Here is a 57,125-nt window from a genome sequence, read left to right on the forward strand (position 1 = left end):
GTGAGAATACCATTAAACTGTTTCTTACCATATTTGTTATGAGGCTTGCGAGGATTTTCTTTAACATCAAAGGGCTAGCAGGGAGGCAGATGACATACATGTCAGTTGATCCATCTGGTGTGTCTGCCGAGTCTTCATCATCCCCTTATACCATCAAAACACATAGCACTTTTCCACCCTATCCATCAGAACCTCCCTCCTTACAGCAGCAAGACACACACATTTGCAAGTTAAGTTTATTTGTTCAGCCTTCTTAATCACAGTCAAAGTCTCGAAGGACTTCCCAACGCCTACATTATGGGAACAATGAATGCATGCGGTGACCCCTTCAACCTTAAGACTCTCATTGAGCAAGTAAAACACCCACTAAATACTCAGTCTGCAGCATGAGTAGGCGTGCGTGAGAGAGCATTGTCTGTGTGTTTATGTGTATATGAGAGAGAGAGAATTGCCAGATCTCTCATTAAAAGCTGTTGTCTGTTTACATGTGATAACATTTTACAGTAGGCAAAACGCAATGGTGGGGTCCTATTGTTTCAGCCGAGCAGTCACGTCAATACCGTTAAAAAGTCGATTTGATAAAGAAGAGAATGAAGAAAGATGAAACAAAGAAAGCAAAACAAAAATAACTGTACAGAAGCAAAGATAAAGAATCAAGTATTGTGCTGACTCCATAGGTAAAGGGGCCATATTCTGGTCATGCATTGAAAACGGGCAAATGCAGATTTCTTTGGCACAAACAAAGTATAAGATGAGCATGCAGACACGATGCAAAGAGAGGACTGAAAGAGAGACCAGACAGGAGATCCATCCCAATGAGATCCTAAGAAACAACCTCTGCTTTACCTGCCTGCAAGATGCTGAAAGTCAGTGCGAAGTAAAATAATGTATATGTTTGGGAAAGCTCAATTTACTATATATATGAGCTCGTAAATCTTTACTTAAAGTGGACCTATCATGCTATATTTGAATAATATAGTGTAGGACCATACCTATCAGCGACGTGCAGTCAGTGGAGGCAGGGGAGGCAGAGCCTCACCTGTCATACTCCAATGTAACGGAAAAACAACTAAAGAAAAACGAAATAGTAATAATAATAAAATGTCTCCAATGATCTGTGTTGTAAGTGTGATTTCTGTATGATTCTAATCGCTTTTTATAGTCAAAATCAGCAAATTTGCCGAACTCCGCTACGGGAGCGATGACAAGTGAGGCAGGCACGTGCTCTGCCTCTCGTAAGCCCACAGTAACTTGCTGGAGCGCGGGCACTAATTTAGCGCGGGCACTTATTTTGTGAGCTCGCTCAAGCCAGTTACCGTGGGGTGAGGTGAGGCACAGATGAGCTCTGCCTCACCTCAGAATGCGTCACCCCACAGAAACTGGCTGGAAAGCGGGCCCTAAGCGCATGCCTGTTCCCATCTCACTGTAGGTCACCAATGTAATGTATGTAGATCCCTTTATTACATTTATCCTCGCCATCCATAGTCTCTAAATAACTTATTTCACGTATATATGATATTTAGGCTCGCTGGTCTCAACGGCAATGAAAAAGCACCAGGGGAGGCAGCCATAACCTCTGCCGCACTGAAGGGGGCGCACGTGAGCCCACAGGTTATTGTTGCTACTGTAATTCTATGCAGAGACGGTAGACGTAACAACAAACTAGACTTTTGAAACTACAGGAAGATAAGGAGGACTTTTACAAAAAAGTAATAGAGATTGTTGTCCAGAAGGATAGCATGGACTTCATCTTCAAGTCAAGGTAAGACCACATTTGTAATGAAAATGGGATCTTACTAAGAAAGAACAATCCAATATTTAGATTTTGGGTATCCTTTTGTTGAACGGTCTGTTTAAAATGAATCGAAGCATCAGACTAAAAAAGCTTTTGAAAATAACCGAATATTTCGATTAAGGTCAAAATATAATATTTGTAAATCTGACTCAGTGAGTCAGTGCCTCACCAGCCATGAACCTCACCGCACGTCACTGATACCTATATAAGGCATATTTATACTTTTTTTTTTTCAAAATACCAAACAGATCATGCACCATCTACAGGCCTGGCATATGTACTACAGCGTCTCCAGCGCTTTCGAACGGCAATGGCCGTGGCTGTCTCCTCCTGATTGGTGGAGTTGGCCCAATAGCCGTAACGCCACCGTCCTGACGTCAGGACAGTGTTCAAATCTGGATCAGTTTTTATCAGATCCGTTGCAGCCCCTTTTTTAGAGATTTGGGTATGGAGGAAAATAGAGAGGGTTGTGTTTTCTGACACTTGGTCATACATATCATACACATATTCATGTATAAAAGACGTACAAAAGTGCATTTTGCATGATAGGTCCCCTTTAAACAATATGGAATTATCCTAGTATCATTTAAAAGTGCATGTAAATGTTCCGGCTTTTCTGGTCTTTGGCTGTTTTGGTAATTTGGGAAACAATCACATAATTTTAGCTAATTACATCCAGTGATTTTGTTTAATGGCCTCGTCACTGATATCACTTTATTAGTTTCTAAAGAGCAACAATGGACTGAACACGTGCCTTAAAAACTCAATTTATTTCCAGTAGCTGCAGTTCGAGAATAGTCAATTAACACAATTAATGTGAGTCATTTATCCAGCCTATAATAAGAGGTTTGTGGGGAAACGCTTAAAAAATGAAAGAGGTGTTATCCACCCTTGGATTTATATTGTAGCATGATGAGTATTTTATCGCAGTGTTAAAGTGTTACATTGAGAAAAAAGGGTTATGACTTAAATGGCATTGTGATTCAGGTAGTCTGATTTTTTTCTTACTGATTTTGCCTCTAAGTTATGGCCTCACTCTTTTGGTCAAAAGGTCTGACCCTGACCTGATACTGGTAAAAGCACAACTCGTTGTTTATACATTTCTATTTGTGTACAACTAAAAAAATACAATCATATTGGATCCTTTCTGAGCTATAAAAGTACTTTTTAACGTTTAACAGACAGGCAAGCTGAGTCCCACTGCTTTCAGTCTTACTAAGCTAAGCTAGTTGGGTCCTACATTTTGCCATAATTTGACAAAAGCAAATGTCCTTGAACAAGTTTTTATAATGATATTATTTGTGCTACTTCCAAGAATGACAATAAAGGGGTGCTTTGTTCACTTCCTTGAAATGACTTGTGACAGACCTTTTTTATTCCTGTGGATTTTCATCAATAAACCCACTGAGGCAATTATACCATCGTAACACTAAAAACACATTTACTACCTGATGTGCATCGTTATTGTTTATGTGAGGATGCATTATCCCTATAACCGATTTTAAAGTTATGATCCATATAAGTTATGATCAGTACTGTGAAATATCATACATTTGCTGTTGCTCATGATATTGATGTCTCTTAAACTATTTGATATACAGATGGATAAGAGCCTTAGACTGTGTAATCAATCACATCTCATCATACAAAGTTGTATAGCCCCAGGCAGATTGGTAGTGCTGTATGCGACTGGGTTGGTATGCCATATATTTTCACAGGAGCTCCAATTACAAATTCCTATTACCATAAATCTTACTAGACCTACAGCCGGTGGGATGCCAAATGGGAGTGAGATGCCACAATACGCCAAAATCAAATCCTAAACAACTGGATGAAGTTTAGTTGCCGCTGGGGTTTTTAATCCCAACTTTAATCTAGATTACATCCACATCTGGCATGTCCCTGCATGCTTCCACATCATTATTGGACCCCAAGCAGCTGACCACTTTTCTCAGAAAAGGGAGAATGATCCGACCAGTTGGGAAGGAAACTGAGAGGATGAGACAACCTGTTTATCCCAGGATTCCATAACTAAGATTTGTAGCCAGAGTGGTGTAACAAGGAAGTGATGTAAGAAGCGGATTGTCAGAGAATGTTTGTTTACAGAGTATTTTGCCATGTGGTAAATACTTGTGTATGCTGCTCTTGCTCTTTTGCACTTTTTGCATATCATGTATTTTGTTTTTGCTATGTTTGTAAAATGTAATTTTCTTAAATGTTTTATGTAAACAAACACAAAGCTAAATATGGCACTGTTACGCTTAACACATTTGACTGTTTTAAGTGTTCATTACTGTGCATTGTCCCTGCCAAATAAACGATTAAATAAATAAATAAATATTTATCTGTCGGTTTGGCTGGCACAGCTGTTTCTCTTTCTTCTTCTCTCAGAAAGATTCAGCGATAGGACTCTGACTGAGCATCCCGAGCTAGCCAAGGAGATTATACTTTCATACTCAGAACCAACCAAAAAACTGCAGCCCAGAAAATTGATTTCTCTCAGATTACTAGGAGAGCTTTTATTTGGAGCAATGCAAAGTACAAGTCATGGTAGTTAGCGTTCATTCTCTCTCTCACTCATACTCTTTCTCCCCACCACAAACACTTCTTCTTTCTCTTCACGCTTTCACTTCCTCATCTGATTAAAAAAACAAACAAGTCGGATCATACTTCTATAATATTTGCACACAGTTATCCTGGAAGTCAAGGAAGAATAGGGAGAAACCGTCCAAGTCCAAGCATCCAAACATACAGTACATAAGAAAGATAGTGATGGATATCATATATCATATATATGGGCCAAACTATATGTTTGCTTATATTTCTTCTCAGAACATGAATTTTAAGCTTATCAAAAAAAAAACTTAGGAGGAGCACTTCTTTGAATTCATGACAGTAAAGTAGAGTATTCAGTATGAGACACTTTTCCAGGGCATACTGTAGGCAACTTATTTTAAATAATTGAATGAGAATGAAACTAAGGAGTTGCAGTTGGGTTTCTAAGTATTTTCACAGTGGAAGGAAAAGCAACTTTGGATTGAATATTGCATGTTCATGGAAGCAGCGGGTTACTAATATTGCTGCAGAGGCTTCCTGGTCAAACAAACTGGACCGTCCAAGTTAAAGGGTTTTAAGTCTATCAGTTTCCGTGCAGTCTACAATGTGCACATTTGAGCTCCTTACCAGCAGATCAAAGAGCAAAAGAAAGGCTGTCTGTTTAATCTCCCTTAACCAATACAATGTATATCTTCTTATCTATCCTTTGGAGCAAACGTCATTTGCAGTTCTTTTTGTGTGCAACACAGAGATTAGTGGGCTGGTATCTTCTTGGAAGTTTAGGATTGAGTCAGTTTGTGTGAGTTCTGTTCAGAAAGCTGCTGCTGGCAGGCTGTGGTTGTTATTTCCTGCAGCGTCACCACCTTTCCCTAACAGAGTGAGGGCCTCCAGTGAGTGCACGCTCTCCTTGTCTAGATGTAACCCCAGCCCAGGTGGAGCAGGGTTCTCCTTCCATTCACCCCCTCCTGCCTCCTGCAGTTCCCCTGAGGCAGCAGCAGCAGCAGCCGCAGCGGCCGCGCACTCCTCTTTGAACAACCGGTCGTGCTCCATCTTCAGCTCTTGGTAGGAGCGGGAGAACATGTGGAAGATGGAGGTAGCAGGAAAGGCCATAATGAGGATCCCACTGAGGATGCTGCTCAGCGCTACAACCTGTCCTGGAATGGACCTGGGGACCATGTCGCCGTAGCCCACTGTCGTCATAGAGATGATGGCCCACCAGTAGGAGGCAGGGATGCTGCTGAAGTCATGGGTGCCCGTGAGTTCGCTCTCAGCAAAGTGGACCAGCGGGGAGAAGAGGGTGACGCCCACGCAGAGAAAAAGCAAGAGGAGGCCAAACTCACGGGTGCTGCGCCTGACCGTCAGCCCCAGCGTCTGCAGGCCGAGGGAGTGACGAGCCAGCCGCATCACGTAGAGAATCCTCAGCGCCCGCAGGATTCTCAACACAAGGCCCAGCTTGTCCAAGTAACCCTTACCTCCTCCAGGCCTCTCGTGGTCCAGGTTGGGGTCCTCCTCCGTCACCACCAGGGAGACGTAGTAGGGAAGGATGGCCATGGCGTCGATGATGTTGAGCGGCCCGCGGAGGAAGTCCAGCTTGCTGGGGGCCTGGATGAAGCGCAGGCAGAACTCCAGGGAGAACCAGGCCACACACACCGTCTCTATGATGAACATGTTGTAGCACTTAGATGAACACTCACCCTGAGGTAGAGAGAGTGAGGAGAAAGAGGGAAAGCGAGAGACAGAGAGATTGAGGATGAGAGATGGAGTTTGGCAGGGGGCAAGACAGATCGGGTGAGATGGAGAGAAGACAAAAATCCTGAGGTCAGATAATCACCCTTTGTAATCATTCATAAATCATGAGTTACAGACACTCAGTTGGATGAAGCTACTGCAGCAGCACAGACAGATAATGCACTGACACTATAAATCAATTATTTCATTAGGGCAGGTTTCAAAGACTAATGTGACACTTTGTGGGAACCGTGACAGAAAGCAATCAGGTTTGCATGCCCTCCAACTACAATATCGAGGAAAAGCAACGCAACATTTGTGTCAAGATACAAAAGAGATTTAGAAGCTGAAAAGTTTGCTGTAAACATAATTCTTTTTTTGACAAATTAGGCCTTTATTTCACCTCACATTTCACATCTTGCTGCAATCACTGAATGTATTATTGAGTATTTTTCATACTTAAGAAAAAAGATTGCATTTCTATAAAGCAGTAACTATTACTGGAGACTAGCACTGAAGCAAATACAAAGTGCTTTAATAGATATGTTCACACATAATTACACCCAAGAAATAGTTTGTTTAACTCAGTGGGGAAAAATCCTTCAGAAAACAAAATGTATTCCAAAACTTGTTGAATAATATAATTCTTCTTTTGTGTGTATTGTTGTCAATATTTAATTGGGTTGCCATTAAAGGAACACCCAGGCTTAGAAAGGAATTGACAACATGTTTACAGAATTTAACTTAATCTCTTAAGGCCTGGTTGTGCTTGAAATAAACTAGTTTGCCATTCGACAACTCAAATAGCTTATAGCTGTTTCAAAAAGCAATACTGAAAGGATGGTCTAAAACTTTTATCATAGAGAAGGAGGTCTGAGGTTCCATTTCCTCCAAATGTAACAACATTTTATTCCCACTTGTATAATAATAACACATATAAGCTTTTATAATATGATGCCGCGACATGAGAGTGCACTAAGGAAAAATAATTTCAATCGTTGGGGTTGTAGGGTAACATTGTGGTTTGGTAGAAAATGAATTTTCTTGTTATGTTAAAAATGATAATTACTTGGCTAAGGCTGATGACTAGTTGCAGACATGGTTAACAGAACCCAGCGCTGACTGATGATTAATAGAAGGTCAGTGCAAAAACTAAGATCAGTTGTGTCCAGATACTAGTGTCAGGTCGGCCCCCGTCCACTTTCATCTTCCCCTCTTTTGATTCTGATATAGAGGGGTCATAATTGTCAGATCTGCTGGGGGTCTTTATCACTTAGAGCAGGGGTGTCAAACTCAATTTCATCGCGGGCCACATCAGCATTATGGTTGCACTCAAAGGGCCGGTTGTAACTTTAAGACTATATAAAAATACATATATAAATATATTATATATATAAAATAATGTATTATATTACATTATTGCCTCTGCATTGGATTATTATCGGATAGGGTAATAACTTAATAATTAACTACGTCTGAAAGCAGAAGTCGAGGGAAAATAATTGCAAATGAGATGCATTTTGGGACATGTAGTTTATGGACAACGTGCTTCTGTAAAGCGGCATGTAACCATATAATAAACGTATTATATTCTTTGCAAGCTCATAAAATGAAGTCGCAGGCCGGTTTTGGCCCGCGGGCCTTGAGTTTGACACCCCTGACTTAGAGGTATTTCATTATTGCTTAAACAACTGATGCTGTCATTTTTCTTGGTTAGAACCTCATTTCAGTCAACACCCCTCAGTACATTTTTCTCAGTCGTATCAAGAATGTTTTTACATATGATTCATCTAAAAATGAATATGAGACCAGATGCCTTGATGTATCATTAAGATGAACATTATTCAAGTTTGATTCAGGGCTTCTTCTTTCATTATCTAGCTTCTCCCCACTTCCTCATCGTTCACTCTTCCTTTATCTCTAAGCCACCGCCACTCATCTATTTTCCGTTCTTATCTATTCTCTCCTCCACCACTTCTTTTTCACTTCCTGCCTCTGTCTCCACCTTCTCATCACTCATTCTGTTTCCTCCTTCATCACCCTCCCTGAACTCCTTCCCTCTCATCCTTCATTTTCTGCTGGGCCCTCACTCTGCTCTCTTTCTACTTTAATTCCTTCATTCAGCCAGCGTTCCTCTAATACCCCTTTCACACCAACGGTGTTTCAGGGCCGGTTCGGTGCTGGTGCTTGAAAAGCACCGGGTTTTCCTGTTCACACCGCAGCGGAGCAGCGTCATAGCTCCGGAATCCGGTTCGTTTCGAGCACCAAAAAGTTGTCCGTCTAGAAGCAAGAACCGCATACGTCACGCTTACGTCGGAGGGGGGCGAGATTAACCTGAGCTAACACTTAAGGCGAGTACGGCAAATAAAAGTTGTAACAAGCAGTAGTGCTGAGCAAAGTGACTAGAACGCAACCACACACTTGTTAAAAAAAACACACTTTATAAAGTCAGGCAACACTAACCAGGCTTCGTGTGATTCTGTTTATTTGTACCTTACTTTGACCATCCGTTCGCTGTTATTGATCATTGTGGAGAGCAGGCAGACGTTTTGTTTGTTATTATAGCAGCTATCGGATGGAATCAATACATGGGCTGCACAGGTTGTCATGTCCGACTATCACAAGTAGAATCATAATGAAAAATACGTCGGTAAAAAGTGCCTGTAGAAAACTGCTTAGCAAGTAGTCAGTTTAGCTTCGGTTGCTATGCTAACATCACCCATGTTATACCAGAGAAACTTTCATAACAGCGTTGTGATGCCAAACAGCGTCAATTCAGACTGACACCAAACAGCGTCAATTCAGACTGACACACATTCACTTAAGGGGAACTGGGGATATGTATCAGCTGCTTGTGTGACAGTCAGACAGTGAATACTTTAGAGCCGTGTGAGCTAACCCGGAGCTAACGGGAGAATACACTCGTGGAAGAGCAGCCGGCCAGCACTGCAGCGGTCGGTAAATGCCGCTGAAACACATTAATAAACAATGAACCACGGCACTCTGGAGAAAAGTATAAGGTTGGAGAAGTCGTTATTTAATTTAATCTGGCTTCGTATGATTAAAAGCAACGCAGTCCCCGGCCCGTTGTTATTGTGAGGTGAGCTCCGGCGTTGGGGAGAAACTCAGCGACGTAAACTGTGACGTCATGACGCAGCAGCGGCAGCACCAGTCGGGCTCTGAGCGGTGTGAAAAGAGCCGGCGCTAAACCGAAGAACCGGTTCTGAACCAGAAAAGCTCTAGCACGGAGCTTGAACCGGAGTTGCGTTGGTGTGAAAGGGGCATAAGTGAAACACATCCCCCTCCATTGTCCCTCTATGCATGATGCATCCTTCACACACGTGTCCTATTCCTCACGCTCTCATCTATCACCCGTGTCCTCTCTGACTTCCTCACTGACTCTCCTCCCAGTGTGACTCTTAGCCTTCACTTCATTCCTACGGATTGATGTGTATCTGCGTTATTTATAGGGTTGCAGAGTATATGCTCTCCTTTTATTAAGTTAGATTTGACATTTACTGTAGACTTTAGAAGATTAAGTACATTTTCTTTTTTAAAGCTCCCATGTCATGCTTTTCCGGTTATTACCCGTCCCCTTGTGTGTTATGAAGGTTTTTATGCATGTAAACGGTGTGCAGAGTCAAAACCCTCAAAGTACACCCTGTAGCGAGTAAAACTCTAACACAGAAAATACCTCCCCAAAACGCCTCGTTGGAGATACGTCACTGCCCATTTGAGTCTTCCATTTAGTTCCGGGTACCGCCTGATGTCATGCGGTACCCGGAACAAAATGGACCAATCCCGAAGAGCTATGGCCACACCAGCAGCGGCGTGTTCCTCCTCCAGAGGTTCGAAGAACCGGCATTTCACAGACGAAAGCTTCCAAAACATTGCCCAGTTTGAGGCCGGATATGCACAGCTTGTTTGGACCATTTGGAGCAGGGGAAGATCTGGGTATACAACCTGTAAGTTTGCATTGTTATTTGTGTATTTATCAAACAAGACTGTTTAAATGTGTAAACTGTGTTGGACTGCTAAGCCATTGACACAGTGCTAACTGTGCTAACTAAGTTGCTAGAGTTTCCATATATCAACTCTAATATCAGCAGATGGCCTTGCATACATGTATCTCATAGCAGGAGAATGTCTGCATTCACACACAAAATACCTATTGACAGTATACTGCGGGTGATTTGCCGGTCAGTCGCGAAACGTAATTACATTATAGCTGGCGTAGCGATCTAACACACGGAGCACTAGTTTTGGTCAGAAAAACATTTTTGTGATGCTACGTTGCTAGCGTTTAAATATATCAACTACAATGTCAGCAGATGGCCTTACATGTTTGTCATGGCAGGAGAATGTCTGCAGTCACACACACGGAATACTCATACAGTATACTCCGGTTTACCGTACATTGTGACCGTACATATACTGCATGTAGCTAACGAGGCTAGCTGTATGCTAGCGCAAAACAATGTATTCATGCAAGTTACATTGTATGGTAGCAGAATACCCGTATACGATTGCAATTATAAACACGTTATTGCTAGCCTAATATGAACCACTAGCTTTTGTTCATAGTAGTTTTATTACACTGCATTATAGTTGCCTTTCCTCCAAGCTAACGTTCATATCGTGTTAGCTACCAAGGTAAACAAAGCTAGGTTAGCATATTAGCAGGCAAGCTGTTCATTACACAACTACTACTAACGAATCTAAAACAACTAAGTTTCTCTAATATTTTGTGATTTGCATTTGATTTCGTCCAGCCAGATCCTGGCGGACAATCCATGACGGGGAAGGGATTCTACTACTACTGAGGGTGCTAAAAGGCACCGCACCGCACCGGCTGTGCGCAGGCAAGAGGAGGAGGAATGGATGATATACCGTGTATATATGTATATTTATGTTCATTTTGTACATTTCTAAAAATAAAGTTTAATGGAAATACTTAGTAGGCCTATCCTTTCTTCCCTGAATTCATATATAGCAAACCATGATTTGATTTCTCATCAAACAGTAGTAGTTTATAACGGGTAAAAATAACTTACTCTTTGTTATGAGAGTAGCTCGTAGGCCACAACGGAAAGACAAGGAGACATACACGAGTTTACAAAACCACGGCACATTTATTGTGGTAAATGCAGAGACAGGTGATTGAGAGGATCGCAGAGTTAGTCTTCCTGCAGCCGCTTTGGAGAGAGACTGGGGCCGTAGTGTCCGGAGGTGTCCGTGATCGTGCTGATTAGCCGCTTCAGCTCCACCCCATCGTAAGACAAAGGCCCTGGGGCCGTCACACTCTTCTATAACAACAGTTAAAAATATATATGTATATAAAATATACCGCTGTACCGACGCCATGATAAGACTGATGTTACGCTGAGAGCAGCCGGGAAAAGCACTGACATGGGTGCAGCCTCTCTGGTGGTTGACTAATCAGAACGAGTGGCCGAGCTGACCAATCGGAGCACACTAGGCTCACAGGGAGGGGGGGGCAAGAGCTCCAACGAGTCGTTTAGTGGAGAAAGTGAATACTGCTGAATACACATGCTTGACAGAGATGCTGTATGCGAAACCAATGTGAGTTTGGAAAATTGCACAGTATAAATCTATTTTAGTATACCTCAACAATGTAATTATGATCAGTGGAAATGGCCATGACATGGGCCCTTTAAATAAATTGCTTTTTTCCACTGTGTGCGAGTTTAAGGTGATGCCGGTCGTAGTGATAATAGCAGAAGTACTGGGATGTATATACTCTGCATCCATATTTACAGTATTAAAACTGCACTGGTCATGGCAGCATCTTTTATAGCCCATTATAGACTCTGCCAAAATCATTACTGCTATTAAAGAAGCCTGGTTGGTTCGTTTACTTTCACACCACAAACAAACCCAAACAGAGTCCGCTTGAAAGCAAAACCGACCTTTTGGGGCACCCTCGTTTCTTTTGTGTGGTCCGCAATAGAGTTTTATTTTAAGTGAGGCAAACAGGTCAGGGGAAAAAGCACCGTTAATTCTGTTTTGCAATCCACCAACTCTTGAAGAAAATATCTCGCTCTAGAGATGCTAAAAGCTCCACTCAGTCAACAGTGGGTTATTAACTTTGTAAGATTGCCGGTTCTGAGGGTTCAGAGGTTTTTTCAGAACTTTTGTGCTACAGTACAAAACATTGACCTTCTCCATCTTGAAACAGTTTTTATGAAAGCATGAAGATTTATATGATTTTTAGTTAAATATTCAAACCCAAGGCCCCTGGTTCTATATGGCTGCAACAATCCATCTCCCGGATATATTCTAGAGTTATGTGCATCATTTTTTTCACATTTTCTAAATATTCTGCCTTGCATACAGTATGCAACACTTTGGATCTTCATTAGTATTTCAATTTGGAATATACTCTGCTAAACAGCAAGTCTTTGTATTGACTGGAACACAACACAAAAGCTAATGTACATTATCATGTTTTGAATGTGGCTACCATTTCGCATAATAATATTCCAAGTGCCTTTTTATGACCAAACAAAAAAGCTTTCTGGTAATATTAAAAGGTCAATTAAAGTGCACAAGTGTTGTATTTGCCCCTGAAGTATGCGGTGAGAGCTAAATGTTGAACACAAGCAAACAAAGCAGATTTTTCTCAGTGCTTCATTACATTTTTTTCATCCTTCTAATTGGGTTAGGGTTAGGGTAAGAGAAAGGTAAATTCAAATAATAAGGTGTGGTTTGTGCTGCTACACAAAGGGTTTCATGAATCAGCACCAATTCATTTTCTAATCCATCATTACAACAAACTCTTGTAAATGAACACTTGTAAATGGCTAACATTCTAAAAGTTAATGATAAAGAACTATATTTGAAAAAAATATTTCTTGTGTAATAATATTCCTTGCCTGTATGGCAAGGAATACTACAAACTAGTCTCACTCTTGCACATCTGACATTATACAGTATTGAAGTTGTTAAGATTCGGCAGTCTTGAAGCAACATTAGCATTCCTTTGGAGTCATGTTTCTGACCACCTGACATATGAAGGTAAATCCACTCACGTTCAGGTTCTTAAACTCTTTTAATCCTCCCATCCACTGACTCCTGAGGGAAATAACAGGCTGCTAAGTGCTCCACTATTTCCACCATCTACTTTATCCGTCTGCCACTTGATGCAGTGAAGGTTACAAACAGTGATTTTATCAGCTTTTTAAACTAATAACAGCGGCTGGCAGCACCTCAAAACAAGGTTTAAAACAGCCGAACATAATCTATAAATGGCTATAAATAAATTGGAGGCTAATGGCAGAGTCAAAAGATAATTCTCTCAAGGGACATGGCAAATGAAAAATAGGGATTTATACAGTATATTATATACAAAAAAGATTGGTTAGTACAGCTTTAAAACAAACACACTATAAGACAAATCAAGTTCTAAAGATTCTACATTCAGTTTGACATGATAATAAAAGAGGAATTTTATGAATTCATCACTCACTCCTTGTTTGTAATGCGTATTCAACTTAAATTATTGAATTTGGCTCCAGGACAGCAGTGCAGCAGCCCACAAAGTAAAACCTGGGATCCACATTTTCTCCAAATAACCTGAAATAGAGACTGGGGAAGGGTTCTCAAGCAGATGATCTTTACAAAAGGACAAAGCAATAGTTAAAGGATCTCTCCCTTAGAATTACCACTAAAATAAATCTCTGACTCAAAATGACACACTGCTATCACGCCGTAATCTTTCCTTTTTTCCTCTGATGTCCAGTCCTGCTGAGTATTCTGGTTCATCCTGTATCAATCTTTCAGATAGTTCCTCCCTCACATGTTCTGTCTCTCACGTGCGCTATCTAATTTATTACCTTCCTCCCTGCTCTTTCTCTGACATTAGCCCCATCAGGGCATTGCGACACTGTCCTTCTCCTCTGCTTGATAGGCCATTTCTTTTAGCTTTCTACTTCTGTCTCTCACTCTTTCAAACACACACAGATTCACACAACACTTCCCACAATACCCACCATCTCCATGACCTTATCTCCTCTGTACGACTCCCTCTGGAACCAAAGTCAGCGAAGCTCATTTAAACTGTTCACCCAAGCAGCTGTCTCACATGGTGTTTCACATTACCGGCCGTGCATTAACACCTCTCAATGTCAAATGAGGACAAAAGACAAGGAGCGTACAGAGCTTTCTAGGGACATATGAAGTGACCACATGCCAAAAAACGACTCCTGCAGAATCCCACAAAAAGGGAGGTGGTCAATCTACCATTAACCTGCCTGTAAATCAACGAAACCTCAAGGCAGAATAATTAAACAGGCTGACAAACTATTTAAAAAATGTGACCAAGCAAGACCATAAAGGGCAACTGATACACACACACAGAAAGATGTACCTCCAGTTTGCATTTTACAGTATTGCAGCAGACACTGAAGAATCCCCATATTGACAAGCTAATGTTGGCTCTAACTCTGCAGTGTAATTGGATGGTTTTTTGCAGTCACCTCCGTGATTAACCATCTGGCATTATTTGCATGATTAGGATCATTTTCAGGGTGTTACATTGATGTTTGCGTTAATGGCTGGGCAGATGGTCAGAGCGATGGAATTAGTGCCTCAAAGTATACTTGCCTTTCACACACAAACACACACAAACTGACACAAAACCCGCCATCTTGTTTTTCTGAAACTAGAAGTCACAGGAGAGGATGAAACGCAGGCAAAAATACAGACAACACAAAGACTAGACTACATTGTAAATGTCCATTTTCAAACAAAAGGTAACCACTTCCTTCATATTAATTGACTATTTTACTCTGAAGGGGACTATTATTTACAAAATGGGAATATAGCCTAAGACCTAAAAATAGTGATGGAGAAACCAAACTCATTCGGAAAATATTTGTTGAGGTAATGAATCAAGTGTGACTTAGGATCATTTTCCCATAGATTTCTATACAATTGGATTACAATAACATCTATTGAAACATAAACAAAAACATGACTTTACTGATGTAGCAGTTCATAATTCAGTACTGACAAAGAAATAAATACACAGCTTTTTTCGGTGTCTTTAAAACTATTATTATCCGAGCATACTTGCATCTTGCGTTTTTGCCAGAACTAATTGAGTTTAACATTGTTGTTGACAGCCTCCCATCCACCCTGTGAGAGTGACCCATTACTAACAGCTGCTTGATGCTTCCACAGCAGGGTCACTGTGTTCCAGGGGTTTGAAGTGTAAATGTGTCTCTTTATTGTTAGACAAGATAAGGCTTCTAAAGCTCTGAATTATGAATGTGTTTTCTTTCTACTCCTGGATCAGATAAAGCTCTTCTTCTCACTGTCTGGTAATTAGGCCGACTCTCAGTACAGTATATGCAGCTATGTGGATGTGTGCTTCTCTAACCCCTACATGACTATAAACCCCAGTATATGCAAAATGTTGTTATCGTACTTAGAAAAATGCTCCCTGGGGTTTTGTTCTAACTTTTAATTTCAGTCCCTCGCTCCGTCTCAGCATGTTTCTAACTCAACAGCTGTCTCTCATCTCTCTCCCAATCAGGTAAAGAAAAAGCCCCCCATGATGATCCTACCGCATGAAAGGGTTTGGGTAGAAAAGGGAACAAAAGATTCAGCCCATCAATAAGCTTTACCTTGCAGTAGACCTTCAATATACTTTCCACAACTACGGTCCGATGCTCAATGCTGCTGCACTGACCTTGCACTCACTTTTAAGCTTCTAGGAAAAAGAGGAGAGGGAGGAGTGAAGGGGCGGCTGGCAGTGACAGAGACAAAGGAACCCGGAGAAAGACTCAGGGGTTGTGGATGAACGCCACCTGGCCTTCGCTGAAATACTGTACATCAAGCAGTGTGTTCACTAGTCATGGATTATTAAAGGGGTCGTATCATTTGACACTTCCATCCATCATTAAGACAGTCTCCTGTAACCTGATGGATGCATGTATGCACGATTGCTCAGTGCATGTTGAAAGAGTACATACTTCAGTCACAATATGACCATTTGTATCAATTACTCATTCTATGTTATCCTGAATTTGGGAAGAAAACTATGTTTGTCTTTCATGCCTCCACACTACGAACAATGCCAAAACACAAAACAAATCTTGATGAATTTAAGTAAACGAGAATAGGGAATGGGAATTATGTAAGACTTCATGAACAGCAAGTTGACCATCATTGGAGGATACCAGCAAATTACCTGTTAGACTAGCGACAAACTTTTCCACTTTAAACTATTTAAACATTGTCGGTAGGCACTGTCATGTCGCTGGCTTTTACAGCCACTCCTATAAACAACGAGGAAAACAAATAAAGGACCATGGGATTACATTTAATTATTTTATGCTAACATGGAAACGAGGTACAGTAGGCGTAGCAAACATCAGCAATAGACGCTGAATGTGTTGGATGGCAAACATCTGCTGACTGTTTACTCCAGGTGCAGAGATTTGCTTATTTACATTTACACAAACCACGGTAGTGAAAGTATTTAAAACATTAAATATTGTAGTATATATGAATATAGTGGTAGACTTATTATGAATGATAAGCTGACTTTTTGTCAGCATTCAGTTCAGTTAGCCATGTTACCTCTGTCTGGATGACTCTAAATATTATCGTATACTATACAATTATAAACCTTTAGATTTGAAGGTCCTGTATCAAACCGTTTGTTAACTTGACATGGGCAATTTGAAATTGCTGTCAGGTGTAGACACAAGAAAGGCGACAAAATCAATAACAGTACTTTACATTGTTATCTTAATTCATAAGTACAGATGTCATTAATTACATTACATTACATGTCACTTGTTAGACGCTTTTATCCAAAGAGACTTACATACTCAATACTGTGGGCAATCCCCACAGGAGCAATTTTGGGTGAAGTGTCTTGCCCAGGGACACAACGACATGCTGACTGCAGTGGGGTTTGAACATGTGACCCGAACACCAACGCACAATCCACTGCACCACACGCCTCCCTTTAATAACTTTATTTATTTTTTAAATAATGCACCTGTGTTTCTGCCCGGAGCTTCTCTTGGTAAGGGCATTTATATTTTGCGCACTTTTTTCAAAACAGCTGACAGATGACCAGGGAAAACTGATAGATATTGAAGGCTGATGCCTATGATATAGTAAACACTATCCTCCAAAGATGGCCGTGACAACCCAGAATTCATAGTGGTTTCCATTCACTATCGTGAAAAACAACAGCAAAACTATATCAAAACATGAAACTCTCACACAACGTGCAGTATCATCGAAGACTCAATTATACAGTTGTGTGTTCACTACTTAATAAACACATACATTTTCGCTAAAACCAGAGAAGTAGGGTGCCTTAGTAGGTTGTGTTTCAAGTTTTATTAAAATTCCTGTTTTTGGTACGTATTGAGCAAAAGCCTCTATAATTAAGACTTGGATTTTCTATTAAAACACATGTAAAAACAAAAACATTTACAATGGATCATTTTGGTGCATTCCTGCTTAAAGTATTTATTTAAGAGCTCAGTTGCAGCCATTCAATAACTTGATATGTACTGTGTCATGATTAAAGACATGTCCAGTGACTCCACTGACACTGTACACTGAGCAGAGTGTGGAGTAGTTTCCTTTCCATATGAGGCTGCTGTGCAGGCTGCTGAGTTTCCTATCACTGACAATGACCAACAGCCTGTTCACGCGCAAACACACTAATGGAGAAAAATGACTGAGGAATGGCGGGGAGGATAGATAGATAGAAAAGAGGACAATAGATGGTAGGTGGCTGAGCGGTGTAGAAGGATAGGGATTACAAGATCAGCTGCAGAAGAAAAGATTAGCTGACATCTGAAGAATAGGGTTCCCTTCACACTCCATGAGTCTCTATTCTGCCTCTGTCAGGAGGTTACACACACATACACACACACATATACACAAACTACCCACAAACACGTACACAATGCACTAATCGAGGACTCTGCGTTTCTTCTACAAAATGCATCAAAGCAGTCCAGCATTGTTAAAGTTTCTCATCCAATATTCCTGAGTGTTTTAGTGTCTCATCAAATTCAAGATGTTATACAGTAGGTGCTTGAGACACACACACACACGCACACACACACACACACACACACACACACACACACACACACACACACACACACACACACACACACACACACACACACACACACACACACACACACACATACAGTACACACGTACACACACACAAACACAGATCTGGCGCTGGCTCTTCAAGCTGCACATACTGTGGGAATGCTGTGGTACGGTACAGAGGGTGCGCTGTGTCGGGGTGGAGCTGCAGTGTGTTTGAATTTTTCCAGGCAGGATAGGATTGAGATGCCCTGCAGGGATCAGAGAGGGCTACTCAGCAGGGGAGGGGGGGCACCTGCTGCTCAGTATATAATCTTGGGGGTTTAAAGCTGCCGCTGCTTTGGCGTGTGTGTTTTCCTCCTCTCAGTACTTCTCTCTGTGGTGTTTTTTGGTTTCCCTGTCTGTGTAATTCCTCACCTGCCCAATAGGTGTCCTCACTGTGCTAACCGTCCAGCACACCTGTGTTAATCAGCCCTGATCTGTTGCTGCCTCCACAGCTGCTCCCAATCACTCATTAGTGCCCACAGAGAGCTACAGGCCCATTCCAAATGTCAACAATCACGGACCTCTACACTTGGAGACCTCCAAAATCGGGGCTGTCCAACTATCAAAACATGGAGGGATTTAAGGTATTCTGTCGCTGGCATTCTGAGCTCTTTATGCACATTTTCGGTTACACAGCATTTCTTCCAACTTTAACTGATGGAATAACTTACGCCCAGGGTGTAATAAAAGGTTAACAAAAAGGATGCCGCATGCTTGAGCTTTTAAGATTCATAAAATCTACATTAACGTTGACCAAACATAAAATACACACAACATTTAGACGAATGCATGAAGAACATTACCAGCTCATTTTGTTTTTGCCTGTCTTTAAGAAACGAGCAGTGTCCTCATACTGAACTACGAAATATGTTATGTGTCTCAGGTCAGAACAAATATTGTTCAATGTTGTTTGTCATAATACAAATTCTCCTCCAAAGAGAAACTCAACATTCCTTGGCAAACAATTTTTTAGCACAAAAACCACGTGTCCTTTACAATCCAGCTTATATTGGGATCACTGTATGTCATTATTTGTTAAATCAGGATACACAATAAATGATTAAGTTGTTTCAGCAAACTTCCACATTTTCTTTAGAACTGAATTTTTTTCTTTGTGGGCGAACAGCGTCACTGGTTTGTTGTGTTAAGTCTTATTTTGGCTTCACCAATAGGGTGCAGATTCAGCCCACTGGCCTTAAATCCTTATAAAGACACACTTTTCCTACACCTTTCTTTCCTTTTTGGCAGAACTTCACGACTACGAATGATGGCTGACATTTATTGAACTTTGTGTCCTTATTTGCTTTATTTTTAATGATGATCTTTAAAGAAGCACAAAGTAACTTGTAAAAAAAAAAAGGATGAATATCTGGGTATGTCCATTTTGCTTAAAAGGTCATAACGGTAATTTATCAAGCACAATGTAAACTGCGCAATCACTATTTCACTGTAACACAAACAGCCATCACTAAAACACCAGATGTAAGATGGTTATCCTCCATATTGTGCTCCTCTATGCTGTGCTGTGCTGTTCAATCCCTTTCTGGCAAGGTCTGGATAAACACCTCATACTTTGCTGTTCTCTCCCATAATCCCACTTGGCAGCCATACAGCACATCAGACAGGGGGAATACAGCTTGTAACCAGATAGGCCGCAATAGGCATGGTATCTGCTCCACACTGATACGGTCGAACGGCCCGCAGACATAAACACAGGAAATACATGTGAATACTAATTATTAGTGCATGTACATTCACACACATGGATTCAGTGATTTAATGGATGTTGGTAATTAGCATATAGTTCAATCATATAGAACCTCTTGTGGTTTGAAGCTGTTACAGATGGTATCTCTGCTATACAGTCAAAACCTGAGCAGCATTTTAAACATCTTGGACTTTTTGTATGACTCTTGATCACCTTGAATGGTCTATTTCACATTCCTGATGATAAGGTCATATGCAGCTGTAAGGTCAGCCCCCTAACTATGTTTGTGAGACATTATGAAAACCCCAATGGCCTCCAATGGGTTCACCACCCCTCTCTTCCTTTATGCATCTGCATTATCTTTCCTCTCATTTTACACTCCCTCTCCAGCTGCCAGCATGCCTAAAATCCTATTTACTTTATTTGACTTATACATGTAGTGGCTCTGACCGACTGCCAGCTTTAGTCCCGCACCGCTGAGCCAACATCATTTACAGACTTGGACACGTAGCTCCCTTTGTGTTCCTTAAAGGGAGGTGAAATGATGAGGAGGGGAAGATGGCACATGAAGAATGCATTTTTAATTTTGCCCCTGATGTAACACACTCCAACGAGGCTCATGATTGATGATGGTGCTTTGTCTTTTCGGCTCAGCAGATGTAGCCAGCTGACTCTGTGTATGGAAAGACAAAGAGAGCACTCGCGCACACACACTCCAACACACACACACACGCAGTTCTTTGCATCTCCTGTTATGTCACTACACATCCCAGGAATTGAATAACCTTAAATAAAATGATATACTGGGAGGACCTACAATACAATTGTATCACGCCAAGAGTATTCACTTCTTTCATACTGTTGGCAGTGTTGTTTTGAGCTGCAGGGGAAATTCATTCATGTTTTCAAAATCCAGATAGTAAAAAGTGTTGGACACCAAATCACAACTCCCCCTCAGAGACACAAAATGTGGATGCTTGCTTTGTGGATTCACATAATATAATTCTGCACAGTTTCAGAAGCAGCATACACGCATAAGCTGAAATTCTACTGAGATTTTATCTCAACCAACACTTTGAACTTTTCAAACTGAATCTCGCTGGAGCTGGACATTAGTGCAACACAACAGATAAGAGAACAAACTCTGCCTTAATTTGTGTGCTGGAGATATGACAAGCAGAACTATAATGGAAAATGTTTTCCTGCCTTTATCAGAATAATGTATACTGTATACGGCAAATGAGAAAACTCCCTGGGGTCATTAGATTAACAGCTCTGTAGTCTGTCTGTAAATGACCTTACATGGAGAGTGAATACAGATTTTACTATGTCTAAAACATATCTTCCTTACTTGTCAAACACCCAGGAAAATTGCAGTCCCCATTCTTTAAAAATAACTCTGTGATCATATCATTAATGACTATCCTTAGTTTTGCATTTCAATTACACTGAGAATTGGATTCCAGATAGTGATTGGTTTCAGGTTATTATTATCACCGCAGCTCTGTTGAACAAGACGGCGATTGAAGATCATTTGACGGACTCGATGTTACACATTATTACAAAATGACTTTATCTTAATGAAATTAGCTTTTGTAATGTAATATGGTGTATGCTGTGCCATGGACAATTTATCTCACCCATCCTCTTTAACCTCTGCAGCGAATTTGCTGTCACTATCACAAATAACTATTAGGTTTCCCAGTGTTCATGTTGTTTATTTATTTTAATCGTTTATTTGGTAGGGACATTGCACATTAAAGGTGGGGTAGGTAATTTTGGAGAAACCAGCTTGAGTGCGCTAGAATTTGAAAATACACAGCCGGAAAAAATCTGCCACTTCCTTCAGACTTCCTTACAGAGCCCCTCCTCCAACACACACAAACGCGCACATGACCAATGAGGGCACGAGATAAGTTTGTGCACAGATGGAAGGCTGACAGGCAGGTAGGCCCAGAGTTCCCGTTAGCCGGTAATTACCGGACTATGACTGGTAAAATATGCTGAAGACCGGCAAATCTAAATCTCTCTGGTCAAAATGTCCGGTCAAAATAGTTTTCCCTTAACGCAATACCGCATCAGTTGCGCCACTTATGTGACAGACAAGAATAGTATGTGACAGACAAAAATAGTCAATTCTAATGTCTAACACTTAATGTGGAGAAGGAGATGTCCTGTATGGGTTGATTGTGCGTTGATCTGTTGGTAATGCCTCGGGGTTCCGGTGGGCATGTAAACAAATGCATAATGCTGCGCTATACTTTGTGGCCTCACCCGGTTGCATAGCGACGCTTATTGTTTAGGTGTCTTTTAATAAGCAGTTAGTCATATCATTAGCTAGAACTAGCTAGATCAGATCGATATGGACATAAACGCGAGTAAAGTCTAATCTGACGGGAGAGAGAGATCAGCTGCTGCTGACGAGTCGACACGCAGCTCTGCATGATCCCCTGCAGCGGTGAGCTGAGCAAAACACACTTCAGGTTAGAACATCACACTTAGCTATTTTAATTACCTCTCAAACTACCTAAACTAGTTATAGATATGTTTAGTTTTACTGTCGGGTCACTCATTACTGGATCCGCGAGCTGCATGATACTGACGGGCTGTCAGGAGAAGGAGAGAGCGCTCCGTTTATTATTCCCGCATTTTTGTAAGTTACTGTACACTTTTGAATAATGTAGTTAATCTACTATAATTAGTTTGTTTAATATCGAATCATATCAATTTGTTTTAAAGCTCAATAAATAACAAAGAAGACCTTTGACCGGCACTTTTCTACTTTTGTCCGGAAGATTTCAACTTTAACGGACATGTTGACCGGCAAAAAAATATTCTAACGGGAACTCTGGGTAGGCCATCCAGTTATTTTAGCTGGGCCGGCTAAAATGATTGGTCGTGCTTTTTACAGTACTACGGCTTCCACAGATGACATTTTTTAATGGATTTTTTGTCAAAGCACTTAAAATATTCATTGCTATCGGGATGTTCAGAACATTCCATGGCATATAACAAAAAGTGTATCTCGAGCCGGTAAATGTGCCAAGCGTAAATATGCCGGATTTAGCTTTGAGCTACTTTCCATCCGCAGTCCCTCACATAAAACATTAAGAACATGACATTTACAAACATAGCAAATACAAATACATAAAATGCAAGAAAAGTGCAAGAGTAAGAGTAGAATACCCAAGTATATATGACATGGCAATACAATATAGCAGCATCGATACATAAAGTGCAAGAGACTTCTGCCTGTGTTTAGACAGCAGCAGAAGACATGCACGTAGTACAACATGCTTGGTTTAATCCTGATCCAACAAAACCTTGTTTTCCAGTGATTGGCAAAATATTTGACAACAAAAAAGGTTGTTTTTATAGCTTGTTAAGATCACAGAATTAAACTGTTGTCCCCATGATGAAAAGCTTTGCTGAGCATCTATTTATTTGTTCAGATGAGGGAAAAACATGAAAATAAGAGAAATCTAAAAAAAGATATCTGTATTTATGATCTATCTGGCCTTATAGTTATTAATAGACAGTTTGATCTCTCCAAGAGAAAATAAATGTTATAATGAATCTATATAATAGTCAATTCTTTGTTTAGTTGTATAACATCCCATATATTTATTGAACAATAATTCTGTGCTAATTGCTGTCTTTAAAAATAATATGACTAGTTTCTCAAATAAGTTATGAATGCATGTATGCTCTGCTTACTGTACAGTATGTGAGTCACCTCCTCCTTCTGTACCCAGGTGATATTGCCTCGTCTTAAAACTCGGAGCATCTCCTCGGGGAGGAAAGATGAAGGACAGGGAGGATAGAAAGGAGTCTTCAGGGCTGGTTTATTGTTTACTTCCTCCCCTCTTACTTTGTTCTCTTGTTATCTTACACTCCTTCTCCATGACCCAGACTTCTCATGCTACCGCTCTAATGCATAAAGGAACACCTTATCCCCGCTTCAGGCGTCACAAGAGACACATTATCTCTGTCTCACTCCGTGTCTCTTTCAATTTCTTTTTTTGTCTCATAAAAGAACAGCCATCAGCCCTCTCTTTAATCACTTGTCCAGGCAGTTAGATGTCCAGGCTATACTTGAGAACAAGGTCAATCAGAAAACGTATCAAAACCCACAAACTGAAGCTGAAGTCATGCAATCTTCTACTCAACAGTCGCTTTCTGGTGACTTGTGATTGATGCCCTAGGACGTAATTATTGAACAGCAAATCCCTCTCCAATTCATGGCATTAAGAGCATAAAACGGCCACTTGAATTACTCCCCAGGCCAGAATATGACTGAATTAGGGAAGGGAGAGCAAATCTGATGAGGCTGTCTAAAAATACTCCATCATCCGGCGTAAATATAAGAGGCATGAATCTGAGCGACACTTTGATTTATAGTGTCCGCGGTAAATGCATGGAAATTAATTCAGAGAAAATGTCTGCTTTGCTGAAAAGTTATAATCTGAAATAATGTAGATAGAAAGTCAATGTCCTTTGGTGTATGTCATTGGAACAGAAACCGTATGTAGACTCAGGCAGGGTACCAATGTGTGCTGAGACCTGCTGCTTTCCGGAGAGATTTAAAATACTGTATATACCCTGTTCTTTCCAATCTAAACACTGATGCTATCCTCCCAGAGATGACCGGGGTCAGCGCTGGGTCAGGACAGTAGTCACTGTGGAAATGTGTCTCATCAACTATTGGATATTGCCATCGCAATGTGAGATGTTCATGGTAAAGAGAGAAAACACACACACACAGCAATTTTTTTTTCTTTCTCACAATTAACTTCAGGAGCAGGGCCACGCCTCAACCACACCTCTCATCACCTGCTAAGATACATATACCGTCAATACATCCTGCCTCGTTTGTCCCAGTTCACACAAACTACCCTTCCCTTTTCCCTTCTATTCACCCATTCCCCTTCCTACCACATCCTTATCTGTGAGGATATATTCTAACGCTGTGAGAATGGGTCTGCGGAGAGCATTTCTCTGCGATCCCAACTTGTCTATTACCAACGTTCAGGGAGCTCTATGCAAGTCACTGGGACTCCCTGATAGTTGAAAATCGACGCTAAAGGGCCCCCCACTGAGTTTGATGGTGACGCCAAGGGATCCTGACATAACGTCACTATAGGACAAGTTGGGAGTGAGAATGTGTTGCTTATCTACATCCCTTCATCCCCCTATTCATCCCTCCATTCATCCCTCCCTACATCCCTTCATCCATTCATCCCTCCATCCCTCCCTACATCCCTTCATCCGTTCATCCATCCATCCCTCCCTACATCCCTTCATCCGTTCATCCCTTCTTCCCGACATCCATTCATTCCTACATCCCTTCATCCATTCATCCCTTCACCCCTCCTTCCCTATATCCCTTCATCCCTACCTACATCCCTTTCTACATTCTTTCCCCGTGACCATTCATCCCTCCATATATCCCTCATCCCTCTCTCCCCTCATGCCCTACGTACCTCCAACCATCCGTTCTGCCTATCTCCCCTTATCTATTTAATCTGGCACATACTTTTGTCTCATTCCATGTACCATCTGGGTGGCTCGATTCAGATCGGGCAGAAATACGCCTGTTACGGAACCCCCCCAACCTGAGTCCCCCTCTTCCTGGACTTCAGTTTTACCTCCAGACCGGCCTGACAGTTATCCATCTTCACCTTCCTCCACTTACATTCAATATCTCCTGTAAAAGTATATTTAACCAACATATTGTTGTTGCGTGGTCCTTGCTAGTGAATTAGTTATTATTTGTGATTATCGCAAGGTAGCTAACTAGATTTCCAGAAAGATGACTTCCCAATTTCCCCTTTTTCCAATCTGTGATGTTCACATGACATTTGACATTTTAGTTTTGGTAACTCACTTGATGACATTCACGGAATACTCTATTCATGTGATTGTGAGGTCATAATGCTGTTTAAAATGTTAACACATGGTAACATCCTTTTAATCAGGAAAATTATGCCAAACAATCTCCCCAGGTAGTTTCTAGCAGATCTAATAAGCCACCAACTTTTTGACTCCATAATTCTATATACATATTTTAAGCATCTATTTGCATTCAAGAAACACATCTTGTGCTTCCCGTCAACTTGTTGCAACTGTTCACAGCTGGAGGGAATAAGAGTGGCTCCAGGATGATATGGATATGTTTAACGTAAAGAGCAGAGCACTTACAAAGTGGAAAGATACACACCCACAGCAGGGGGTGTAGGAATGACAGTGTTGTTGTTTTTCTATCAGGAGTAATGAAACCGAGCCGTATGATAAAGGCTCCCCCCAAAGCATTCAGTTCATAGTGATATACTGTTTGATAGTAAGGATCAACTGAGGACGGCAGAAACACATTACAAAGATATACACAGAGGGGAGCAGGAGGAGGGGGGAAATGAAGCACTGTTTATCTCTTGCCTTTTTTTCCCACCAGCATCTCATCCATTCCCCCTTTTTAATTATCTTACCAAAACATTAACTTCACTTCATCTCTCATGCTCTCTCAGATATATCCAGTATTTGTTGTTTTCCTAAACCGATAAGAGACAGAAACAAACAGGGGCCATGTGAATTAAAGATGACAGGAGTCCTGCAGCTCCTGCTTGGCTGGGCTAGCCAGACAGTGTGGATGGAGTTCAGGAGCCGAACACACAAGACTGGTCTGACACCCAGGAGCATGCAGAGACAACACATGAACACAGCAGATGGAGTTGTTTACTTTTCGAAGGAGCTGCCATCCTATTTCCAAGAATTACCCCAAATGTCCTTACAACCTGCAATGTCCTCGAAAGGTTGGGAGACAACACACACACACACACACACACACACACACACACACACACACACACACACACACACACACACACACACACACACACACACACACACACACACACACACACACACACACACACACACACACACACACACACACACACACACCGAGCCGTCTGCTAGAAACTACCTGGGGAGATTGTTTGGCGTAATTTTCCTGATTAAAAGGATGTTAGCATGTGTTAACATTTTAAACAGCATTATGACCTCAAAATCACAGTTGAATAGAGTATTCCGTGAATGTCATCAAGTGAGTTACCAAAACTAAAATGTCAAATGTCATTATGTGAACATCACAGATTGGAAAAAGGGGAAATTGGGAAGTCATCTTACTGGAAAGCTAGTTAGCTACCTTGCGATATTCAAAAATAATAACTAGTTCACTAGCAAGGACCACGCAACAACAATATGTTGGTTAAATATACTTTGTGTGTGTGCGTGTGTGTGTGTGTGTGTGTGTGTGTGTGTGTGTGTGTGTGTGTGTGTGTGTGTGTGTGTGTATGTGTGTAAAAGTGAGAGGAGTCCCATGACTGCTACAGTGTTCCTGGGTGATTTACAAGCCACATTTCCATCAAGAAATACAATCTCTTTGCAATCCCGCAACACTTGTATTGTGTCTCTGTCTAAATATCTGGGCGCTTTCTGCCTCCCGCTGTATATCTGATCCTTTTGTTATGTACCTTGTCACTGCTGTCAGCAAACAGAACATACATCTACAGGAGCTTCTGATTCCACTGTAACCATAGGACCATTCTTAGAGATATGATACAGGCTGTAAAAGGTCCATATCTAAGTCCTGCACGTTGACAGCATGAATCAGAACCAGAGTCTCTGTCCAATCCTGTCCATCTGTGTTCCTCTGACTGACACCAACGGCTGGCCTCCCCCCTGGCAGCGAGCTCCACTCATCAAGCATTCTGCAACCGGCACTCCTCAGCCTCACTAAACTCTCCAACATCACCCTCCTACACAATATCCTTTGGCTGACTGTGACTGCTCATAATAAAATCAATACAGGGGCGCTGCTGCTGATGACTTCTCAACATCTGTTGAACAGGTATGTGCAGTTTTCATGCAGCACAAACATAGAACACATATACATACTATTTATTATTCAAGGGCACCATTCGATAAGATGGAAAACGTTTTAGTTGTGTGAAGATAAAATGTTCCCCTGCAGGTGAAAAAGTATATGTAATAAGGAAACGCATCATAAATGAAAAGTGTTTGTTCTGCAGTAAGATATTAGTTCAAAAGATAAATAAAACTCGAGAGTAAATGTGTGCAAAATTCTGAGAGAGCCATGTCGGTTACAGTGGATGAGATCATTACTATTGAATGTGCATGTGACTGCCAGTGCTTCTATGTGTGTGCAATTTATTGCGAGTGTGATTTGCACAATTGTGTGTGTGCGCAAGTTTTTGGTTTGAGCAGTGGCGAGCCGTGACTTTTATACCTAGGCCTTCTGACCCCCACCCCTTCCCTGAAGAAAAAAAAAGAAAAAAAAAAGAGTTATTCACAGCGTATACTTACTTCAGCGGAATATCAAACAACGGCCCGGGGTGCAAAACGCATCAATGAAAGCGACCCTCTACCACACAAAACAACACCTGTAAATAACCCAATTTGTGTTCTTTGAACGGATATTGCATTGTGTTTGTTACTTTCGTTGCAGTTGTATGTCTTAAGTGTAATTTGGCATGCTTTTATTTTGAAGGCGAGTTTACGCTGTTGACAGGAAGTTGTTGTTGCTAAGGAAACAAGAAAAGCTTCACAGCGGGCGGAACTTGTCATAAAGTCCGCGATAACAAAACCCACCCATTTAGAGGGAAGATATGATTGGTCAATTGTACTGTCATTTGACATTACTCTCTCATTGAGTTACTATAGCGGGCCCTCTGTGAATTTACAGCAGGACCACCAAGGCTGAAGGAGCTTCTTTCATTTAACCCTTCACATTCAAACAGAAACGGAACAGGCAGATTCGAAGGATTTATTTATTTGGAAATGTTATTTTAAATACAATTAAATCAAGTTATTTTGGTAAAACTAATGAAAAATATAACTATAAACATTTAAAAAAAAAAATGTTTTTAAATATTATTTTGTAGAATATCTTAGGCCCTTAGAGAGGGCCTAGAGGGCCCTGATGGCTCGCCACTGGGTTTGAGGTACAGTAAGCCAGTTTTATTATTCCCCAGTGTTTACTGACAGATACTGGACAGGCCTCAGTGAGCAGTTCTGGCTTCATTATCCCACGTTGCTACGGGTAGAGAAAGAAAAGGACATGCACAACAACACACACACACACACACACACACACAGCAGCAGCATCCCACAGGGATATTTAAGAGGGTGCCACAACAGGGAGTTTAATATTTGCGAATATTTAAGACCACATTTTTGCAGCATCAGAATGTCTCCCACGATCTGAAATGAATAAAACATGACTCTCGCAACAAACACTGGCATAAGGGTGATACGATTCAATGTTAATTTCCAGGAAACAAAGTTAGTGTTGGAGATGATGAGCATCCAGTTTGTCATGTTAAGTTATGAGCACCTCTGTTGCTTCATGGTGACTTTGTCTTTGAGCAAGGGAGAACTGTAAGAATTGACAGCTGTAATCCGTCACACCACTCATGATAAATCTCGCTGACAGTCGCTGTAGGCATCCCAGTAAAAAAACGTACATTTATAGGCCCTATTACAGTTTAAGGATTATAATTGAATTTTTAGTATCTGTTTGACTTTGGTTCAGAGCCCTGTGCTCCTTTCAGAACATTAAAACACTATTTCACTCACCCTTTCCTCCTCCTCTCTGAGGTCCGGCATGGTGCTGATACACAAGCTGATGACCGTCACTGCGACCATGATGACTGACAGGCAGGCAAAGATCTTTCCTGGTATGCCAGACTGCGGATTCTCCACCATATCTCTCAGCCAGTTCATCACCTTCCGGTATCTGGTCTCTTCCACCGGTATACGCTGCATGGCGTTCCTCTGCCTGCACTCCTCCTCGTAGCGTTCCAGCTCGTTCATCTCCTCAATGCGCGTGTACATCTTCCTCTTGCAGCAGCGCTCCATGTACGTCAATTCCACCCCCCAGTAGGTGAGCTCATCGTGCAGGGAGAGGACGCACATCTCCCGCAGAATGCGCAATTTACCCGCAGCCAGGAAGTTGAGGATGACCCTGAAGGCAGATGGCGAGCGATCGAAGAAGAACTCCTTGCAGGCTTCGTCATAGTCGTCGCAGACGCTGGCGATGTCCTCAGGAGACCGGCAGCCACAGAGGCGTCCAAGGCGTGTGAGGGGGAACTGCTCCAGGGTGGTCCAGGGGAAGGTGTAGCGGTTTCCCCCTACGTTGATCACCGCCAACAGGGCGTGGTCGATGGACACCAGGTCCTCCGGCCGACGGATTAATTGAGCCCTCTGGTAGTACACACCCTGGAGAGTGGACAATGAAAAGGTGACATTTTGACAACTTATTTGATACAATTCTTCAATTTATTTTTATATTTGATTGTAGTAAAAGTCGTACTCATACCTTGATGGTCTCAGTCTCGGGGATCTCTGTGAAGATGCGGTCGAAACTGCTGTCATCACTGAGGGACAGATTACTGAAGTCATGGTTGGCGTTGCTGATGATGGGCATTGCAGCATCTGGAAAGCTCGCTGCTCCGGACTGGGCAGCTCAGACCAGGTAACGACGGCAGAACGAGTCTACAGATTGCTCCAGGCCAACTTTCTGGCCTCAGGAAACAGCAGTCCTTTCCTTAATCACAACCTCCAACAGCTCACGTCAAAGCTTGCACATGAGAAAAGAGATCCTGCCACAGCCCAGGTCTATTGTAGACGAGCAGATCATAAACATTTCTGTATCTTTCAGTCCTTTTGGCCTCAGAGCCCTTCATAACAAGATGTTCTCCAATGACAGATAAGATATGGCTTTGGCTTCCAACCAACAAAGGAAAAACACAGAAAAGGAGAGGAACGAAGAGTACCAGGAATCCTTTTGTCACATTTGAACGTGGGTGAGTTTTGACATTTCCATCAGAGGTCTTGAATAGACAGCGTATCACGTTTCAGCATCAGGTCAGTGGGTAATCCCGGTCTGTAGTGAGAGTCTGGAAAAGGAGAGCCCTGATAGAGAGTGGGTTAGGATTGATCAGTGGCTGAAAGCTGCAGAGGATGAGCTGGATGAGTCAATGAGGTGTCCTGGGACTGTGCAGGATCCTCAGTGTTGCTGCAGCAGGATTAGGGAGGACCTGGAGACGCAGTGGCATCATGCAGCCACTGAGAGAGAAAGAGAAATGTCAGAATGGAGCTATGAGAATGTCTGAGGTTTAGACGTGACAAAGGCTAGGAAAGAGATGTGTGCAAAGACAAAAAAGGGTGAGGAAGAGATAGTACACCTCAATGAGACTCCAGTACTGTAGGCTCCACCCTCCTCTTTCACTTCATCCCAGTCACACATCAGATCTGCTGCTATAAATGGCCAGTATGGTCAGCACACAACTTGATCAGATAGTTATGGTATTTAGACTCAACATCCAATACAGCCAGCATGGATGGTTTATTTAGTATGGGTATTTAAAAGTCTAAAGATTAAGCAGAAAAGAACATTCAGGTCTGTGGTGTTATTCACACTCAGACTGAGTTTTGGTCGCTGTAAATGGGCAGAGATCCGAGCAACAGAGGGTCCAAAATGTTTTTCTTGGCACTACAATTGCCCTGAAACTTGTTGGCATCATTAGATGTTACAGTTGCCCAGAATGGTCCGCTGAGTATCAAAGCCTTAAATAGTTGTGGCTAATATCAAGCTGGGTCCTCTTATCACAGTATTTGTCATTTATTATGTGAATAACTCATAGTTCGTTATGTTCCTTTTGCAGAGTTACATACAAAAATACCAGCTGCCAGCATATAAAGAAGTAAGAACTGCAACAACAAAAAAAGGACAATAGACCTTTTCCACAGCTGACAGTAGCCGCGTTCACACCGCGTACTTTGCAGTACTTAGTGCCGGCACTTAGTGCCCCGGCACTTATTACCCCAGGGCACTGAGTACCAATCGCGTTCACACCGGAGTACTTTTCCCTGAGGGAAGATTACGCAAATGAGCCGCTGACGTCACTTCGTCTTCTTCTGCTTTGGGTTTACTGGCAGGCTGCAAACAACTTCATGGTGTATACTGCCACCCGAAGTCCCCGGCCGGAAGTCCCCGGAGTTGGGGACTGGCTTCAGTAGAAGCTGCTGGGACTCCCAGCAGCGTCTACTGAAGCCTTCCGAGTAAATCGCCAGAACGCCAACACCTCCTCATCACTCCACCGCTCCCATGTTTTTTTTTGTGTTGCCATAAGTTAGTCTCTGTCCATTGGTGCGCGGGGCGAATGCTAATGCTTACAATGCTAATGCCACAAATACAATGGCGGCTTCACAAAACTTTTCAAAGTTTTACGGGGCGTGGTTTGCAATTCGCCCAGCCAATCAGAACTGGGGCACCTTTTCCCCCCAGGATAGTACCAACTCTCTAGCAGGCACTAAAAATGGGGGTAAAAGTTCCCGGCACTAAGTACTGTTTTTGGTGTGAACGCCACATAAGGGGTACTAACGGAACCAAAGGGGAAAAGTACGGGGAAAAGTACGGGGAAAAGTACTCCGGTGTGAACGCGGCTATTGTGATGGTCATAGTAGAAAAAGCACAGGCTGCATTCCAGTAAGCCATTGTTGATGCTATCAATTTCACTTGTGTCTGGGCTGCTATGACATGTCAATGCATACCTTTTTGTGGTGTGTTTTGATCTATAGATATAATACTTTGTGTGAGTGGCAGCACAATCAACCAGCTTGACAACCATCTGAGATGAAAGCCACTCTGTGAGGCAGTGGGTGAGAATGGTTTTAGTATTGAGTGGTTTGGTGGCAAAGGATGAAAGAATAAGACCCCGGTTGAAACAGCTGGAATTATCCTTAGAGACTCATTGTTCCTTTCTTCTTGTATCTAGCTTCTCCCGATAAAGCTGACTTACATTTGGGTGGCTACCCTGTGATTTTCTCTTGCCAGCTTTTTTTGTGAAAAAAAAACTGAGAGATTTTCTACACAAGAATCTCTAAGGACAATTACAGACTTTTCTACTTGTTTCTAAATACATATTCAGGTACCTGAGGTCCAAGTACCAATACCACACTGTGAAAATACACCACTAAAATGTAAAGTCTTGCATTCAAAACCTCACTTATATAAAAGTATGTCATTGAGTTTTTCTTGCAATAATACTGCTGAATTCATGTTTTTGTTGAATGTTGCTGCTGTAGTTCTTTTTGAGGAGTTAAATCTACGGCCATGTATCGTATTCTAAAATAATCCTCATATTTCTGTATCGTCAGAAAATCCAATGAGAACCATATATCACTTAATATTTAACTTTTCATGAGCTAAGAAATACAGCCATAGTTTCAGCTTTGTTATGATGCCAAGTTATGCTGTGTGCTGCTATAGGCTTAGACTGTTGGGAAGCTCACCTTTCTCCTCTCTACTTTATCAGTGGTGTAAAGTAACTAAGTAGATTTACTCAAGTACTTGTTTTTGTAAATATAACATTCACATTCACATTTATTTGTTTTCCATTTGAATTGTCTATGTCGATGTTCCATTTTTTCCCAAGTAATTGATAGGTTTCTCAAGAAGTTTTGCCTGGTCCACTGCGAGGATCTAAGGACAGGGGGTGACATATGCTGTACACTTTGTAAAGCCCCTCCGGACAAATGTGTAATTTGTAATAGTGGCCTAAATAAACTAAATGTTATTGATCAATTGATTAAGATCAATGGCGTTGAGTAAAAAGGACAATATTTATCTTTAAGATGTAGTGGAATAGTGGTAAAAAGTTGTATAACATATAAAATGCTCAAGTAAAGTCATAGCACATCTCATTTGAACCTAAGTAGAGTATTTGAATATATGTAAAGTTACATTCCACCACTGGCAGGCACCCATACAACACTCATCTGTCACTGTGACCAGCTGTGACTCACAGCCCTGAAGGTGTCCTGTAAGACGAATACAGAGTCTAACAGGCCTGTGGGTGTGTCATAAGTACAGTAGCACTACATCTTCTGCTCACTACAGCTTATATAGAGCAGGAATATTATCATCAGTATTGCGATTATTCTGCTCATTGACTATTTACAGTTGTACCCACAGGCTTATTGAATGTGTAACTGGACAGCAGCGACAGTTTGAAGCATTGGGCCGCACCAATAGGCTTCACTTATTCAGATCCAGGAGAATAGGATCCTGTACAGGAGGAACCAATAAATCACCTTTGTCACAAGGGCTGTGCTTCATTTCCATCTCACAGGGTGGAGGAGAGAGCATGATAAAGTATTTATTAATCGATTTGTATTCCCTGTGAATGTGGCCGTCTTTTCGCGGTGGGAAATTTAATTGAGGGAGGTGTTTCCAGCAGAACACGGGTGTTATCAGCTTTGCTGTACCTCCCCCTGTTCTCCGCTGGACACAAGTAATAGACTGTGAAGCGAGGATAACAGAGGAAGTGGAGAGTAAACTTGCTTTTTTTTATTTTATAATTGGAGTTTAATAACATGTGAAGGTGGAACGTTTTGCAAGATTCATTTACTTCGAACAAATATACATTTAAAAAGTACTTAGTTAGTCCTGGCGAAGAAGAGTGGTTGAAATATGTTGACTTGTTAATGATTTAACCACTAAAATAAAGGTTCTTTAATAATACCCATCCTTATTGTTGATCGCCATCCTGCTTTTTCCACTTTTTCCAAGAGCACCAAGCACACTTTTCATTTACAGTTGAGTAACCAGTCAAAATAGTATGGAACTAAACTTTGCTTCTTTGATTTTTTAATATGTTTTTGTTATATTGTACTGTCCTCTGCAAATTGCCCCCTCAGCAGTCTATATTAATTTGATTGAAATTTCAAATAAAATCACATTTTAAGTTTTATATGGGCACATACAAATATCAAATCAATTCTCTTTCCTACATGTCTTTATGTTTCTATGTACATATTTAGTTTGTGATTGAATCATGCATTCAGTCTGAGAGCTTATATTATATTCATAGGCAAGTCAACTGCATTTGCCAGAAGCTAGTAGAGAGCATCGTCTCTTATGGATTCTCCGTCTCCCTCTCTCTCAACTTGAAAAAAGAAACACACACACACACACACACACACACACACACACACACACACACACACACACACACACACACATACACATACACAGGGACTATCTTCCCTTATCAAGCTTCGACCTACGATTGGTTAATAATGGGCAATGAATGTGCTTCTCATGAACTAATAGTGTTTCTATGATGAAGTAAATAGAAAACATAAAATGGGACACCTTAAGTCAAAGTCAAATGTTATTAAAGGGCACCATTACACCCCTTCCTATATTACCATTATTGCTTTCTCATTTTGCTAAATCAAATTATCTTTATTATTCTACTGTATTTGTGGAGATGAAAAGAAAACGGCATTCCTTATTTTAAGTAGTGGGACAACATTACAACTTCAGACAAATACCCAGCTTCAAACCCCCAGTAACTTATGAAGTGCATCTTACCATCCTGAGCCCGGCACACGTCCCTCATAACGGCCAAATCAGCTCGCTGTGAAATCCCTGTGCCGCCTTGCAGTCCCTCCGATCATTCAACACTAAATCAGGGTGTCAGCGATCATTCCCAACCGCCACATGTTGTAATAATAACAGCTATACCTCTCCGGCTTCCCCATCATCCGAGCCGGTGCAGGGCGCGCACGGAGTCTGAACATACCAGAGATGGAAGCGGGTACAGGTCTGGTGCGCTGAAAAGTGTCCCGTTACAGCTCGGTTAGTGGCGCTGCAGGAGGAGGAGGAGGAGGAGGGGGAGGAGCAGGGGAGGGGGGGAGCCGGAGCCGCGGTGCACAACACAGGAGAGTTCAAGTTTGCGTAAAGGTGACACAAATGACCAGGAGTAGCCTATGTGAGTGTCTGAGCTCCAGATTAGACAAAGGTGGCATTTTACCAAAAATGGGCAGAGAGTGTGCACTCGACTTCTCTTCTTTCCTTTTAGATAATCTGAAATTCAAGGACACTGAGGAGATGCTCTCAACCATGTTTCCTGCCCTGATCGCTTCACGCGCAACAGGGGGCGCGGTTACCTCCCCATTACCGTACAAGCAAGTGTTACATACACTTGGGCATTACAGCGTTACAATTGAAAGTAGAAATAGAAAGAAATAGTGGAAACATGTCTAAAAACACCATAAAGTCAGTCAGTTAATGTCTCGTTGTATAACACTTAAACTTGATTCTAATATGTTAATATAATATGTTAGTCTGAAAAAAGTAAAGCAGTAATAAACTGTCCATATTAGACAAGATATTAAAGCAGGATTTTATTCTCCATTGTCATTTTCCCTGGGACTTGCACAGTACTAAACTAAATGGATTTTGTGAATATGGATGATGCAAACTGAGTTGGTTATTCTCTATGAGATGTTTTCTGTCCTAATGTATTAACTGCCTTTCAATTTTGGGATTGAATTGCTCTTGCTTTCTTTGTGTTTCATTTGTGATTATACTTTTTAAGTTTTTACTTGTCTTTATTTGTTGTTGCAACACCTGCATTTCCTCTCTGTGAATCAGTAAAGGCTTATTTTATCTTATCTGAGGAGAACATATACATTGTCTGACAGGGGCAAATGTGTTACAACAACCCAAAACACTTCCATTAAACGCACTGCACTATTAAAAACGATGCAAATATAAAAACACAAATGTGCAAAAACATGCAAATGAAGAGACATCTTCACCAACCTGACAACACATGTGCAGCATTTAGAAAACATTCACCAACTTGCTGATACATGCGCTGGGATATACTAAAAGTGCTGTATAAACAAAACGCTGCAAGAAGCTCAAAACACAACAGAAACGGGCACACTAAAAAGTGATGCACACCTGGTACCAGAGCGCTTGTCAATATTCGGGGATTATGAAGTTGGCCAACTGGAAACTGGAAACTGACCTAAAATTGGCTTATGATTACTTCCAATATATGTTTTGGGCCATTGTGGCACATTTGCAATGGTCAGCCACCATATTAATGTCCTTAGTCAGGATAAAACATCGACTTCCAGCAGTTCTTTTCGTTGTATTCTTTGTCTGGACATTTTCCAAAGTAAATATAATACCTTTACTTTATGCTACTAAATAATCTCTAGATTCTGTAAATGTAGTACAGTATGTGAAAATTCATGTATGTACAGTTGCAACTACTGTCTTGTGTCATATTTGCTGCGCCCAATGGCACAGAAATAAAAGCTGCCACAGATACAGTGTTGGATCACAGATGCGCAGATCTCTGTCCACACAGAATCATCAGGGCAGTGATATATCAAAGTGACACTGAACAGCTGGTCAAACTTTTGGCTGTGCCTCAAGTCAATAAACCTCAGTGTACAATGCTGACTTTGAAAAACACAGTCAGTTCCAGATCAGCGCCTGCTCTATCATGCCAACCTCTGCAAGGCTGACCCTGAATTTGTAAAAAAAAAAGCTAACAGTTGAGAATAACTTATCAATATGCTTGCAGATTTGTCTACGTCGCTGGCCTCACACACACACACTCACACACACTTTGTCCTTGAGAGGCAGCTCATTAGGTTCCATGCGCCTGAGGGAACCGCTAAAACAAGCAAACACTTTGTCCAGGCCCTTATGGCTGCTAACGGAGCAGACAACACATTAGTGAGGGTAGAGATGGAAACTGAAGAGGTGGGGGTCTCTGTTTGTGTGTGTGTGTGTGTGTGTGTGTGTGTGTGTGTGTGTGTGTGTGTGTGTGTGTGTGTGTGTGTGTGTGTGTGTGTGTGTGTGTGTGTGTGTGTGTGTGTGTGTGTGGTGTGTGTGTGTGTGTGATAGAGTTTTTGAATCCCTCCATCACTATTCATTAACCTACAGTGCCCTGGGCTAGTTAGTGTATGTAACGTGAGACAGATCACACACGCTGGGCTATTAGTTTTTTTCTTTTGACAAAGGGGATTTAGGAGCCCAGCAATCCCCCTCACTGAGACAGTAATGACATAAACCTTTTTGATTCTGTCTGTCATTTTCCTACACTTGAAAACAAACTTCCCACAGGCAGAAAGAAAGAAACACTCACACAAAGACAGTTTTTTTCTTCAATCTGGATTTTGCACAGGTGGCAGATAGGGAACATCCCGCTCCTCCAACACTGAACCGGCTAACTGGTTTATGTGTAGCACCACCCCCAGCACTCTCTCTGTTTCCCTGCCTCATTGTTTTGTATTAATCTCTCACACACCCATACCTGCAGCTGCCATCTCACACACACACACACGCCAACACACACACGCCAGAAACCAGCACACACAAAAAAAAAACACAAAGATAGCCGCAGCCCTGTCGCTACTAATAGCGAGCCTCAATCTGGCGGATTAAGAGTTTAATCCCTCACAGGCAAGAGGGGCTGAGATGAGATTGCAGCAGCCGGCATGCAGCCGAGTCGGATGAGCAGGGGTGTGAGGTGCGTGCAGGAGACGAGCAATAACTTACTCAGCTGTTTCCACACACACTTTCACTCCGATGGCCACCTTAAGGTCCCCCTCGATGGTTTTCCCACCTTAAAACTCTCTTTTTTGCCTCTCCTCACATTTCCCAGTGTCTCTTCCCTCTGTGTGATTCTCTTACCGCCCTCCCCTGCTGGGATATGTTTGATATCAGCACTTGGAAGTTTTGATCAGGTTAATTGCTCTCTCGGAGGACGCTGTGAGTAGACGGACTGGACGGGACGGAATAAAGAGCAACGGGAGGGGGCTCAGGGAAAGAGAGAGTGCATAACATGGAATGCAGGAGGTGAAGGGGATAAGGGATTTGTTTGGGAAAAGAGAGGGAAATGGATGACAATGGGGGAACATCGCAGGAGTGGAATTAAAAGGAGAGGACAGGTTGATAAAACACTATGGTGATACAAGAAGACTATATGTCTCTGACAACAAGATAATATTAGTTTTTATTCATATTAATTAAACATCCAAACGCTGTCTGATCTGTGAATGAATGAATGAATGAATGAATGAAATGAATCACCTGAAACTGTCACTGTAGACAAAAAAAACATGAGACTAAAAACAAATCCCTCGGTTTACAGAAGACTGATCTGGTACAATGCCAGGCCAAACTGTAAAAGCTATCGACCAAATACGAGGCTGTACAGATGAGGATTCACAGCAAAGGTGACAAAAACACCGTTTTTAACACATTCAGCCACAATGACCTTGACAAACAGCTTAAAGACACAGTATAGCTCTTGGTATGAGTGGCTATCTTTACTGAATAAATAGACCGATTAGCAATCACCTTGCTGGAATTTGAACAGGATTTCAAAAATAAGAGCATACAGCTATGCTTCTGCTGCAGCTATTTGAGATACATGTTGCTAACATACTCACAATGATAATAAAACACGCTGATGTTAAGAGAGTAATGTTTACCATGTTCACCATCTTAGTTTTGTGTGATAGCATGCTTACATTCACTGATTAGCACTAACTATACATGTGATCAGATAATTTGGCTATGTGCAACTCCAGGGAATCAAAGTGATAACAATTCACTGAATGTGTGTACCAAAAGTCACAGCAACCCATCCTGTAACTGAAGAGTCAGGGGATCACCAAAATCAATAGAATTACATTGAAATACATCGTCTGGGCACAGAGGATGACTGTGCCAGGACTTGTGCCGAATTTATTAGTACATGTTGAGTTATATGACATCATAAGGACACAATCTGGGGATCATGAATATCTGTGAAAACTGTCATAGCAGTACATCTAACAGTATAGATGTTTCAGTTCAAAACAATGTGGTTGACAATGTTGTCATCACAAGGTACATTGAAGAGGAAATATTATGCTCATTGTCAGGTTTCATAATTGTATTTTGTGCCTCTACTGAAACATGTTTCCATGGTTTAATGTTCAAAAAGCTCTTTACTTTTCTCATACTGCCTCTGCTGCAGCACCTCTTTTCACCCTCTGTCTGAAACCAGAGCCCAGTCTAATCTGATTGGTTAGCTGGCCTGCTCTGTTATGATTGGTCAACCGCTTAGAGATGTCCCGCACCTTAGGCTATTACGTGCAATGTGTTGGAGCGCTAGCCAATAGAAGCATGAGTGTGACATTGTGATGTCCAGGGCTGTGGACAGAAAATCGGCCATGGCATTTTGGCCCAGACCGGCCCACAACAATCAAACAAAAAAAACATTAGCGGCTCCTGACCAGAGCAACATGTTTACTATCAGTGCACAAAAAAATACCAACGTACTTGTACCTGAACGCGCCATCAGAATAAAACATATATTAAGTTGTGTTAGCCCAAAAGGAACGTCAGCCCACCAGGAAAGTGCCCGGTATGCCAGATGGCCAGTCCAGCCCTGGTGATGTCAATATGTTACGGAATAAAACAAAGGAACCCAATGGAGGCATCTCCCTCCTGCGTGGACTTGGGGATTTTTTCCTTTGCAGAATATTTACATACACACAAACCTATAAAACACACTACAGGAGAGGGGAAACCCCAAAAGCATAATAAGGCCCCTTTAAAGTAATACGTCTAACCTATTCTACCGTAATAAGCCTACTAGTGGAGACTTTTAGAACCACTTGCTTCCATGATATGTTCTATGTTTCTCTCAGCTGAGTCACCTGACAGGGACTCTCCCACGCAACATCTTACTGCACAGACTTGTGGTTTTATTTTTCCTCTTCTCTCTGCACTTCTTTTACTGTATCTGAACTTGTCCCTGCATGTCAGATAGACTGCGGAGTATATTTGAATGACTCATTGGGGGGTGAATAACTTTTCTCAATTGGAGTTGATAGATATGTTGTTTCCCTCTATGGTGTGAGGTGCCTGCAGAGTGAGAACTCTGTATAAACTGCAGCCCTTCTTTTTATAGATCTATTTACTAGAATTAATGTGACTGATTGAATGAAACCAGTCTCTGATCACATTTCTACCCTGCTCAGCTCCTTCCCTTGGGGCAGTTCATCACTGTGTCATTATTTGCTCTCACATGCTGTGACACAACAACAACTAAACTTTGATTTCTTCAACTGTCTGAAAAAAAGGTTTACATAAAAAGTTCAAAAACTCATAATAATTTATATACCTGCCGGGATAGAGAGTATGTGGATACATTATATCTGTGATAATCCAATGTGTGGTTTTATTATTGGCCAGCTGAGTATCGGTCGGGGTAATATCACATCAATGAGTCACTGGATGTTGGCAATAAAGACATGGCATACGCCTCTCTTTAGTAAGGTTGCCAACACAAGGAAAACTTTCCAATTCAGCCTGTGTGCTCTATTACTCTATTGCTCTATTTTGTACTCAGAGGAATATCTCGTCATATATGTTTTAGAAACAGTTCATAATGGCTACTAACGAGGTTCCAAGTGGTAAAAAACTAGCAGAATTGTTTTACATGGTTGTCGTCTTAGGTTTTGTTGCACTGGTTTCAAATTTGTTCACAGACATGGAAGCAGAAAAGGAGAAAAGAGAGCAGTGGTGGCTCTCCCGGAAACAGGTAAGAGATATAAATAGGCTAATCTTTATGCAGAATATGATTGCTTTTGCAGGTATTCTAAACTATTTAATGTATTGTATCAAAAATGTGTATCTTGGATAAACTTTTAAAATATAGGTAGCAAATAAATCTGGTATGTTATACATGCTTTTTAACTTAGTTCCAACTGAGATTTAATGGTATAAAACAATGTTTGTTTCAATGTGGTAAGGTCAAACTATTACACACTATTATTAATGATATATTTTTCATAGAATGTGGAAATATATGTCAGTCTGTTGTGCTTTATTGTCCCTACATACACACATGGTATTGTATTTGTATAGTCTTGGTAAATCCTGCTATTTCAGTGTAAAAGATAAGTGAAAAGATTAGCAATGTTGAGTGGCTACTTCCTGGTTCAGACAACTCCATTAAATCAAGTTTTTGTATCCATGCACCAAACACCGCAGGCTTTCTACTGGTTTCTGGATGCTGTTGCAGGAAGTTTGGCCAATGGCCTGAACGCGCCCTTACAGTATGTAACAGACTTCCTGCAAGCTACTGGAATCAAAGGTAAAACAAATCCTTTAAAGTATAATGTAATTTATTTGAATGAATTCCAATAGCCGCGTTCACACCGGAGTACTTTTCCCCGTACTTTTCGCGTTTAGTTCTGTTAGTACCCCTTATGTCGCGTTCACACCAAAAAGAGTACTTAGTGCCGGGAACTTTTACCCCCATTTTTAGTTCCTGCTGAGAGATGGTACTTTCCTGGGGGAAAAAAGTGCCCCAGTTCTGATTGGCTGGGCGAATTGCAAACCACGCCCCGTAAAACTCTGAAATATTTTGTAGAGCCGCCATTTTATTATCCTCGCATTAGCATTATTAGCATTAGCATTCGCCCAGCGCACAAACGCAGAGAGACTAACTTATGGCAACACAAAATAAAACAAGGGAGCGGTGGAGATGAGGAGGTGTCGGCGTTCAGTAGAAGCTGCTGAGAGTCCCAGCAGCTTCTACTGAAGCCAGTCCCCAACTCCGGGGACTCCGGGTGGCAGTATACGCCGTGAAGTGGTTTGCGGCCTGCCAGTAAACCCAAAGCAGAAGAAGACGAAGTGACGTGAGCGGCTCATTTGCGTAATCTTCCCTCAGGGAACTTATTCCGGTGTGAACGCGATCTGTACTAAGTGCCCTGGGGTAATAAATGCCGGGGCACTAAGTGCCGGCACTAAGTGCGGCAAAGTACTTGGTGTGAACGCGGCTATTGGGATTATTTCTCAGTGTAAACATTTTTTGCAAATTAGCTTTTGTACCATTGTGGTTTAAAATGACAATAATCCCAAGAGACACAACAATTGGACATTATATATGTTTCATTAATATGTATGTCATAGTTATGTAACAATGTAATATTATATAAGGCCCTGCATGGCAGTCCTTTTTGCTGCACAGTCAGTCCTATTGTGATCTACTACATGCCAACAGCTCCATTAGGTTGAGGGGATTAAGATTACATCTCTGTGGTGAAAATACAATTGTATTTCCACCTCTCACAGGTTGCTAATAGTCTTAATTGACTTTAGAGACTTCAAGTTAACATAAAGGCGGCCCTATTCTGCTTTATTGGGTTTCCCTTCCAGTAGTGTTTTCTTTAGGTTTTTGTGCATGTAAATGGTCTGAAAAGGCTAAAATCCCAAAGTTCCCTCCAGAGGGAGTTTCTCTCCCACACACTCCGCACCATACCTGAAAAACCTTGATTGTCCTTTGTTTACTTCGTACCTCTATTGGCTAGTGCTCATTGTACATGATAGGCTCAGAAAAAAACTTTTTTAACACTAAAGCAGGTAAACATGTCACAGTAGAGGCGCAATTTACAATTATGAACCTGAAAACTAGCATAATAGAGACCCTTTAAGTTTGAGCTGCATTTGGGTAGATGCGCAACATAAGCTATTAGAAACATATTATGCACCTGGTTCTAATGGGATCACTTGTACCACCTTAACGGACCGTCCACACAGCAGCGTTAAAAAAATCTTGGAGGTGGGCGTATCTGAAGCTTGGGGATTTTTTGCGAGCAAGGCACCAACAACCAATCACATGAATCTCCCGCCCCCGACATACGAAGCAAAAAAGTTTTAAAAGTAAACTGGATATAAACTCCCCAAACAGGCGAAAACATACCACTGTCTCTGCCACCTCCCTCCATGCCTGGCTCCTCCGGTTTATATCCCGGTAGGTAAATAGGGACTGGTCATAAAGCACCGGGTAATTCCCTACCGCTAATTTCTCCTCCATTTTTTGGAATATGAGGAAATGAACACTCCCAGCTTACACGCCGTTTGATTGGCTAGAGCTTGAACTGTCAGATTTGCGTACACGGGATCTGATTGGCTGACGCTTCCACCTCAGCCTCAAAAGTTGAACATTGCTCAACTTTGAATCCTGAAAATCCTGAAAATCTCCGCTCACCTGCCCACAATGCAGTTCGGCGAAAAGTGAGGGAAAGTGACGTCACCCCATTCAAAGTGAATGGGCAGAAGCGTTTCAAGATTTTTTAACGCTGCTGTGTGGACGGTCCGTAATGCTTCAGAAAATGCACACTTCACCCACCAGTGAGCCAGAAATTGCATATGAAACTTTATGAAAGAGTCACAGTTTTATTGCCAAATCTACATGGTAAGAAGAGATAATGGTTTGCAATAAATATGTATTCCTACATTTGGTACTTAACATAACTTCCAATCAGGTGAATTACATAATGTTGCCTAACTTTGTTCACATAAGCAATGTCAGTCAGTCAGCATGAACTTTTGGTTTCACACAGTAAACAAACACTGGTATCCTGGAGGAAAAGTGTTTGACTTATTGTTTCTTATGCTCCCACAGCCTTTTAATAACGGCAATTTAATCAGCTGATAGTGTTTGAAGTGGGTGCTTTATACCTTTGTATCAGGAACATGACATATTTGATAACCGTCCCAGGGCCATAAAGCTCCAGGTTAATAGCATGTCGGTAGATGTTGGTTTTTGATTCATTGCAAATATCAATCATCTTTGAGCTTCATCTGAAATAATTTTTAAATTCCCTGTAATGATGTGATGATCTCCTATGGCTCCACAGTTGACCTTCCTGTAAACCCAGTGACACCAGATGGGGTCTTCTTTGTCGCCCAGTGGGTTCTTCTGCTTCTCATATGCTACGCGGTGATCGCCCTTGCCTTTGTAATGGTCACCTTCTTTCTGAGAAAACTGTGGTGGCTGCTGAAAGTGGCATTGGCTTTGGCCTGTTTCGGAATAATCCTCAACGACCACAGTATCGACACAAAAACCATGGTGTTTAGGGTTATGTGCCTGGGGTGTATCTGCATCCTATTTGCCATCAGGCCATGGAGGGATCGGACCATGGCTGCTAGAATTGTTTATCTTGAAGGGCAGGTGAAGATCTTAGAAAATCGAGTCAAAGAGACAGACCTATGGAGAAGAAGATGTTTGATTTTGGGTTGTTGTCTGATAGGTCTTTTGTGTTTTATGTTTTCTATAGTCAGATTCATTTATGTTGTGTTATCTAATTGAAGATATTCTACAAAACAACTGAAAATTTGAGGGGGGAGTCTCGCTCTTTTCAAACCCCTTACGTTATTTCTGGGCAGCAAAACACCATAACACAGCATGTAGGTTCAATGAACCACAGGATAGTGGGTACCATCTTGAAGCTGAGTCAGCATGCCTCCAGGCTTTAGTATGTAGCTTTCTGATGTTTGTAGCCAAAATTCATACAAAATATTAAATGAATTTTAAGCAAAGTTGTCTTTCATACTTTTAGTAACCTACTGTGATGTAATACATATTTGGTCTGTGTGAAACTTTCTAGGTTGAGTTTCTTTAGCAGTATGTGTTGATGCTCTTATAATTGTTTTATTTTGTAACTTTCAATTACCTTGTTGTTGAAATGTGCTATAAATGACCTGCCTTCCATTGCTCTGTACACATGTTCAATTCTGCTACAGATTATCATTAGCTTTAGATAAACTTCGGAATATATTTTGGGCGATCCGAAGCCAAAAAGGAAGTAATCAGTAAATGGCTATTAGGAATGGTATGCAACTCATGCAGTTTCAATGTTGAATGTTTAAATGTTGACAAGGGCCAGTGGTGTTAGAGACTTGTCGAAGGAAATGGAGAAAGACTGCATGCTCATGAGTCTTACTGAAGGCGGTGTGGAAATAAGAGACTGACTGCACTGATCCTGTGTTCAGTAGATGTCATGACAGTTTCCAGAGATGTACTTTCCGACAAAATTTAAACAACACTGCATTTTCCAAGCTTTATTTTATGAATTATTATACTTTATATATTGTATTATAACTGGAATCCTGGCTGTGTTTGAACTGGACAAAACTAGACTGGGTGCGGGATCTTTATAATCGTAAGTAACCTCTGTCTTTATAATGATGGCTGTTATAGGCCCCGTCCACACGGAGACGAAACCGATTTCAAACCGAAGTCGATTTAAAAAAAGTCTTCCGTCCACACGGAATCGGCTCAAGAAATATGTCCGTCCAATCGAAACTGCTCGGAACCGCTGGAGACGCTGTAGTACATATGCCGGGCCTGTAAGTGGCGCTGTACTTCCGCCACAAAATACACCAAAAGCATCGAATAAGACCCCCCTGAGCATAGGCATAAGGCATAAACAAACAAACAAGGTAGTTCATGTAGTTCTCCATGTCCACTTGTTGCTGATGGTTGTGGTAGAGGAGCTGTAGATCTTGCACTAAAATCTGTATCATGGTCAGTAGCGTCTGGAGCACGAACGCAACTCTGTGATCCGTCACTGTTGTTGTTGTTGGCGAAACGCATCAGCAATGACGCGGGGGTGAGCAGAGGTGGGGAGAGGCGGTGCTATGGCGTCATCGATTCAGGAAAATATCGCATAGGGGCGTACACACGGAGCCGCAAGCGTGTCGTCTCCAGACTTACCCACTTTGGGAGCCGGTTTCAAAGTTTATCGGTTTCGGGCTCTGTGTGGACAGGGCCTTACAGAACCCAAATGGGTACGGTTGAAGTAAAACATTGCTCAGGGTGAAACAATTCATATTCAAAGCAGGTTCACAGCTTTTCAACAAAGCTCCCTGGTGACTTCAAAATCCCTTTTGGAATAACGGGAATCCTATACAGGCTGCAGTCAGTGCTGTCCACCTGGTAGTCCCTTCGATTTGGTATTTTCTGTCATTTATGAGATGTTTTTTCTTTTAATACTATGAACGCATCTAAGTCCATGTTTTACAAACTCAACTAAACATTTATTTTCTTTATATCTGATACTTAAATGGTTTCAAATGTGTGTCTTCAGCTCTTAACTGTATTGTTTGGAGGTGCTGGCCTCTTTAAAACCACTTAAAATGAATGGAAAAATAATAAGCAACCCATCAAAAGCCACCCCTTTCCTTTCTTTCCCTCTCAGACGCCAGATATCTTTAAGAAGACTGCTCCGAAACTATCAGCCAACCACTGGAAAAACACTCAACGCTCCATTTGTGTCTCAGCTTTTGGCTGAAAGCTTTTTTTCTAAGAGTCCTAAAGATGTGAGGAGCTTTTGACTATGGCAGGAATGAAGGCAGCTGCCATCACCCAAATAGAAGATAAAAAAGTGTTGAAACGTTTTTGTACTTCGCCACGTGCAATGAATGATCTCATTCTGGAGATATTTCTCAGCTAAAGAAGGCGAAGCTGAGAAAATACTCTTGACCTTTTCATGAAATTTGGAACAGTATTACATATAGTTATCTGCTTAAGTCCAGACTGCTTAGATGAAGACAAATCCCATGCAAAAGGGTTGGGAACTCTGTATAGTTTTTTTATTCATTAAGGCAGTGTAAATGTGAATTCTGTACAGCAGCAGCCAGAACTCTCATGCTCTTGAACCCAAAACCCGAGATACAGTTCCATCAATGGGACTGTATCAAAAGGGCTAGTGGGTGTAGTTCAGCCGTTTGGTGAATAGTGATCACAAGTGTTTTTTCCTCCCTGCCTTGATTTGATCCTGGAAATGTCCTTTATATGGAGTAGACAAAGGAAACAGTAGCCCAACATTTGGAAACACTATCCTTGCTTACTCTCATTACGCTCTCAAGTTCTCACTCAGGTATATTTCTCTCCTCTCCATCTTATTACGGGTAACAGAATACACAGTATCGGGCCGTGGGATCAAAATAGAGCTCCTGATAGAGTGATAATGTCTTTGGCGAGAAGGAGAAGGACCTAATCTAGCCAGCCTGACATCAGTCACCAACTATCCCTCTGCATTATCTTAATTGGATAGTTATCGATTCTCTTGGAGGAGCGGGTTACATTTAGTGGCACGACTCTGCAGGCCAGCACGTTGCTCCTGTTACTTAACATTCCCATACATGTGAGTTCCTCTGTTTGTGCAAGTGTGTGTCAGGTATGTTCCTGCAATTTCTTTATTAAGGGTTTATATTTCAACCTCTCAGATTTGGTATATTATGTGTAGTCTAGTGTATGACATTAAACAATAAAGGTGAGTTTGAAGTGATACAATCTGCGTATTCAAAGCCAATTCCATACAATTCAATTGAACTGGGATTAGAAATATATAATGGAAATGCTTAATGGGTAGAATTGTGAATTATACCAGTTATTTCCTTATTTTCAATTCAAAACTCATTCAGAAACACCCTGGAAATGAATGTAAATTACCCAACCATTTACATTCAAAGACAGTGAATTACTATCTTGTATGGTGCATTTTTCTCAAAAGCACACCTGACCACATATTTTTAACCTCACTTCCTGTGTCATAATGACCAAATGTAAACAAACTAAACAACGCAAGTGAGAAAAGTAAAAGTAAAACAGTTTTCATGAATTGTGACGCCCCTCAGGCCTCTGCCAGGGCTTTAGTTGTACTGTTCCTGGTTGTTTGGAGCTGGGCCATCAATTGATTGAAGGCAGCTGGCCTCTGCCTACAGTTTAATAGCCTGCCCCATCCTGGGTGTCTGTGGGCTTCCTCTACACTAGCATCATGTCACAATATTTTGAGTTGCTGTGAGATGCATAATAGTCTGCTTTTCCATTATCCTAGTCCTTGTGGCAACATGGTTTTCATACAAGTAAAGGATACATTTGAATTCCATCTTTGTGAAATCAAATTGCTCTATAGGTGAATCCCTTATGGTAGCTTCACTTGTTTGCTATGGACTCAGAGCTGGGACATACACATTGGGGACTCTCAGATTCAAAAAGTAAGAAGTCGGTATTTTTAAACCGGTGGGGTTTGGTTAGACCTTGATTGGCAAATTGTTGCCTTAGTATTTTTAATTTAGTAAGTGAACACATTAGAAAAAAGATATGATATTATATTATGCATATATATAATTGATCACCTTACCTGATGGTTTTTTGTTTTCATTCTGACATTTCTTCACTGTTCTTTACTGGAATGTATGCTACGTTAAGCTCAGTGCCCAGAGGGGGCATTTTACCCTCTGTTTATGGGGGAACATACTATTTTAGCCGCACATACAAACACTCAAACAGGTACAGTATGGGAGTGCAGAGAAAGAAAGGGAGACTTGTAAGAGAGTCATATCAATATTTCATTTTAAATTTCATGCAGAATTTGAGTCTAATTTGCAGTTGGGAATTGATGTAGTTGTGTGTGTGTCCATTGAAGCGTGATAATGTTGTTTTTTTTAACACATACCAGTTCTGATTTGTTCATAGCCTTTATTTGTTTTTTCCATGGACCTACAGTGTGAAAGGTCCTCTCTGTCTGCACATATTGTGTTATGCTAATGGAGCAGCATGTTGGCCAGTGGCTCTGGTGCGTGCTGCGGTGTCTTGCCAATGGTCTGTTTGCTTTTTTGCCTGTTTATTCATGGCTGCCTGGTGTGTTAGAGTCAGCTGCCCTCATTGTTAATCAGAACATCCCCTCGGTACATGTCAGCATGCTAACTCGTTTTGAGTGGTCATTTCTTACCCCAACCGCCCCTGGGTTTCCGGGTGGTGACTGAATGTAGCAATACTATCAGTGCCAGAGGTATGCGGACAATCAGTCTCAATGACAGAGGGAGAAACAGAGAAGAAGAACAGGAGGCGAGGACGGAGACAGTTTGAAATTATTGAAGCCCTCTATCACGACACAGTGGCCTACAGTATGCCCACAGCTGGTTGGTATGAGACTGATCACACACACTGGCCTTTTATTTCTCCCCTATTCGATGTTGCAGTCCAAACCGAAAAGGATTAGCTGGAATTCAGACTGCCTCTCTATGAAAACAATGAGTTTGTCTGCTGGTCCCTCCACTTCTGCCCTTTCCTCTTTCATTAGATAAAACATAAAAACTCAGAGCGCGCAACAAAGATGAAAATAAATTGAGTGATTCATGAAAAACACCAACGCTACCATCATCATGATGAAGGTGATGATGCTCACTCAGTTACAGTCGCTACTGTCACAACTTCCTACACACATTCTTAGGATCTCCAGCAGTGTTTAATTCAGCAATTCATTTAAGAGGAAATGGAAGAGAAAAAATATTTTGGCAAAAGCAATTTGGAACATGTTGTTGGAGCTGTGAGCACATTGCTCATTTGGACTCAACCTGGACTGCTAGCTTGTTGTTAGTATAGGACACAGGTGCTTGGGTGACAAGAAAAACAACTGGAGCCTCAGCATGTTGACAAAAAATCCCCAGAGAGGTGTTGTGAAGGAATTTAAAGGAATAGAAACATACGATTGCCTCCAAATCTCTATAGGAACTCTACAAAATAAAGATCTTGGAGATTGAACCTCGTGAAGCGGTGCAACAGTTCAGTGTTGAGTATGAATATCAGACGGTCTCAAGGGACGCAGCTCAGCTAGCCAGCCAAAGTGTCTAAACAAAGTGGCAGAAAAAATTGAATACAAAACACCTTTGAGAACTCAGTGAAAGAGGAAAATGTCACAAAAGCGTCTCACTGCTGCATTTGTTGCAGCACTGAATCGAGGAGTAGTATTTTGAGCTGTGCCAACTGCCACCATCAAAGTATATCAAATGAACTAGTAGTATATATAGTATGTTTACATGGATTTAATGACAACTACCACTGGATTACTTTCATTCTGAGAAAGAGCCTATTTTGTTCCTTTTGGGAACCATAAAGAAAAGCATTTCGATTTCTGTAAATTATGAATCAGAGCAGAATAATGAATTTTGATGCAGATTGTGGGTCCCCCTCAACTAATTTCAAAACCTAATATGAGATTGGGTTTGATTTGGGGAAATATGCATTTGCTGTCTTTCAGACCAGCCTGTCCTCCTCCAAAAAAACGACCAAATAGGTTGATTGTTCAGCAGCTTATTACGACCTATAGTCAGTTTTAAAGTTTAACACCTCTAGTGGTCGTGTAAGAAACAACAATTTGCGGCATATGCTCCCGTTGATTGCAAACACTCCGGAGGGTCGTATATTCACTAGGGCTGTCAGTCGATTAAAATATTTAATCGCGATTAATCGCATGATTGTCCATAGTTAATCGCGATTAATCGCAAATTAATCGCACATTTTTTATCTGTTCTAAATGTACCTTAGAGGGATATTTTTCAAGTTTTTAATACTCTTATCAACATATGAGTGGACAATATGCTTTATATGTTTGTTTATTATCATTTGAACAATGACAAATATTCCCATGAATATTAAACACAACAACCTCTGAACATTACAAATATTCGTCTCAATTCAACCTGGAACCTCTCTCATACTTTAATAACAATACTGTGTGTGTGTGTGTGTGTGTGTGTGTGTGTGTGTGTGTGTGTGTGTGTGTGTGTGTGTGTGTGTGTGTGTGTGTGTGTGTGTGTGTGTGTGTGTGTGTGTGTGTGTGTGTGTGTGTGTGTGTGTGTGTGAGAATGTGGAGACACTGTGATGGATCGTTGGAGCTATGTGGGCATATATGCTCGAACGGGAGCTGCCTGGACGCTGCAATCATGTTGCGCGCACTATCCGTGCTGAGTGTGCTGACTTTTCGTACAATGTCCCACTGTCTGGCTACCTGCATAAAGTCAAGTGCTCGGCGCAGTTGTCGGCGAAATGTCGCTCCTCTGTTTTCATTGAAACAGCTCCTTATATCCGTTAGCACAGCTAGCTAGCACCAGATGCTAACAACAACAACAACAACACGTAAGGTGTGCCTCGCTCGCGAGTCGCGCCACACATACACACACCCTCCCGGTCCTCCCGATGGCCAGTCTGGGCCTGCCGGTGAGCGTGGAAGTGTGGTCTGCCACAAGCGGGCGGCAGGAGCGGGGCTGTCAGCATCAGCTTGTAGATGGTAATTTACACTCGATGCGCTCTGAAACTACGGGGCGGTCGAGGACAAAAAATACACATGCGTTAATCGCGTTAAAATAATTAGTGGCGTTAATTTTTTTTTATTATTAACGCGTTAACTTGACAGCCCTAATATTCACTAATACGTTTTAACCAGCGACGTGCAGTCAGGGGAGGCAGGGGAGGCAGAGCCTCACCTGTCATACTCCAATGTAACGGAAAAACAACTGGCTGGAAAGCGGGGCACTAAGCGCATGCCTGTTACCATTCTCACTGTAGGTCACCAATGTAATGTTTGTAGATCCCTTTATTACATTTATCCTCGCCATCCATAGTCTCTAAAGAACTTATTTCACGTATATATGATATTTAGGCTCGCTGGTCTCATCATACAACGGCAATGAAAAAAAGCACCAGGAGAGGCAGCCATAACCTCTGCCGCACTGAAGGGGGCGCACGTGAGCCCACAGGTTCTTGTTGCTACTGTTATTCTACGCAGAGACGGTAGACACAAACAACAAACTAGACTTTTGAAACTACAGGAAGATAAGGAGGACATTTACAAAACAGTAATAGAGATTGTTGTCCAGAAGGATAGCATGGACTTCATCTTCAAGTCAAGGTAAGACCACATTTGTAATGAAAATGGGATCTTACTAAGAAAGAACAATCCAATATTTAGATTTTGGGTATCCTTTTGTTGAACGGTCTGTTTAAAATGATCGAAGCATCAGACTAAAAAGCTTTTGAAAAATACCGAATATTTCGATTAAGGTCAAAATATAATATTGTAAATCTGACTCAGTGAGTCAGTGCCTCACCAGCCATGAACCTCACCGCACGGTCACTGGTTTTAACCCCTCTCTGGAAAATCCTAAATTGTAGGATAGTTTGGCCATTAAAATGCTTTTTGATTTGATTTCTAGCGAGAAGTGTATATTGTACTTTTAGAATCCACGACCATGGATGTGTAGGATCTATAGTTTGATAGATATTACGAAGATGATTTGAGGTCTCGCCAGGAGAACGTGTATATAACTACGTCTTTCCGCAGCGTCCATGATAAAGTTGGCGTCAACCCTCACGGGGTGAAACAGGATTTCTGGTCTCGAAGTTTCATAATAAAACCGGAAGTATTCCCCTCACTAGTCAAATGATTACACAGTGATATCTGCATTACTCATCCACTAAAAACACATACAGTTTATCCTGTTAATTACACAACATTGATTGGTTTAAATTGTGTACAATGCTTTTGTGTTTTAACCTTCGATTCGGAAAAACAAATAGTTTTTCGGAGTTTAGGATGCCGAAGACACTACTACCTACCCATAATCCTCAGCTATCGTGTGGGGACTACAACATCCGCTTTGCTTGACAAACCCCGTGATTAGTCCTCAAGCTATGTGATTGGATGTTGGAGTGGCAGTGCGCCAAGGTTACGCCGAGCGTCAAACAGCTCTTTGAAATGGAATGAATCCACGGCAGACTATCCAAAACTGGAATCGAACGGGTCCAGCCCAGCCCCCCTGGGAATTGTAGTTTTAAAAGACGTTTTCGTATTTCCCATAATTAGAAGTTGCCAGTATTGAACTGTGTACATCCCTGGAGGTTTAGGGGATACGAAACACATTGGTGTTATCAAATCTAAAACATATAATTCATAAATGTGTGAAAATCGCTTGTGTCCATAATGGGCAGCATTAATATACCCACATGACAGCTAAGGTCAATAGAGCTTTATTCAGCTGGTCTTATGTCTGTGACCCCTCCTGTTGTTAATTGATAAGGTTTAAACATGCACTTGTCAAGGTTTAGAGGCACATTTTGCAAATATGGCAGTAGCCATCGATCATCTTAAGATAAGATAAGATATACTTTATTGATCCCAAGTTGGGAAATGTTTTTGCATGTACAACATGCAATTTATTGTTACTTTGTAATTCTACTCCACTACATTTATTTTAGTTACTTTGCAGATTCTGATTAATGATGTGAAATATAAACAACCCTTAAAGCAGACTTTAGTTACACCTGAGTAAAATTCAGGGAAGGTGATTGTCAAGTGCCAAAATAAACTATGCAATATATTAGACGTTAAGTACTTTGTCAGACTTAATATTTATCTGTTGATACCCCCAAAGTTTTTTTCTTATTCAAAAGAAGACCTTAACTTAAAGTATTCTTTAATGTTTAAATAAAGCCTTATTCGTTTGTCTGTTTTGCAGATCCTCCTATTAATATCTTTGGACGTCCTGCACCAAACTGTTTTATTGTAGAGATCACTACAGTATCTTCTTGATATTTTCTATTCTATATTTCTATCATTGACCTTCTACTTTCCCCCTGTTTTGTATATAGGCTACTCTTAATATTTTAATCTTTTCATCAAATAACATATTCAACAAAAAAATTCAATAACGTGCTTTAACCACTAGGCGGTGCGGGTTAAAAAACTGTCAAGTTTACAGTGTTAACACAATAAATTATACTTTCCAGTATAATTTCCCGTTTAGTTTATGACAGATTTATTTTGTTATCCACACATATATTGTTTTGATATTTGTAACACCAAACATGACCCAGTGGTCTAGTTAATAAAACGTAATAATATCAAACATAATATTACTATTAACTTTATTGTGAAATTAAAACAGAACGGTAAAGAAAAATACAGTTTCAGTCTCTCGATTTGAAGCTTATGCATTGTACCATGAACCTGTATAGACCTGTAACAGTCAACTGCATGAGGAGTTGGAAAGGTAGTTTCTGAAGATGTTACAAATAACACACAGCATACAATGCCATAATAACTTTGTATTATTAGTGTAGGTCACTTATGTATGTATAACATAAGATAAGATAAGATGGACCTTTATTAATCCCCGTGGGGAAATTCAGTAGTCTCTGCATTTGACCCATCCTAGTGTTAGGAGCAGTGGGATGCCATTATGTACGGCGCCCGGGGAGCAGTGTAGGGAACGGTGCCTTGCTCAGGGACACCTCGGTAGCACTTGGTCTTTCCTATGGACTTCGCCACCACCGCCCTCATCTGAAGATGTGTAGTTTTATTCATATTTTCACATAATTTTACAGGATATTGCTATAATATTTCACATGTTTTACTTCTACACATTAATATCTGATTTGTAAAACATCACAGACAGAAAGGTATATCCGTCATTTAATAAGCTATTGAAATTCTGAATCCATAGATGTGTCTCCCATCGCCCAAAACCCTGAATATTCTCTCAACTCAGTATTTACATTCTTTAATTCAAAGAAAATCAGTAATATCTTTAAAAACTACAAGTCCCTTTCTATCAGCTGTGCACCGTTATGGTGTAAATATAACCTATCTACCAATTGGATCAAATATAAAAGTCAGCCGAATTAGTGTTGATACTGCAAGGAGACGATTGTGTGAAGAAAAATAGAAGATGTTGTTTAATTGCTGATATATTTATGATCCACGTCACGTATTCAGTTTCGGGGGCATTTCTTCCAGTTCGTCCAAAGGTCTTCTGATCAGGGCTCTATAAATAAAGAACTACGGCAGATGTGTAATATTTAATGCAGCCGAACCGTGTATTACAATGCCGTTATGTGATGACTTTCAAAGAGAAAAGCAAGCACACTCGGAATAAAGTATTTTTTTTTTTTAAATGTTTTCGGATCTCACATCGCATAAACACCATATCCCAACGTGCATTGCGGCTAAAACATCCAATCACCAAGCTTCAACGAAGCTGAGGATTATGGGTAGTTCGATGTTTTATCAAAACCTCTGAAAAAAGAAATGTGTTTCTCAGAATCGAAAGGGAAAAACCTATGGGAAAAACAAAAAAGCAGTGTACACAATTTAAACTAATTAATGTCGTGTAATTAACAAGGATGAACTGATGTTTTTTAGTGGATGAGTACTGCAGATATAGCTTTAAAATCATTTGACAGTGAGGGGAATACGGTTTTGAAAACGTAGAGACCGGAAATACTGTTTTCACCCCGTGAGGGTTGACGCTAACTTTACATGGACGCTGCCGTTACATGTTCTCCTGGCGACCTCAAATCATCTTCGTAATATCTATCAAACTATAGATCCTACATATCCACTGGACATGGATTCTAAAAGTACAATATATACTTCTCGCTAGACATCTAATCAAAAAGCATTTTAATGGCCAAACTATCCTACAATTTAGGATTTTCCAGAGAGGGTTATTTTGTGAATATACGACCCTCCAGAGCGTTTGCAGTCAACGGGAGCACTAGAGGTTGAAAACTTTAAAACGTGATTACAGGTCGTAATAAGCGCTTGAACAATCGACCTATTTGGTCTGTTGATTGATACCCAGTGGCGGCTGGCCCATAGGGGGCGATAGGGTGCCGCTCTCCCTAAACCGCACATAAAAACATTATTATTAATAATAATAATAATAATAATAATAATAATAATAATAATAATAATAATAATAATAATAATAATTAATTATGTAAATTGTCAATAATTGTGTGTTTAAAATATGGAATGCACCCAGAAATATGTGTAAAATATCATTTTAAAAGAATTTGCGCAAAATATATGCTTTTCCTAGTACACTGTATGACTGAAGTACTGTGCTGGGGCGATGGAGAAATAGCCCCACGGAGGCGGGTCTCTGTAGCAGGTTAGCCCATTGCTGATTCAAGAAATGAACATATGTCATAAAATGTAGCCAATCAGCGTCCTCAAAACTAATACGAGAGGGCTGATTATTTTATCGCTTATATAGTATGGAAATATATATATATCATATATTTCCATACATATATATATATAATATTTTTATAAGGTTGTGCTGGTTGTATAGCAGTGACTATCAACTGGCGGCCCGCGGGCCACATCCGGCCCGCCAGACATTCTCATCCGGCCCGCACGACAGGGGTGACTGTGGCGTTAGTGCGTTCGCCCCCCACTAATTTCTTTTTTACAACGTCTCGTGAGTAATGTGCAGTACCGGAGTCCAACAGAGAGGCAGCAGCTGCGGGACAGTAGACTGCGTACTGCGTAGCCTTCCCTGCCTTGAAGAAGAAATGATCCTTCGGTGTGAAGAGTCTGCTTTATGCGCTCCGCAGCAGTAGCCCCGCTGCAACAGAGTCCAACAGAGAGGCAGGAGCTGCGGGACAGTAGCCTAGAAGTGATCCTTCGTTAGCGTGAAGAGTCTTTATGCGCTCCGCAGTACCTGAGCATGCTCCACTAGCACCCCCCGTTCAACAACTTCAAAATTCTGGGCTATATAAAAATCGCTGGCCCGTGAAAGTGTCTATTGCAGGGGTCTCCAACCTTTCTTCATCTGAGAGCTACTTTCAAAAA

The 57,125-nt window shown here is 41.3% G+C and overlaps 1 protein-coding gene across 1 annotated transcript; it reads right to left on the reverse strand.

Moving 5' to 3' along the window:
* Positions 1–4,299: 4,299 nt before the first annotated feature.
* On the reverse strand, positions 4,300–35,644 carry kcng4a (potassium voltage-gated channel, subfamily G, member 4a). The gene is made up of 4 exons (XM_034141204.1): positions 35,416–35,644; positions 30,352–31,100; positions 29,610–30,251; positions 4,300–6,046 (listed from the first exon to the last, which is right to left on the reverse strand). Exons 2-4 carry the CDS (start codon positions 30,457–30,459, stop codon positions 5,162–5,164), a joined length of 1,635 nt encoding a protein of 544 aa, XP_033997095.1. The 5' UTR covers positions 30,460–31,100; positions 35,416–35,644; the 3' UTR covers positions 4,300–5,161.
* Positions 35,645–57,125: the final 21,481 nt, after the last annotated feature.

Source organism: Trematomus bernacchii, unplaced genomic scaffold, assembly GCF_902827165.1.
Source record: "Trematomus bernacchii unplaced genomic scaffold, fTreBer1.1, whole genome shotgun sequence".
Taxonomy (NCBI): domain Eukaryota; kingdom Metazoa; phylum Chordata; class Actinopteri; order Perciformes; family Nototheniidae; genus Trematomus; species Trematomus bernacchii.

Coding starts and splice junctions, on each gene's coding strand:
- kcng4a (XM_034141204.1), bottom strand. CDS start 30,459: ATGCCCATCATCAGCAACGCCAACCATGACTTCAGTAATCTGTCCCTC. Junction 30,252..30,351: donor CCGAGACTGAGACCATCAAG/GTATGAGTACGA, acceptor TCCACTCTCCAG/GGTGTGTACTACCAGAGGGC. Junction 6,047..29,609: donor TCAGAGAGGAGGAGGAAAGG/GTGAGTGAAATA, acceptor TCTCTACCTCAG/GGTGAGTGTTCATCTAAGTG.